General features: G+C 50.0%; 1 protein-coding gene and 1 long non-coding RNA gene across 3 annotated transcripts in view; one reads left to right on the top strand and one right to left on the bottom strand.

The window, feature by feature from the left end:
- PPP1CB (protein phosphatase 1 catalytic subunit beta) overlaps positions 1 to 5,232 on the top strand; it is a 336,969-nt gene extending 331,737 nt beyond the window's left edge. For both annotated transcript variants that reach the window (XM_073628793.1, XM_073628794.1), the window contains exons 6-8: positions 1,403 to 1,558; positions 3,867 to 3,997; positions 4,850 to 5,232. In XM_073628793.1, the coding sequence (XP_073484894.1) occupies positions 1,403 to 1,558; positions 3,867 to 3,997; positions 4,850 to 4,954 (392 nt within the window). In that variant the 3' untranslated portion in view covers positions 4,955 to 5,232. The remainder of the gene's footprint in view (positions 1 to 1,402; positions 1,559 to 3,866; positions 3,998 to 4,849) is intronic.
- Positions 5,233 to 27,389: 22,157 nt separating this feature from the next.
- LOC141141629 (uncharacterized) lies at positions 27,390 to 53,205 on the bottom strand. The gene is made up of 3 exons (XR_012244176.1): positions 52,981 to 53,205; positions 35,052 to 35,178; positions 27,390 to 27,534 (listed from the first exon to the last, which is right to left on the bottom strand). It is a non-coding gene; the product is annotated as an uncharacterized lncRNA (long non-coding RNA).
- Between the last annotated feature and the right edge of the window lie 18,884 nt (positions 53,206 to 72,089).

The following is a 72,089-nucleotide window of genomic DNA, read 5'->3' as shown; positions in this document are numbered from 1 at the left end:
GTGTCCCCTCTGTTCCCCTCTCCTTCTCTGTGTCTCTCCGCTGTCCCCTCCGTTCCTCTCTCCTTCCCTGTGTCTCTCCGCTGTCCCCTCCGTTCCTCTCTCCTTCTCTGTGCCTCTCCGCTGTCCCCCTCCGTTCCTCTCTCCTTCTCTGTGCCTCTCCGCTGTCCCCTCCGTTCCCCTCTCCTTCTCTGTGTCTCTCCGCTGTCCCCTCCGTTCCCCTCTCCTTCTCTGTGTCTCTCCGCTGTCCCCTCCGTTCCCCTCTCCTTCTGTGTCTCTCCGCTGTCCCCCTCTCCTTCTCTGTGTCTCTCCGCTGTCCCCCTCCGTTCCTCTCTCCTTCCCTGTCTCTCCGCTGTCCCCCTCCGTTCCCCTCTCCTTCTCTGTGTCTCTCCGCTGTCCCCCTCTGTTCCTCTCTCCTTCCCTGTCTCTCCGCTGTCCCCCTCCGTTCCTCTCTCCTTCTCTGTGTCTCTCTGCTGTCCCCTCCGTTCCTCTCTCCTTCTCTGTGCCTCTCCGCTGTCCCCTCCGTTCCCCTCTCCTTCTCTGTGTCTCTCCGCTGTCCCCCTCCGTTCCCCTCTCCTTCTCTGTGTCTCTCCGCTGTCCCCCTCCGTTCCTCTCTCCTTCCCTGTCTCTCCGCTGTCCCCCTCCGTTCCTCTCTCCTTCTCTGTGTCTCTCTGCTGTCCCCTCCGTTCCTCTCTCCTTCTCTGTGCCTCTCCGCTGTCCCCTCCGTTCCCCTCGCCTTCTGTGTCTCTCCGCTGTCCCCCTCCGTTCCCCTCTCCTTCTCTGTGTCTCTCCGCTGTCCCCCTCCGTTCCTCTCTCCTTCCCTGTCTCTCCGCTGTCCCCCTCCGTTCCCCTCTCCTTCTCTGTGTCTCTCCGCTGTCCCCCTCCGTTCCCCTCTCCTTCTCTGTGTCTCTCCGCTGTCCCCCTCCGTTCCTCTCTCCTTCCCTGTCTCTCCGCTGTCCCCCTCCGTTCCCCTCTCCTTCTCTGTGTCTCTCCGCTGTCCCCCTCCGTTCCTCTCTCCTTCCCTGTCTCTCCGCTGTCCCCCTCCGTTCCTCTCTCCTTCTCTGTGTCTCTCTGCTGTCCCCCTCTGTTCCTCTCTCCTTCTCTGTGTCTCTCCGCTGTCCCCCTCCTCTCTCACATTTCTAGCAAAAAATAAATAAAAGCTTTAACACATGGAACAAATTAAAAAAAAAAAATACCCCAGTAGTCAAGTGATTAGAGAAGCATGGGGGGCGGGGGGAATATCTATATGATTGTACTAAGATTTTTTTTTTTTTTATCCAGGTATGCACTTCAACTGTTGTGTGGTGTTGTGTTTTTTTTTTTTTTTTTTTTTTTCCCCGTTCTGATGAAGTCTTTGTCAGTGTTTGTTTTTTCTGACCATTGTTCTTTCTGTCCGCTCCTCCAGGTTTGCTGTGTGACTTGTTGTGGTCGGACCCCGATAAAGACGTACAAGGCTGGGGGGAGAATGACCGCGGCGTCTCCTTCACGTTTGGGGCAGACGTCGTCAGCAAATTCTTGAATCGACACGATTTGGATCTGATTTGTCGAGCACATCAGGTAGGTTTGGTGACCTTGCTGGCCGAAGTTGCAGAAGCTCGGTGTTCTGATTGGCCGATACCTGACGAATCATGTGACTGCTTTCAGCTTACATAATGTAAAAGGGGGCGGATCCCTCTTGAAGGGTCAGGCCACCCAAACCTGAAAAATGGCTTCATGTCTGACTCTGGCAGTGAGATCTCTTCATTCTTCCCGGGTCTATACACCACCTACAACCGTGAGGGGCTTCCACCATCCTTGCTGGAAGTTTTCCAACTTGTAGTGAAGGAACAACATTGTGGCTCTGAAATCCCAACCAGCATCGTCAGCACTGCCTGCTGGAGCGCAGAATACCCCCTCCCCCCACGTTATGGAGAACTCTGCTCGGGCTGACAACACTGCTTGGGATCCGAGGTCATCAGAGGTGGGGTGGTGTCAGAAAAAACAGGAAGTTAGGAGCTCACTGGTTTTATTTTTTTTTGTACTGCAGATAATTTAAAGGGGGTGGCAGAAACACTCCTACCCAACCCATTCTTCTCCAGTGTGATATGTTTCACCCCCCTTGTAAGAGGCAAAATGCATCAGTACTAAATGTGGAGGTGTCCTTTATTATAGTTGGGGTTTGTGTATATTTGTGTGATCCGGTGCACTTCCTCACAGCTAGAAATCGAACAAAACGGGTGCAGCAGGGAAAAGGCAGCGCAGACCAATGTAAGTTCACAAACAACGTTCTATCATTGAAGTGATACTAAACACACACCCTGTGTAATGTACATCCCCCTTCTTTTTCTGTATGGGGATGACGGCCCTGAAATTATTCGATTGAAAAGAACCTCGAAGTCACTTTTTCCTATTGGATATCCAGAAGTCACATGACCTGGGAGGAGCTTCTAGTCCTCTGACGCCGGTCACAAGTTCAAAAAAAAAAAAGTCTTTGGAATTCAGAAGTAATTCATATCAAATTGTTTTTTAAATTGTCATACAAATATATATTTGAAGTTTAAATCTTATTTTTTTGGCAATAACATGGTGTGGGCTGATTTCTGTGTCAGGCTGTGCCACGCCCCCTCCCTGTATCTTACAATAAGAGGGAGGTGAAGCCTCCATCAATCTACATGTAATAGCTCGCTCCCATTGTGTTTAGCTGGTTAGTGGACATGGAGGAGGAAAGAGGGAGTGGCCTGTCATTGTGTATACGCCCCACATGTGACTCTATAATCACATGGGCTGCTCAGATGTGATAGGGAGGAAATGCTCAGCATAGAAACTCACTGAGAACTGAGCATGTGCAGAACTGCTGTGAGCTGCAGCCTTTAACCACTTAAAGTTCAGGATGTTTATAAACGGCCTATGAATGGTAAGGGGGAAAATTGTCACTAAACCCCATCATAAAAAAAACGATGAATAAATGGCGTATTCCATGCTGTTCATACTCATCACTATGAGATTCCTTTTTCTGTACTCTGCAAAAATGTTCTGTCCATGTCCCCAATTCAGATAGGAAGAGCAGTGTTGGCAGTTCTGCACATGCTCAGTTCTCAGTGAGTTTCTATGCTGAGCATTTCCTCCCTATCACATCTGAGCAGCCCATGTGATTATAGAGTCACATGTGGGGCGTATACACAATGACATTATTGATTTTTTTATTTTTTGTAAAAGTGACCTGGGAGGCTGTAAAGCCACATGATCACCTTTTTTTGCTGGAATGTTGAATAGACCCCGATGTCTTCATAAAGAGAACCAGTCACCTGCCCATGCTTTCACATAGAGGGGGGGCTTGGTGACCCCCCTTATGTCAATGAAGTTAAATGGGGGGGGGGGGGGGGGGGGGGGGGGGGGGAGTGTTACAGTACTAAAAGGAATGATCAAAAAATGTAAAAAGCATCCCCTTCCCGCACAAGAGGTATTACCATATCTGAGTGTAATTCCAGAGCCAACGTTGTGCCCAGAGCCCCCATGCCTGTGTGCGGCTGCAAGGTGGGGAATGTCTCTGCCACCTGATTGGCTGTCAGCTTCGATAATTCAGGCAGGTTTGGTCTGAACATCCATCCTTCAATCCCCACTACAGAACTCTTACACCCACCCCCAACTACTTACCCAGTCCTCAGTGCTGGGGGAGGGGAGGGGTCGGGGTCTCGGGGCTGTGTGTTTCTATGCACTTTACTAAATTAATTTTGCTCTGGGGGGGGGGGACTGACTTTAGTTTTTATATTCTTCAGATGATAAACATTTGTGTCATCTGAGCTGTTATCTGCCTTCCCGGAATGTTCCCCTCCCCCAGTCAGGAGGTGAAATGATTGTGTTTTTGTCTCTCTTGTCCCTCTGCCAGGTAGTAGAAGATGGTTACGAATTCTTTGCCAAGCGGCAGCTGGTCACCCTGTTTTCTGCTCCGAACCACTGCGGGGAGTTTGATAACGCCGGGGGAATGATGAGCGTGGATGAGACCTTGATGTGCTCCTTCCAGGTATGGCAGACCAATGAGGCCGATTGTATGAATTGTTATTAGAGGACTACCAATCGTACTACCCCCCCGGGTGTAGGATTAGCAGTGCCGCTTTATTATTCACCCCCCGATGACCATAAGAAAGGTGAAGCTTCGAGAGAGGAAATGAATACATATTAGAGACACATCTACCATGAAGAACTATATGGATTCGATGTTTTGGGGACTTGATTTAATACACCATTTTGCACATTTATATTACTTTGTGATAATTTATTACTGTTCAGGTGGTTATATTGGATGTAAAGGCAAAAGGTGCATTCTATGCGTTCTTCCGTGTCCAGCAGCCTCCCCCTCATTCTTAGCTGAGGTCCCTCTCTGTCCACGAGTGTCTCAGCCGTCCGAGATTCTCCTTCCTGATTGGTTGAGACACAGCAGCGGCGCCATTGGCTGCTGTCAATCAAAGTCAGCTAGCCAATCTGGGGATAGAGGGGGTGGGGCCGGGGAGCTGTGGCTCAGGTGCCCCCATAGTAAGCTGCTTGCTGTGGGGGTTTAACAGGAGGGAGGAGCCAGGAGCACAGAAGAGGGACCCGAGAAGAGGAGGATCTGGGCTGCTCTGTACAAATCCACTGCAACAGTGGAAGGAAGTAGAACATGTTTGCTATTTTTATAGAGAAAAAAAAGGCGGGACTTTACCATCACTTTAAGGAGAAGTTCAGGGAAAGCTGGTTTGCTGGTCTCCTGTAGTTCGTTCTGCCCCCCCCCCCCGTGTCCTGGTTTAACGTGAATTGATGGCTTTTAATGCTGATTCGGATGTGTAGGATGATGGCCTTTGTTTTTTAATGTACAGTATTCTGTTCCTCCCCTCCGTAGATCTTGAAGCCCTCGGAAAAGAAAGCGAAGTACCAGTACGGCGGGCTGAACTCCGGCCGCCCCGTGACGCCCCCTCGGACAGCGAACCCGCCGAAGAAGAGGTGAAGAGCATATCGTCCTCCGAAGACACGACACCCGAACCCCATACAAAGAAGACTCCACCTTATATTAAACGTGTGCACTGTTTAACATCACCCAGCCATTCTGACCCTCCTTTACAAATGTCACATGCGTTTACCTTACACCAGACCGGTAAAAGATTCCAGAGTTTTAATCTGCTTCACTCCCAAATAAGAGTATAGAAACGCACCGCTACAAACCCCGCCCATCTCCCGCCACGGCACTGCAGACTCCTCCTCTACAACATAGGCCGCCCCCCCCCCCCCCCCCCCCCCCCGAAAAAAGGAAACCCGCAAATCCCGTTCCCAAATAATCCGGCTAGGGTCCCAAAGCAGTGTCTGTCATCGTCCCGCCGTGGCCGACGCGTTTTATTAACCCTTTCAGTTGCAGCCCCAAATCTGTACGATGCATCAAACTTTACAGTGCGCTATTCTTTAATGTATGTTGGCTGGCACTGGGGGAGGGGGAGGGGTGTGGCTCCCGATCGCTCTGGCATTGAAGGGGTTAGTCTTTACCATTGTCTCTGAAGACACTGCTTTTATCTTTTTTTTTTTTTTTTTTTTTTTAATAGTGTGTTAGTTGTAATTTTCTGACTTTCCCCTTTTAAGAGAAAAATAGGAAATCGCCCGTTGTGTGTTCTGTGGTATTTTTCGCTTTTTCTAATTTAGCTGTGTTTTTTGTTTTTAGTTTTTTCCTCTTCCAGTCTCTCACTTAGACCAGCAAACACTTTGGGGGGTTCTCTACCTGCTTTTGACATTAAAGATTACTCTTCTTGGTACATATGGTGTACGCTTCGTACAGGAGAACCAACTGATCATCGCCGCCGATTTCCCCTCCCCCAGTAATGTCCACAGCGTGTTTTTGGCTTCACTCAATGTTTGTTTTTGTTTTTTCTTTTTAACTGACATTCGGTTCCAAAGCAGCATCACTGTAGTTGGCAGTTCACCCCCTACGACCTCTAACCTTTCCCCCTACGACCTCTAACCTTTCCCCCATTCTCAGTTCCGGTGTATTACAGCATGTAATGAGGAAATGTTTGTTTGCACATGAACGCCTGTTTTCTGATTCTATAGTCCTTTCTAGGTCACCTCCTGGAGTTGTGTTTAGACTCCGGGGGGGCGGGGTTTAGAAGCAGTGATTTTAAAACCGTATTTGCTGTTAGCCACGCCTCCCTGATCTGTTTCCGGGGTTAGTGTGAGCCTGTCGGGCGCACGGCGCTGGCAAAGAAGCCTTAAGTAGGAGCCGTGGTGGAGTCGCTGCTTGGGCTGAATGTTGGCTCCGCCCATAAAGGTGCTGTCATGGCCGTGCGTCAGACGGGCGCACATTACCTGAATTACAAGCAGCAGTCACACTATTAACAATGAATTGTATTCTTTACAAGCAATCTACTAAATGCTTTAAAAATCTTTTTTTTGTTTTATTTTCTTTTTTTTTCTCTTTCCGTTAATTCAATAAAATGTCATTAGAAAAAACAAACAAACCCGAATGTGATTTGTGTTCATCAGGAGCAACACGCCCGTCCTCCATGAGGTGATCCTCCGACTGGAGGCCGATATCAGCGAGAACCAAACTGTCTGAGCGCCACAGACTGCTATATTCACAATTAAATGGTGTTTTCAAGCTACCCCACCCGTCCATCCACGTCTCCTCGCCCGTCCATCCACGTCTCCTCGCCCGTCCATCCACGTCTCCTCGCCCGTCCATCCACGTCTCCTCGCCCGTCCATCCACGTCTCCTCGCCCATCCATCCACTCGCCCACGTCTCCTTGCCCGTCCATCCACGTCTCCTCGCCCGTCCATCCACGTCTCCTCGCCCGTCCATCCACTCGCCCACGTCTCCTTGCCCGTCCATCCACGTCTCCTCACCCGTCCACTCGCCCACATCTCTGCCCATCCATCCACTCGCACACTTACCCATCCACTCGCCCACATCTCTGCCTGCCCATCCATGTGTCTGCCCATCCATCCACTCGCCCACTTATCCATCCACGTCTCCGCCCGTCCATCCACTCGCCCACGTCTCCGCCCGTCCATCCACTTGCCCACATCTCCACCTCCACTCGCCCACGTCTCCACCCATGCATCCATACACTCGCCCACGTCTGATCCTCACGCACCCATCTATTTGCCCGCGCCCAGTGCTCATACCCTCAGAGCAAACAGCATGACTGCAATCATTTGGAGGGCGGTCCTAATCACTTTGGTCATATAGTTCAGGGGCAGGCAACCTGGGGCCCTCCAGCTGTTGTGGAACTAAATTTCCCATGAGGCATTGCAAGGCTCGCAATTACTCCCAGAGGCATGATTGGACTTGTAGTTCTGCAACAGCTGGAGGGCCCCAGGTTGCCTCCCCCTGTTATAGTGTATATTTCTGGGGAAGACTTTATTCTGTGCATGATGGAAGCTGCACCGTACAAACATTGCCCTGACCTTCAGAAAACATATCAGCATCTGAGGTCAGAGCAAACTGATTTTCATCAAGAAGTGTGTGGGCGGGGGTGTGTATGTGTGTGGTTGGGTGTGTGTAGGCGGGGGTGTGTGTGTGTGTCTGGTGTATTTTTTGTGATCTCTGAAGTGCTGAATGCCTAACAGATATCAGGTGGACACTCTGTCCTGATATGTAAAGAACCTATAGAAAGCATCTCATCATTTTAAAAAGCACAGGAGCATCAAATTGGTAACTTGACTACATAACGACGCTTAAAGTGTCACAAAGCCCCATCATAAAAAAAAGATGAATAAATGGTGTATTCCATGCTGGTCATACTCATCACTATGAGATTCCTTTTCTGTATTCTGCAAAAATCCAGGTTGATCCCGCTGCTCTCTACCTCCCCCTCCTGTCCATGTCCCCACTGCAGTTTGGGATTTTGCAGAGCGGTGGTGGCAACTGCACATTTTTCAGTGATTTATTTATATATAAATGTGTTTTTTTTGTTTTATTGTGTCCAGCAGCAGAGGACTATAGAAGCTCCTGCTTATGTTTCCCTGCAGACAGGCTGGAAGAGAGCCGGGTCATGTGACAGCTGGATATCCATTAGGAAAAAGGGATGTATTTTAATTACAGAGCCATCATCCCCATACAGAAATAGAAGGGAGAATGTAAATTACGCAGTGTGTGTTTAGTATCACTTTAAAGCAGGGGGTCTCAAAAACTGGCGGCCCTCGAGCTGTTGTGAAACTACAAGTCCCATCATGCCTCTGCCTGTGGCAATCATGCTTGTACATATCAGCCTTGCAATGCCTCATGGGACTTGTAGTTTCGCAACAGCTGGAGGGCCGCCAGGTACAAGCATGACTCCCACAGGCATGATGGGACTTGTAGTTTTGCAACAGCTGGAGGGCCACCAGTTTGAGACCTCCTGCTTTAAAGTATGGTCTAGGGGCAGTGATGGTGAACCTCGGCACCCCAGATGTTTTGGAATTACAATTCCCATGATGCTCATGCACACTGCAGTGTAGTTGATCATTATGGGAGATGTAGTTCTAAAACATCTGGGGTGCCAAGGTTCACCATCACTGTCCTAGGGTGATATCCAACACATTTCAGGGGAAATGTCTCCCACTTCCTCAAGGCTAATATACAGAAAAATGAAATGGTCCTGAGGAAGGGGAAAGCGTCCCCTGAAACATGTTGACTTCTCAGCAATAAAATTGTGGACATTTTACATCATCTTCAACACTTTAAGGAGGCAACAGCAGTGAGAGAACCCTACGAGACCAGCGCTGGTTTCCAACATTCCTCACCAGTGTAAAGGACGTTCTTCCCATTCCTCACCAGTGTAAAGGACGTTCTTCCCATTCCTCACCAGTGTAAAGGACGTTCTTCCCATTCCTCACCAGTGTAAAGGACGTTCTTCCCATTCCTCACCAGTGTAAAGGACGTTCTTCCCATTCCTCACCAGTGTAAAGGACGTTCTTCCCATTCCTCACCAGTTAGCGGTTTGTTTTTTGTTGCGGTGTCCTCCATGGTGGAGATTTGCCCTCTTCTTGCCCAGGTGATATTCTGGCACAATGTGCCACCAGGGCAGAAAATGAGGAGAAATCTCCCCAGTCAGGATGCAGACGGCGATAAAACCCAGCAGGAGGATCCGATCCTTCCCTCCCCCGTCCGAAGCTGAATGAAAAGCTGGTGCAGTATTTTCCATCTTTGTGTGTCGGTGGCGGAATGTTTACACAGCAGATCTGCGGAGAAGTCCGGCGTAGTACAACGCTGGCGGTAGATTAATGAGTTTGTGTTGGAAAGTGCTGCCATTGCTTTCTTCAGCTATTTTCAGAGGGTTCTCTAGTTTAAATTGCTCTTTTTTGGACTTAATTGCCTTATGTGAAGCAAAGCGGACAGAGCGCTCCGAGGGTTGTCCTGGCGCTGAGCCCGGACTCAGGTCTTGTACGTCATTCTTCTATAGATGGTAAGATTCCTATACACAGGAATGTGAACCCTCACTCTCTACATTCTATGAGAGTCTGCAGCCTGGGGCTCTCCACATGGGGAACCAAATGACCCAGCATGCCCCACTTCTTGACCTTCATCCCCCTCACTTAAAGTGATACTTTGTTTAATTAAAAAGTTTATACCTTCCTGTTCTATGCAACAATTCTGTGCAGAAAGTGCCATCTTCTGCTCTTCTGGAAGTGCCCCCCCCCCATCAGGGTGGTCTCCTCCCTTCTTCAGGTGCCATGGAGGCCGCTGTGTGTGCGCGTCCTCCCAAGCTGGGCAGCATACGCCCATAGACACACACAACACAGGTAAGCCACACCCCGCTCCTTTGTCACAGGAGTTTGATAGCAGTGGGAACCAATGGCCACCTTCCACCTACTCTACCAAAAAAAGGCAACCAGAGGGTAAAGGGTAAGTCACCAGTTTATTGCCTTTAGGCTTCCTTCAAATCTTTTGCCCATTATGAGATTAGGAGGTGGCCATCTTGGTAGAGGCTAAATACACAAAGACACAATAAGGCGGCATAGGGCAGTTTCCAAACTGTAACCTAGGGGCCAGATGTGCTCAACTTTTTTTTTTTAACCTATTCCTCCCACTGACACTGTGAAGGAATGTAATGTAGATAATAATAATCTGAAAATGTCTATTTTCTTATGTGTATACATATTTTTCTCCCTACTCAATATATAAGTATACAGGTTTGCTCTGTTTCTATATTTTCTCAAGATGGCGGGTACCCCCTACATCCCACACATCAGAAGAACGCGGAACTGAAGATAAAACCAAGGACAGCCAAACCTCGTTATGAAGATTCTCCATCTTCTTTTCTATCTTAACCAATGAGATGTACCTATTAGACTAACATAGCAATGACGTATTTTTGTGTATAAAACATTAGCACCGCCTTGAATAAATCAGAAGTGTAAAAAGTAACAGTGCTGAGAGTGTCTCAGAGTGTTTACTTTTATATGCATGCATATCCACACTTTCCAATTAGAGACAGCAGCAGATAACCTTGGGCTCGATTGGAGCTCTTAATCATTTCCTTAACAACACCAGTGGGAGGAATAGTGCCCCATCATTGGTATCAGTGGGAGGAATAGTGTCCCATCATTGGTATCAGTGGGAGGAATAGTGTCCCATCATTGGTGTCAGTGGGAGGAATAGTGCCCCATCATTGGTGTCAGTGGGAGGAATAGTGCCCCATCATTGGTGTCAGTGGGAGGAATAGTGCCCCATCATTGGTGTCAGTGGGAGGAATAGTGCCCCATCATTGGTGTCAGTGGGAGGAATAGTGTCCCATCATTGGTGTCAGTGGGAGGAATAGTGCCCCATCATTGGTGTCAGTGGGAGGAATAGTGTCCCGTCAGTGGGAGGAATAGTGCCCCATCATTGGTGTCAGTGGGAGGAATAGTGCCCCATCATTGGTGTCAGTGGGAGGAATAGTGTCCCATCATTGGTGTCAGTGGGAGGAATAGTGCCCCATCATTGCTGTCAGTGGGAGGAATAGTGCCCCATCATTGGTGTCAGTGGGAGGAATAGTGCCCCATCATTGGTGTCAGTGGGAGGAATAGTGCCCCATCATTGGTGTCAGTGGGAGGAATAGTGTCCCATCATTGGTGTCAGTGGGAGGAATAGTGCCCCATCATTGGTGTCAGTGGGAGGAATAGTGTCCCATCATTGGTGTCAGTGGGAGGAATAGTGCCCCATCATTGGTGTCAGTGGGAGGAATAGGGCCCCATCATTGGTGTCAGACTGGAAATTTCACTTTTTGGGTTCAGGTCCACAATGGGAATGATAAAATGCATTATGCGGCATTTTCTAGACTGCTACAAGTGCTGTGTGTTTACAATTCTTATATATACATAAAAATATAAATTTTTCCCTCTAGCCACACAGGTTTTCCCTTTTAGAATGAAATAATCCATGACAAAGGATTCCAGAGTACGCGGAGTTAGCTAAAGGGAGAGCGGAGGAGGTGAGGATTGTATTGAGCCTGTATTGGTCTGATTGAAACTGCAAACTCTTCTAAAACAAGACGATTGGTTGCTCTAATGATTTACTGATTAAACTGGCCTCTTATAGCACAGCCAGGAGTGACGCAATGCTACATATGTGCAAAGGAGACGAGAGCGCCACCTGTGGGATGGATAGAAGACTGCTTAATATACAATATTTCATATTAATCTAATTATAATAAAGAGAACCTGTACAAATCTGCTCTATATTCCTTTTAAAGTGTAACTTCACCAAAAAGTGCGCTATGTTGTCCTATATCAGTGATGGGGAACCTCGGGACCCCGGATGTTTTGGAACTACATATCCCATGATGCTCAGGCCCTCTGCAGTGTAATGGATCATCATGGGAAATGTAGTTTGAAAACATCTGGGGTGCCAAGGTTCCCCATCACTGTCCTATATGGTTATGACATCATTGTGTTGTAAATCTTCTACCAGCCGGGTCTCCCTTTCACTTCAAAGAACGCGACACAAAACTGCGTTAACCTCTCGGCGCCGAGCAATTACGCCCAACAGAGCTGTGCTGAGAGCGCCTGCCCTGCGTGGTCCTGTTCGCAGCTTGCGATCGGGGGTTTTCCAATCATGTGACAGCCAATCACGGCGGTCACATGACCGTAAGCCCCGCCCCTCCTCCCGACATACTAAACCCCTTAAAGGGCTGGAAGGCACCGGCTCTAAGGGGTTAAAACAGAAGCCTTCCTACAATCCTCTAAACCTGTGACTAGGGGGCGCTAGTCCCTACAATAATTCGGGGATGGAGCGGCTGTTGGGACCAGCACCCCCCTCCCCATGGGACTACGGAAGGGAGTGCTGTCCTTTTTTTCGGGCCACGCATGCGCAGTGTGCACTCTCTCCTATGATGAGTTCAGTGACTGCAACAGGAGAGCGTACACTCTGCGCATGTGCCTGGCAGCCACCTTTATACTCTATGTGATTGTTCTGATATAGCGGCATTGCAGACTTTTAAATAATACACCCTAATCAGTGGCGGTGCGTCCATAAGGGCGCCGCCCCCTCCCCCTCTCCTGCCACCCTCCTCTATCACCAATGGATAGATTCATGCATTGCATTTATCTATCTATGGCCGCCGCTGCCACCCCCTATTCAGGTGCCGGGCGCCTAAATTACAGCGGCGGAGCCGCTCTAATAGGCATCAAAAAAGGTGACCTGCGAGCGCCATGCTGGTCAGCAGGTCACTCAGCTGTGTTAGAAAAGCGAATGAATATTCGCTTTCCTAACACTAAACCGGGCACATTGGCAGCAATTGATGGACACAGTAGCTGCATTTGATGGGCACAGTGGCTGTATTTGATGGGCACAGTGGCTGTATTTGATGGGCACAGTGGCTGTATTTGATGGGCACAGTGGCTGTATTTGATGGGCACAGTGGCTGTATTTGATGGGCACAGTGGCTGTATTTGATGGGCACAGTGGCAGCATTTGATGGGGCACAGTGGCAGCATTTGATGGGCACAGTGGCTGTATTTGATGGGGCACAGTGGCAGCATTTGATGGGCACAGTGGCTGTATTTGATGGGGCACAGTGGCTGCATTTGATGGGCACAGTGGCTGTATTTGATGGGGCACAGTGGCTGTATTTGATGGGCAGAGTGGCAGCATTTGATGGGTTTTTTTCAGAATTTTTCCAGTTTGCGCCCCCCAAATATTTTGAGTACCAGCCGTCACTGACACCCTTTATATTCTTGTTACTTATGTTAGACCCACAGATGTCATCAGCGGGTCTCTGTGTTTCCCTTTGCAATGCAGGCAGATCATGTCTGGTGGGAGGGGCCGGCAGGGTGCTGTACATCCCAGCCCCCTCCATCATACTCCTCTCAGGAGTTCAAGCAATGGGAGGAGTTATGCTGCGGACGTGGGGGGGGGGATGGGGGGGGGTGCGATTTCTTGTGCTTCCACTGTCACCAGACGATGTGAGATGAGAGGAATCACATGACTCCAGGAGGCCTCTTCACATCTATGCAATGCGCTTCCATGCGACTCGGCGGAAGGTTCAGGTCTATTGGCCCCCCATAGACTTCAATGGGAGTCATGAACATGCAGACCTCACACTGACAATTCTGAGTTGCTTTTAAAATAAAAATAGAATATGTGACAGTAAAGATTTCCCTGGAAAGGTGATGTTATAATGTGTGGGGCGAATCGCATACATAATGAGACTTACCTTAGAACGAAGCCTTCCAGAGGGGCGGTGTCCTCGCTGACAGCCCCCCCCCCCCCTGTCTTCCTTCCGGGTTCGGGGCCTCCGGCTGTCTGACTGGCCGAGCCGCTATGATGTCACTCCCGCACATGTGCACAGGAGCCGCAGCACTGAAGAAGCGGAGTATGCCGTTCCTTCAGTGTGCATGCGCGGTGACGTCACCGGCTTCCACTCACTAGAATATCTCCTAAATGGTGAATATGTGGAAGATCATCACTTTACCCCCCCCCCCAGGCCTTATTATAATCTCACCTGGAAGTAATAATACCGGAAATGAGTTTAGTTTCACTTTAATTGTATTTACTGCTTATCAATACACATACACTATATTCCCAAAAGTATTGTGACGCCCGCCTTTACACAAACACAATATCACCAAAAGTATTGGGACGCCTGCCTTTACACACACATGAACTTTAATGACATCCCAGTTTTAGTCCGAAGGGTTCAATATTGAGTTGGCTCCGCCCTTTGCAGCTATAACAGCTTCAACTCTTCTGGGAAGGCCGTTCACAAGGTTTAGGAGGGTGTCTATGGGAATGTTTGACCATTCTTCCAGAAGCGCATTTGTGAGGTCAGGCACTGATGTTGGACGAGAAGGCCTGGCTCGCGGTTTCCGCTCTATTTCATCCCAAAGGTGTCCTATCGGGTTGAGGTCAGGACTCTTTGCAGGCCAGTCAAGTTCCTCCACCCCAAACTCGCTCATCCATGTCTTTATGGACCTTGCTTTGTGTACTGGTGCGCATTAAATTGTCCAAAATGTCTTGGTATGCTGACACCTTAAGAGGGAACTCTTAAGGTGTCAGCATACCAAGACATTTTGGACAATTTAATGCGCACCAGTACACAAAGCAAGGTCCATAAAGACATGGATGAGCGAGTTTGGGGTGGAGGAACTTGACTGGCCTGCACAGAGTCCTGACCTCAACCCGATAGAACACCTTTGGGATGAATTAGAGACTGCGTGCCAGGCCTTCTCATCCAACATCAGTGCCTGACCTCACAAATGCTCTTCTGGAAGAATGGTCAAACATTCCCATAGACACCCTCCTAAACCTTGTGGACGGCCTTCCCAGAAGAGTTGAAGCTGTTATAGCTGCAAAGGGCGGAGCCAACTCAATATTGAACCCTCCGGACTAGGGCTCCATTCACACTAATACTTTTTTGAGGCATTTTGCAGAAATGCATGGGAATTTTTTAACATGGGTTCCTATGGAACATGTTCACATCAATGCATTTTTGTGCCTCTGCGTTTTTGGAAAGGGTCGGGGACTTTTTTTCATGCAAAATGCAGCGTTTTGCATGTAATGGAAGTCAATGGACAAGCATCAAAAACGCAAGTGCACCGTTTTTGCAGCGTTTGCAAAACTGGTGTAAAAATCCAAGGAGACTTATGCAGAAAAAGGATTGCAGCTTCTGTGCAGGTAAGTGAACGTCGCTCGTTCTCCCCTCTCGGTTCCACACTCACCAGATAGCTGAACCCCTGCAGGGTAAACCAGAATCCTGATGTCCAATAGATGAGCCTCCTCCCCGATGTGTTAAAACATAAAGATATCCACATGTGAACGGATGAGAAAGATGAACACTCATAGTGTAAATCCGATAAAAGAATGTTTATTGTATCAAAATAAACATCACTTTTGTTAATTAACTGACCATGGATTATAGCATTGCCCTTCTATGTGATGATTCGATCTGCTCTATGACTGATTAGCTTTGCCCCAATCAATTCTACTGTCATGGATAATCTGAAAGGGCTGGCTTGGAGATCTCACATACTATATAAGACGTGAGGTGCACCAAGAAGGCAGCACTTCTGACGACGTCTGATGGCGAAACGCGTAAAGCAGAACTTGGTACGCTATCACGTCACTTCCGGTTTCTTGTACTCAGTCTGCGGAAGGCACGCGGTCCCAGACCTACGGATTTTCACTGTTTTTGTCCCTGGCACCAAATGAATGCCCATTTTATTTTGATGCAATAAACATTCTTTTATCAGATTTACACTATGAGTGTTCATCTTTCACATCCGTTCACATGTGGATATCACTATGTTTTATAACACCGCGGAGGAGGCTCATCTATCTGGTGAGTGTAGAACCAAGAGGGGAGCATGAGTGACGTTCACTTACCTGCACAGAAGCTGCGATCCTTTTTCTGCATAAGTCACCTTGGTACGTCACTTATAAGGACAACATACCCAATATATTAATATCATTTTTTGCTGCCATTGTGTATTTATATTTGTTATAGCATTACAACTGGTGTTTATTCATTATACCAATTGTTTATGATACATATTAGTATATTTGCACTTTCATGAAGATTAGGCACTTTCTCACCCATTAGGAATTTGTTTGGACCAGATGTGGTCATTACACCTCCGAGCCGTTTGGCAGCTCCACCTACCTCTTTTTACCTTTATATTACACTCTTACTTCACTTTGTGGAGTTTTTTTTTCCCGGGGGGGGGCAGCAGCCATACCTATACCTAAGCGCGGAATGACACATTTTCTAATATATGACACAGAGACACAGATAACATTGATAGGCCGGTTTAACCTGAAATAAGTGAATGTCCCGTCATTTACAAGTATGAGAGAACTGAGAAATGAAGGAAAAGAAGAGCGGTGTCCTGTGATTTGTAGAAGATGATTACATAAGACGATAAGCTGATGGGGCAGCAAAGTCATGTTCATTGAAGTATAAAATGAAGACCATGGCGCCATCTGTTGTCCACTGTATAATATCACCATGCATCCCCCAACATCATATACCGCCCCCTGCTGGGGACACAGATCTCCTTCTGCTGGACTTTTTATGTAATGTGATAAAGAAGAGCAAATGATTTGTGTCTTCCTATCATTTATCAATGAAAATGGAAACTCTGAGATCATTCGCTAAACATTATCTGCACAGCAGTTCCACCGATAGATAGATAGAGCTCACCACGCACCCACCATGGCCTGTATGCACACTCCCCACACACCCGCCATGACCTGTATGCACGCTCCCCACACACCCGCCATGGCCTGTATGCACGCTCACCACACACCCGCCATGACCTGTATGCACACTCACCACTCACCCGCCATGACCTGTATGCACGCTCCCCACACACCCGCCATGGCCTGTATGCACGCTCACCACACACCCGCCATGACCTGTATGCACGCTCACCACACACCCGCCATGACCTGTATGCACGCTCACCACTCACCCGCCATGACCTGTATGCACGCTCACCACACACCCGCCATGGCCTGTATGCACGCTCCCCACACACCCGCCATGTCCTGTATGCACGCTCACCACATACCCGCCATGAACTATATGCACGCTCACCACTCACCCGCCATGACCTGTATGCACGCTCACCACTCACCCGCCATGACCTGTATGCACGCTCACCACACACCCGCCATGGCCTGTATGCACGCTCACCACTCACCCGCCATGACCTGTATGCTATGCACGCTCACCACACACCCGCCATGGCCTGTATGCACGCTCGCCACACACCCGCCATGACCTGTATGCACACTCACCACTCACCCGCCATGACCTGTATGCACACTCACCACTCACCCGCCATGGTCTGTATGCACGCTCACCACTCACCCGCCATGACCTGTATGCTATGCACGCTCACCACACACCCGCCATGGCCTGTATGCACGCTCGCCACACACCCGCCATGGCCGGTATGCACGCTCCCCACACACCCGCCATGTCCTGTATGCACGCTCACCACACACCCGCCATGACCTGTATGCACGCTCACCACACACCCGCCATGACCTGTATGCACGCTCACCACACACCCGCCATGGCCTGTATGCACGCTGACCACACACCCGCCATGGCCTGTATGCACGCTCACCACTCACCCGCCATGACCTGTATGCATGCTCAGCCACACACCCGCCATGACCTGTATGCACGCTCACCACACACCCGCCATGGCTTGTATGCACGCTCACCACACACTCGCCATGACCTGTATGCACGCTCCCCACACACCCGCCATGTCCTGTATGCACGCTGACCACACACCCGCCATGACCTGTATGCACGCTCACCACACACCCGCCATGGCCTGTATGCACGCTCACCACACACTCGCCATGATCTGTATGCACGCTCACCACACACCCGCCATGGCCTGTATGCACGCTAACCACACACCTGCCATGACCTGTATGCACGCTCACTACACACCCGCCATGGCCTGTATGCACGCTGACCACACACCCGCCATGGCCTGTATGCACGCTCACCACTCACCCGCCATGACCTGTATGCATGCTCAGCCACACACCCGCCATGATCTGTATGCACGCTCACCACTCACCCGCCATGACCTGTATGCATGCTCAGCCACACACCCGCCATGATCTGTATGCACGCTCACCACACACCCGCCATGACCTGTATGCACGCTCACCACACACTCGCCATGACCTGTATGCACGCTCACCACTCACCCGCCATGGCCTGTATGCACGCTCACCATGCACCCGCCGTGACCTGTATGCACGCTCACCACTCACCCGCCATGGCCTGTATGCACGCTCACCACTCACCCGCCATGGCCTGTATGCACGCTCCCCACACACCCGCCATGGCCTGTATGCACGCTCACCACACACCCGCCATGACCTGTATGCACGCTCACCACACACCCGCCATGGCCTGTATGCACGCTCCCCATGCACCCGCCATGGCCTGTATGCACGCTCCCCACACACCCGCCATGGCCTGTATGCACGCTCAGCCACACACCCGCCATGACCTGTATGCACGCTCACCACACACCCGCCATGGCCTGTATGCATGCTCACCACACACCCGCCATGGCCTGTATGCACGCTCACCACGCACCCACCATGGCCTGTATGCATGCCCACCACACACCCGCCATGGCCTGTATGCACGCTCACCACGCACTCGCAATGGCCTGTATGCACGCTCACCACAAACCCGCCATGGCCTGTATGCACGCTCACCACGCACCCGCCATGGCCTGTATGCATGCCCACCACACAACCGCCTTGGCCTGTATGCACGCTTACCACGCACCTGCCATGGCCTCTATGCACGCTCACCACACACCCGCCATGGCCTGTATGCACGCTCACCACGCATCCACCATGACCTGTATGCACGCTCACCACACACCCGCCATGGCCTGTATGTACGCTCACCCGCCATGACATGTATGCACGCTCACCACTCACCCGCCATGACCTGTATGCACGCTCACCACGCAGGACTCCATTGCTTAAGAAAAAGCTTGGTGAAGCTTGGTTAAAGTTTTCTGCACAACATTTAGACAAGCCTGTGAAATACGGGGAGAATATCCTCTGGTTAGATGTGACCAAACTGGAACTCTTTGGATGCCATAATACACCCCATGTTTGGAGGTCACATGGCACATCACCCCAAAAACACCCCCATACCAACAGTGAGGTTTGGAGGTGGGAACATCATGGTGTGTGGGCGGGGCTGTTGTTCAGCATATGGTACTGGTAAACTTCATACCAGTGGAGGAAGGATGAATGATGATAAAAATCTGCTGCCATCTACCAGGATGATGAAGTTGAAACGAGGGTGGACATCCCAGGAGAACATCTCAGGACATCTCAGGAGGACATCTCAGGAGGACATCCCAGGGGGACATCTCAGGGGGACATCTCAGGAGGACATCTCAGGACATCTTAGGAGGACATCTCAGGAGGACATCTCAGGAGGACATCTCAGGACATATTAGGAGGACATCCCAGGAGGACATCTCAGGGAGACATCTCAGGAGGACATCCCAGGAGGACATCTCAGGACATCTCAGGAGGACATCTCAGGAGGACATCTCAGGAGGACATCCCAGGAGGACATCTCAGGGGGACATCTCAGGAGGACATCTCAGAAGGACAATGATCCCAAACACAAAGCCAAGGAGAAAGAAAAGAAAGCTGCTAGAATGGCCCAGCCAATCACCTGACTGGAATCCCATAGAAAATCAATGGAAAGAACTAAAGATCAGAGTTCATAGAAGAGGCCCACGGAACCTTCAAGATTTGAAGATTGTTTGTGTGGAAGAATGGGCCAAAATCACACCTGAGCAACGCATGAGACTCGTTCCTCCATAGAGGAGCCAACAAAGGATTTTGTATCAAGTATTAAATACATTTCAGTTAGCGGGTTCAATACTTTCTCCCTGTGTCCGTTTTATTTTATTACAAAGAACTTCATTTCTGAACGTTTTTGTTTTGGTGTCTTTGTATGTATGGATTGCGTGGGTTGTTACCAACATGTGGGGAAAATTTCATGTCAATATCACCTTCAATATTGAGTTGGCCCACCCTTTGCAGCTATAACAGCTTCAACTCCTCTGGGAAGGCCGTCCACAAGGTTTAGGAGGGTGTCTATGGGAATGTTTGACCATTCTTCCAGAAGAGCATTTGTGAGGTCAGGCACTGATGTTGGATGAGAAGGTCTGGCTCACAGTCTCCGCTCTAATTCATCCCAAAGGTATTCTATGGGGTTGAGGTCAGGACTCTGTGCAGGCCAGTCAAGTTCCTCCACCCCAAACTTGCTCATCCATGTCTTTATGGACCTTGCTTTGTGTACTGGTCCAAATCATTTGGTGGAGGGGGGATTATTGTGTGGGGGTTGTTTTTCAGAGGTTGGGTGTTCAGCCCCTTAGTTCCAGTGAAGGGAACTCTTAAGGCGTCAGCATACCAAGACATTTTGGACAATTTCATGCTCCCAACTTTGTGGGAACAGTTTGGGGACGGCCCCTTCCTGTTCCAACATGACTGCCCACCAGTGCACAAAGCAAGGTCCATAAAAACATGGATGAGCAATTATAACCCCCGACATTGGGGTCACTGGTAGCAATTATAAACCCCAACATTGGGGACAGTGATGAAAAGTCCACAGATGGACGTCTGTATTGCTAGGACCCCCCTCAGGTCACCAACCAACATGCCCGCATAGAAAACCGGGGTACGGTACCCCAAACATCATGGGGTGCTTCATAAATCTCTCTATAAATCCTGTGCTGGACCGACACCAATTATTGCCATCACCATGACGATGATAAATAAAGAACGATTACTGATTGATTGATTTTCAATATTTCATCATAGAATTCATTCAATCTTTTCTGTTTTTAAGTAAAAGAATAACCCCCCCCTGTGTTTATTGCATCCCCCCATAATCAAAACCTCGATCCAAAAATGATCAATAAATTAAACAACTCAACTCCATTCATAAAAAAATATAAAAAAAAAAAATCTAAAATCCAACATACACCCCCCCCCCGGTGATAAACTGGTATATATATTATTACTGGGGTGATATATGTATATGTATATCTGTATATACAGTATCTCACAAAAGTAAGTACACCCCTCAGTCACATGTTTGTAAATCTTTTCTTCTATCTTTTCATGTGCCCCTGCACGTCCTACTTGGCACCCCAAGACAAACCTAACTGTTCAGGACATTTCGATAGGGGACAGGAAGGAGGAGTTTAAAATCCTGGGGGAGGAGTTCTCAGGCCTGGGGGGTTGGGAGGAGTTCATATGCCTGGGGGATGGGAGGGGGAGGAGTTCACAGGTCTGATGCCTTATTACAGGAAAAGACACATGGGAGGATCTCAGAAGTTCTCTTTCACCTTATAAAGCACTGGTGTGCACACTGTGTTTCTGGGATCGGGGATCTTTCATGTTTTAGGCGAACGTAATAACCGCTACACTACAGAGATATCCCAGGTCCCCACGCGTCTGGTCGTGAGGTGTGGTGGAGAATGGTTGGACTAGATGATGGTGGACCAGGTGAGGAGTACAAAGACACATGTGTTTTGCCTACAGTCAAGCATGGTGGTGGGAGTGTCATGATCTGGGGCTGCATGAGTGCTGCCGGCACTGGGGGGCTACAGATCATTGAGGGAACCATGAATGCCAACATGTACTGTGATCTACTGAAGCAGAGCATGATCCCCTCCCTTCAGAGACTGGACCGCAGGGCAGTATTCCAACATGATAACCACCCCAAACACACCTCCAAGACCACCACTGCCTTGCTAAAGAAGCTGAGGGTAAAGGTGATGGACTGGCCAAGCATGTCTCCAGACCTAAACCCTATTGATCATCTGTGGGACATCCTCAAACGGAAGGTGGAGGAGCGCAAGGTCTCTAACATCCACCAGCTCCATGATGTCGTCATTGAGGAGGGGAAGAGGACTCCAGTGACAACCTGTGGAGCTCTGGTGACCTCCATGCCCAAGAGGGTTAAGGCAGTGCTGGAAAATAATGGTGGCCACACAAAATATTGACACTTTGGGCCCAATTTGGACATTTTCACTTAGGGGTGTACTGACTTTTGTTGCAAGTGGTTTAGACATTAATGGCTGTGTGTTGAGTTATTTTGAGGGGACAGCAAATTTACACTGTTATACAAGCTGTACACTCACTACTTTACATTGTAGCAAAGTGTCATTTCTTCAGTGTTGTTCCATGAAAAGCTATAATAAAATGTTTACAAAAAATGTGAGGGGTGTACTCACTTTTGTGAGATACTGTATTTCCCCTTACTGGCTTCCCCCCCTCCACATTCATCTCCCCTACAATGGAGGTCCCAGTTTAAACATCTTGGCATTATAATACGTAATGACTTATCTTACACTATAGCAGACAATTTGTACCCTGTGTTGCAACAACTAATACTTAAGTGCCAGATTTGGAAATCACTTCCTCTGACCCCAGTAGGACATGTAAATCTCCTTAAAATTTAAGTTTCTTCCAAAATTCCTTTATACTTTCAGAAACACACCAATCCAGTGGTGGAACTACCAGGGTCGCAGCTGTCGCACTTGTGACCGGGCCCTGGCATTCCGCCACTGTCAGGGGGCCCCAGCGGGGTTGCTTATCGCAGGTCTCTGAGCTGAGAGCATGTCTCTCATACAGCTCACACGGAGGGGGGGGGGATGAGGGGTTGAAGACGGAGCAGATCGGCTGTCTCCTCTCTCATCCCAAATGAGGAGAGAGGGAGAACGATGACGGCTGTGAGCTGTATGAGAGACACGCTCTCAGCTCAGAGACCTGCTGGAGAGGCAGGCAGCATTGATCGATGAGCACTGATAGGTGGGATTGATAAACACTAATAGGCAGCATTGATGAGCACTGATAGGCTGCACTGGTGAATACTGATAGGCGGCACTGATGGGCAGCACTGATGGGCATTGAGCACTGATAAGCAGCACTAATAGGCAGCGATATGCAGCACTGACGGGTACTGATAGACGCTGATAGGTGGCTTGATGAGCACTGATAGGCGGAATTGATGGGCGCTGATAGGCAGTATTGATGGGCACTGATAGATGATGATAGGCGGCATTGATGAGCACTGATAGGTGGCACTGATGGGCACTGGTAGGTGGCATTGATGAGCACTGATAAGTGGCACTGATGAGCACTGACAGACAGCATTGATGAGCACTGATAAGTGGCACTGATGAGCACTGACAGACAGCATTGATGAGCACTGATAGATACTGATAGGTGGCACTGATAGGTGGCACTGATGGGCACTGATAGGTGGCATTGATGAGCACTGATAGGTGGCGCTAATGGGCACTGATAGGTGGCATTGATGGACACTGATAGGAGGCATTAAGAAGCACTGATAGGTGGCACTAACAGGAATTAATGGGCACTGATAGGCGCAATTAATGGGCACCGATAGGCAGCACTGAATTGCAGCACTAATAGGCAGCATTGATGAGCACTGACAAGCGCCACTGATAGGCAGCATTAATGGGCATTGACAGGTGGCACTGCTGATAACCAGCAAGTCTATTTACATGTGATCAGCTGATCACATGGTAAAGGGCCGCTGTGATTGCAATGGATGCACGTCCCAGGGGGCACGCGGGAAGCAGGGATCTGGGAGGATGTTTATGGTGGACACCCACCCAAAATTGGAAGCCTGTGGCTCAAATGGAAGGATGGGTCAGGGAGGTGGGTCAGGGGGGCCCATCATGGTTTCTTACTTTCTATTCCGGCTGCGTTCTTCCGCAAGTTAGATGGAATTGTTACCTCCTTCATTTGGGCTTCCTAGAATAGCTAGCCTTACTCCCCCCCCTTTTACTTTGTCCTCTCTATGCACCCTTCTCCTTATTGGTCATTGTCCCCCCCCCCATATGTGTCCTTTCATAGATCCCTTCCACTAGCACCAGTGTCTACTCCGACCAGCAACTGCTTTGATTTGGTTACAGACAATACTAGCCCTTTGTTTAAAGACCTTTAGGCTACTTTCACACTGGGGCGGGCGGGTGCCGGCTGTAAAGCGGCGCTATTTTTAGCGCCACTTTACCGTCGTTTTAGCACCACTATTCGGCCGCTAGCAGGGCAGTTTTAACCCCCGCTAGCGGCTGAAAAGGGTTAAAACTGCTAAACTCAGGAGAAGAAGCTGGAGGTGGAGCTGGGAAGCAGACCATGCATGGTCTGGAAGAAGACTGAAGGAGGTCTGGAGTCAGCTGCTGAATGCTGAGACCAGGGGAGGTGGAGAAGAGGGGTGCTGGGGCAGCATAGAAAGGCGTAGGGCCCTCCTCTCTGCTTGGGGTGGGGGGGGGGGGGCAGAGACGAGCCTCTCTGCGGCTGCACAGAGAAGTGCAGTATCTGCCAGTGGTGTTCTGTCCTCCTCTCTGCTATCGACTGCTGAGACAAAGTGGGGGCAGAAACTAGGGAGTTGCCACAGCTGCAGGAGCAGTGTGAGGGCCACATGAAATGGCCCATAGGGCCGGATTCGGTCAGTGGGCCTTGTGTTTGACACATGTGCTCTTGAGCTTCCTTTAGCTGTGGCTGATTGACCTCCCACCTGATGGTGTCTCCATAGTATCCCCAGCTGTGGCTGATTGGCCTCCCACCTGATGGTGTCTCCATAGTATCTCCAGCTGTGGCTGATTGACCTCCCACCTGATGGTGTCTCCATAGTATCCCCAGCTGTGGCTGATTGGCCTCCCACCTGATGGTGTCTCCATTGTATCCCCAGCTGTGGCTGATTGGCCTCCCACCTGATGGTGTCTCCATTGTATCCCCAGCTGTGGCTGATTGGCCTCCCACCTGATGGTGTCCCCATATTATCTCCAGCTGTGGCTGATTTACTTCCCAGCTGATAGTGTCCCCATATTATCTCCAGCTGTGGCTGATTGACCTCCCACCTGATGGTGTCCCCATATTATCTCCAGCTGTGGCTGATTTACTTCCCAGCTGATAGTGTCCCCATATTATCTCCAGCTGTGGCTGATTGACCTCCCACCTGATGGTGTCTCCATAGTATCACTAGCTGTGGCTGATTGACCTCCCACCTGATGGTGTCCCCATAGAATCTCCAGCTGGCTGATTGACCTCCCACCTGATGGTGTCCCCATAGAATCTCCAGCTGGCTGATTGACTTCCCACCTGATGGTGTCCCCATAGAATCTCCAGCTGGCTGATTGACCTCCCATCTGATGGTGTCTCCATAGTATCTTCAGCTGTGGCTGATTGGTCTCCCACCTGATAGTGTCTCCATAGTATCTCCAGCTGTGGCTGATTGACCTCCCAGCTGATGGTGTCCCCATATTATCTCCAGCTGTGACTGATTGACCTCTTCCCTGTTGGTGTCTCCATAGTTCCAGGGCCAAATCAGTGTGAAATATATCAGCTTTTTACCCGCCTAAAAGATGGTCACAAGGAGGGGTTCAGCGACTTAATGGGGTGTAATAGGAAGTGAAATTAAACAGTTGGATACAGCCGTACAATATCGAGAGCCCCAGGCTGGGCGGGGAGAAAGTAGAAGTCCCTGAAATACTGGATGTATACTCCGCCCACCTGATTTTGATTGACACATACATTTTCTTTCAGTTTTTGCTCAGAACTGCAAGAAGATTGGCAATAAAGATTATTAAAAAATAAAATCTTTTCTGGCCGTCCACTGTGGGAATGTGAGGCAGGAGAGGCCACAGAAAGTCTCCGGAAATCAGTGTGCAGTACAATACACACCAATGGTCCATGGGACATGTAGTCCTGATGCAGTAATTGTGTGTGTGCACCCCAACCAGAAGTTCAGAGACACAACACAGAGATCATCTATAGGAGGTAAAAGAAACATTCAGAAGTGGTGTGTTCTGTAAAATATGAAGTCCATTCACTCCTAAGTCATACTGGGGGGATAACTGGTTATTCTCTAAACTAGTATGTGAAACCTTAGATTGTAAGCTCTTTGGGGCGGGGACTGAGGTGAATGTTTTTTCCCTATATATATTATGTAAATTACAAATGCTGTGTGTGTGAATGCGCTGCTCCCATCTAAATACGCTTATATCCTATCCATAAAGTGCAAACTTATTTCATATACAACATGGATCCATATAGAATCATTACATTAAAAAATAAATTATATCAAAAATTATATCAAAAAAATCCAAAAATTCAACAGTTCAATGATGTGTGTCACATTTGTGGCAAAGTCTCCCAGTATGTATTCAAATCTTCTATCAATTGCCGTGATTGGCGTGCTCTTGTGCTAATTCAATGTACTAGTGACTTAGTGCTCCACCACCACCTGTGAGATTGGCCACTCACCAGATGTTTCTTTAAAACTACACCTTTGGTTCATTCATAGGGATAACCACTAATCTCAAAGGGAACTTCTTCAACAGTTATGATTGGACCTTAGTGTTCCTCATAAAACATGAATAAAACGATCATCGCGCAATACCGTTTAAACTGTTTATTGTAAAAAACAAATAAAAACTGTGCACTCACATTTATATGTGCCCTTGAGCCGGCACCAAGCTATTCCAACAGTTAGGGACGGGTAGGTATAGCAGTCTACTGTATGCTGTGCGACCTCCGTTCCTCCCCTCGTACCCGTTCGCGTCCTCACCAACCACGTTCGTACTTGATCACGTGGGTGTATATCTCCCAGCAGCCTCTACGCGTTTCGCAATTTGCTTCCTGATGACGCAAATTGCGAAACGCCTACCCGTCCCTAACTGTTGGAATAGCTTGGTGCCGGCTCAAGGGCACATATAAATGTGAGTGCACAGTTTTTATTTGTTTTTTACAATAAACAGTTTAAACGGTATTGCGCGACGATCGTTTTATTCATGTTTTATGAGGAACACTAAGGTCCAATCATAACTGTTGAAGAAGTTCCCTTTGAGTGGAGTGGTTATCCCTATGAATGAACCAAAGGTGTAGTTTTAAAGAAACATCTGGTGAGTGGCCAATCTCACAGGTGGTGGTGGAGCACTAAGTCACTAGTACATTGAATTAGCACAAGAGCACGCCAATCACGGCAATTGATAGAAGATTTGAATACATACTGGGAGACTTTGCCACAAATGTGACACACATCATTGAACTGTTGAATTTTTGGATTTTTTTGATATAATTTTTGATATAATTTATTTTTTAATGTAATGATTCTATATGGATCCATGTTGTATATGAAATAAGTTTGCACTTTATGGATAGGATATAAGCGTATTTAGATGGGAGCAGCGCATTCACACACACAGCATTTGTAATCTATTTCTATGAGAAGTTTTTTGGATGCAGCAGCTAAGGCAATCACTATTAAAGTAATCGGTAGATATTGGTTTTGCGCCGGTGACACACACATACTATATTATGTAAATTGCTGTGTGAATTGTCAGCGCTATATAAATACCAATAATAATAATAAAAACATTTACAGAGATCAAATTTTTTAATGGAAAAGTAAAAATTACTTTAACAGACTCAACCCCTTCTGTAGACACCATGCTCTTCTCCTGAGGCACAAGGGGTGTGGTCCCTTTCTCTGCCTGGGTTCCCTGACTGCCTCCCATACCCCCTGCAGACAATAGAGAGAGACCAGACATCAATCAGTCGCTGGATTCCACCTGACATTTATAATCATTTGTCTTAAAGTCTATGTGGAAGCTGTACTCTGCCGCAGGCCCCTCTGTGCAGGGTACTCCCCGTTTGTGCAGGGTGCTCCCCGTTTGTGCAGGCCCTTCAGTGCAGGGTACTCCCCCATCTGTACAGGGTACTCCCCCCCGCCTGTGCAGGCCCCTCAGTGCAGGGTACTCCCCCATCTGTACAGGGTACTCCCCCCGCCTGTGCAGGCCCCTCAGTGCAGGGTACTCCCCCATCTGTACAGGGTACTCCCCCCGCCTGTGCAGGCCCCTCAGTGCAGGGTACTCCCCCATCTGTACAGGGTACTCCCCCCGCCTGTGCAGGCCCCTCAGTGCAGGGTACTCCCCCATCTGTACAGGGTACTCCCCCCGCCTGTGCAGGCCCCTCAATGCAGGGTACTCCCCCATCTGTACAGGTTACTCCCCCCGCCTGTGCAGGCCCCTCAGTGCAGGGTACTCCCCCATCTGTACAGGGTACTCCCCCCGCCTGTGCAGGCCCCTCAGTGCAGGGTACTCCCCCATCTGTACAGGGTACTCCCCCCGCCTGTGCAGGCCCCTCAATGCAGGGTGCTCCCCCATCTGTACAGGGTACTCCCCCCGCCTGTGCAGGCCCCTCAGTGCAGGGTGCTCCCCCATCTGTACAGGGTACTCCCCCCGCCTGTGCAGGCCCCTCAGTGCAGGGTGCTCCCCCATCTGTACAGGGTACTCCCCCCGCCTGTGCAGGCCCCTCAGTGCAGGGTGCTCCCCCATCTGTACAGGGTACTCCCCCCGCCTGTGCAGGCCCCTCAGTGCAGGGTACTCCCCCCGCCTGTGCAGGCCCCTCAGTGCAGGGTGCTCCCCCATCTGTACAGGGTACTCCCCCCGCCTGTGCAGGCCCCTCAGTGCAGGGTGCTCCCCCATATGTACAGGGTACTCCCCCTGCCTGTGCAGGCCCTTCAGTGCAGGGTACTCCCCCATCTGTACAGGGTACTCCCCCCGCCTGTGCAGGCCCCTCAGTGCAGGGTACTCCCCCATCTGTACAGGGTACTCCCCCCGCCTGTGCAGGTCCCTCAGTGCAGGGTACTCCCCCCGCCTGTGCAGGCCCCTCAGTGCAGGGTGCTCCCCCATCTGTACAGGGTACTCCCCCCGCCTGTGCAGGCCCCTCACTGCAGGGTGCTCCCCCATCTGTACAGGGTACTCGCCCCGCCTATGCAGGCCCTTCAGTGCAGGGTACTCCCCCATCTGTATAGGGTACTCCCCCCGCCTGTGCAGGCCCCTCAGTGCAGGGTACTCCCCCCGCCTGTGCAGGCCCCTCAGTGCAGGGTGCTCCCCCATCTGTACAGGGTACTCGCCCCGCCTATGCAGGCCCTTCAGTGCAGGGTACTCCCCCATCTGTACAGGGTACTCCCCCCGCCTGTGCAGGCCCCTCAGTGCAGGGTACTCCCCCCGCCTGTGCAGGCCCCTCAGTGCAGGGTGCTCCCCCATCTGTACAGGGTACTCCCCCCGCCTGTGCAGGCCCTTCAGTGCAGGGTGCTCCCCGATCTGTACAGGGTACTCCCCCCACCTGTGCAGGCCCTTCAGTGCAGGGTGCTCCCCCATCTGTACAGGGTACTCCCCCCGCCTGTGCAGGCCCCTCAGTGCAGGGTGCTCCCCCATCTGTACAGGGTACTCCCCCCGCCTGTGCAGGCCCCTCAGTGCAGGGTGCTCCCCCATCTGTACAGGGTACTCCCCCGCCTGTGCAGGCCCCTCAGTGCAGGGTACTCCCCCCGCCTGTGCAGGCCCCTCAGTGCAGGGTGCTCCCCCATCTGTACAGGGTACTCCCCCCGCCTGTGCAGGCCCCTCAGTGCAGGGTGCTCCCCCATATGTACAGGGTACTCCCCCTGCCTGTGCAGGCCCCTCAGTGCAGGGTACTCCCCCATCTGTACAGGGTACTCCCCCCGCCTGTGCAGGCCCCTCAGTGCAGGGTACTCCCCCCGCTTGTGCAGGCCCCTCAGTGCAGGGTGCTCCCCCATCTGTACAGGGTACTCCCCCCGCCTGTGCAGGCCCCTCACTGCAGGGTGCTCCCCAATCTGTACAGGGTACTCGCCCCGCCTATGCAGGCCCTTCAGTGCAGGGTACTCCCCCATCTGTATAGGGTACTCCCCCCGCCTGTGCAGGCCCCTCAGTGCAGGGTACTCCCCCCGCCTGTGCAGGCCCCTCAGTGCAGGGTGCTCCCCCATCTGTACAGGGTACTCGCCCCGCCTATGCAGGCCCTTCAGTGCAGGGTACTCCCCCATCTGTACAGGGTACTCCCCCCGCCTGTGCAGGCCCCTCAGTGCAGGGTACTCCCCCCGCCTGTGCAGGCCCCTCAGTGCAGGGTACTCCCCCATCTGTACAGGGTACTCCCCCCGCCTGTGCAGGCCCTTCAGTGCAGGGTACTCCCCCATCTGTACAGGGTGCTCCCCCTGCCTGTGCAGGCCCCTCAGTGCAGAGTACTCCCCCCGCCTGTGCAGGCCCTTCAGTGCAGGGTACTCCCCCATCTGTACAGGGTACTCCCCCCGCCTGTGCAGGCCCCTCAGTGCAGGGTGCTCCCCCATCTGTACAGGGTACTCCCCCCCACCTGTGCAGGCCCCTCAGTGCAGGGTGCTCCCCCATCTGTACAGGGTACTCCCCCCGCCTGTGCAGGCCCTTCAGTGCAGGGTACTCCCCCATCTGTACAGGGTACTCCCCCCGCCTGTGCAGGCCCTTCAGTGCAGGGTGCTCCCCCATCTGTACAGGGTACTCCCCCCGCCTGTGCAGGCCCTTCAGTGCAGGGTACTCCCCCATCTGTACAGGGTACTCCCCCGCCTGTGCAGGCCCCTCAGTGCAGGGTGCTCCCCCATCTGTACAGGGTACTCCCCCTGCCTGTGCAGGCCCCTCAGTGCAGGGTGCTCCCCCATCTGTACAGGGTACTCCCCCCGCCTGTGCAGGCCCCTCAGTGCAGGGTACTCCCCCATCTGTACAGGGTACTCCCCCCGCCTGTGCAGGCCCTTCAGTGCAGGGTACTCCCCCATTTGTACAGGGTACACCCCCCGCCTGTGCAGGCCCCTCAGTGCAGGGTGCTCCCCCATCTGTACAGGGTACTCCCCCCGCCTGTGCAGGCCCTTCAGTGCAGGGTACTCCCCCATCTGTACAGGGTACTCCCCCCGCCTGTGCAGGCCCCTCAGTGCAGGGTGCTCCCCCATCTGTACAGGGTACTCCCCCCGCCTGTGCAGGCCCCTCAGTGCAGGGTACTCCCCCATCTGTACAGGGTACTCCCCCCGCCTGTGCAGGCCCCTCAGTGCAGGGTACTCCCCCCGCCTGTGCAGGCCCCTCAGTGCAGGGTGCTCCCCCATCTGTATAGGGTACTCGCCCCGCCTATGCAGGCCCTTCAGTGCAGGGTACTCCCCCATCTGTACAGGGTACTCCCCCGCCTGTGCAGGCCCCTCAGTGCAGGGTACTCCCCCCGCCTGTGCAGGCCCCTCAGTGCAGGGTGCTCCCCCATCTGTACAGGGTACTCCCCCCGCCTGTGCAGGCCCTTCAGTGCAGGGTGCTCCCCCATCTGTACAGGGTACTCCCCCCGCCTGTGCAGGCCCTTCAGTGCAGGGTGCTCCCCCATCTGTACAGGGTACTCCCCCCGCCTGTGCAGGCCCCTCAGTGCAGGGTGCTCCCCCATCTGTACAGGGTACTCCCCCCGCCTGTGCAGGCCCCTCAGTGCAGGCTGCTCCCCCATCTGTACAGGGTACTCCCCCCGCCTGTGCAGGCCCTTCAGTGCAGGGTACTCCCCCATCTGTACAGGGTGCTCCCCCTGCCTGTGCAGGCCCCTCAGTGCAGAGTACTCCCCCCGCCTGTGCAGGCCCTTCAGTGCAGGGTACTCCCCCATCTGTACAGGGTACTCCCCCCGCCTGTGCAGGCCCCTCAGTGCAGGGTGCTCCCCCATCTGTACAGGGTACTCCCCCCCACCTGTGCAGGCCCCTCAGTGCAGGGTGCTCCCCCATCTGTACAGGGTACTCCCCCCGCCTGTGCAGGCCCTTCAGTGCAGGGTACTCCCCCATCTGTACAGGGTACTCCCCCCGCCTGTGCAGGCCCTTCAGTGCAGGGTGCTCCCCCATCTGTACAGGGTACTCCCCCCGCCTGTGCAGGCCCTTCAGTGCAGGGTACTCCCCCATCTGTACAGGGTACTCCCCCGCCTGTGCAGGCCCCTCAGTGCAGGGTGCTCCCCCATCTGTACAGGGTACTCCCCCTGCCTGTGCAGGCCCCTCAGTGCAGGGTGCTCCCCCATCTGTACAGGGTACTCCCCCCGCCTGTGCAGGCCCCTCAGTGCAGGGTACTCCCCCATCTGTACAGGGTACTCCCCCCGCCTGTGCAGGCCCTTCAGTGCAGGGTACTCCCCCATTTGTACAGGGTACACCCCCCGCCTGTGCAGGCCCCTCAGTGCAGGGTGCTCCCCCATCTGTACAGGGTACTCCCCCCGCCTGTGCAGGCCCTTCAGTGCAGGGTACTCCCCCATCTGTACAGGGTACTCCCCCCGCCTGTGCAGGCCCCTCAGTGCAGGGTGCTCCCCCATCTGTACAGGGTACTCCCCCCGCCTGTGCAGGCCCCTCAGTGCAGGGTACTCCCCCATCTGTACAGGGTACTCCCCCCGCCTGTGCAGGCCCCTCAGTGCAGGGTACTCCCCCCGCCTGTGCAGGCCCCTCAGTGCAGGGTGCTCCCCCATCTGTATAGGGTACTCGCCCCGCCTATGCAGGCCCTTCAGTGCAGGGTACTCCCCCATCTGTACAGGGTACTCCCCCGCCTGTGCAGGCCCCTCAGTGCAGGGTACTCCCCCCGCCTGTGCAGGCCCCTCAGTGCAGGGTGCTCCCCCATCTGTACAGGGTACTCCCCCCGCCTGTGCAGGCCCTTCAGTGCAGGGTGCTCCCCCATCTGTACAGGGTACTCCCCCCGCCTGTGCAGGCCCTTCAGTGCAGGGTGCTCCCCCATCTGTACAGGGTACTCCCCCCGCCTGTGCAGGCCCCTCAGTGCAGGGTGCTCCCCCATCTGTACAGGGTACTCCCCCCGCCTGTGCAGGCCCCTCAGTGCAGGCTGCTCCCCCATCTGTACAGGGTACTCCCCCCGCCTGTGCAGGCCCTTCAGTGCAGGGTACTCCCCCATCTGTACAGGGTGCTCCCCCTGCCTGTGCAGGCCCCTCAGTGCAGAGTACTCCCCCCGCCTGTGCAGGCCCTTCAGTGCAGGGTACTCCCCCATCTGTACAGGGTACTCCCCCCGCCTGTGCAGGCCCCTCAGTGCAGGGTGCTCCCCCATCTGTACAGGGTACTCCCCCCCGCCTGTGCAGGCCCCTCAGTGCAGGGTGCTCCCCCATCTGTACAGGGTACTCCCCCCGCCTGTGCAGGCCCCTCAGTGCAGGCTGCTCCCCCATCTGTACAGGGTACTCCCCCCGCCTGTGCAGGCCCTTCAGTGCAGGGTACTCCCCCATCTGTACAGGGTGCTCCCCCCGCCTGTGCAGGCCCTTCAGTGCAGGGTGCTCCCCCATCTGTACAGGGTACTCCCCCCGCCTGTGCAGGCCCCTCAGTGCAGGCTGCTCCCCCATCTGTACAGGGTACTCCCCCCGCCTGTGCAGGCCCTTCAGTGCAGGGTACTCCCCCATCTGTACAGGGTGCTCCCCCTGCCTGTGCAGGCCCCTCAGTGCAGAGTACTCCCCCCGCCTGTGCAGGCCCTTCAGTGCAGGGTACTCCCCCATCTGTACAGGGTACTCCCCCCGCCTGTGCAGGCCCCTCAGTGCAGGGTGCTCCCCCATCTGTACAGGGTACTCCCCCCCGCCTGTGCAGGCCCCTCAGTGCAGGGTGCTCCCCCATCTGTACAGGGTACTCCCCCCGCCTGTGCAGGCCCTTCAGTGCAGGGTACTCCCCCATCTGTACAGGGTACTCCCCCCGCCTGTGCAGGCCCTTCAGTGCAGGGTGCTCCCCCATCTGTACAGGGTACTCCCCCCGCCTGTGCAGGCCCTTCAGTGCAGGGTACTCCCCCATCTGTACAGGGTACTCCCCCGCCTGTGCAGGCCCCTCAGTGCAGGGTGCTCCCCCATCTGTACAGGGTACTCCCCCTGCCTGTGCAGGCCCCTCAGTGCAGGGTGCTCCCCCATCTGTACAGGGTACTCCCCCCGCCTGTGCAGGCCCCTCAGTGCAGGGTACTCCCCCATCTGTACAGGGTACTCCCCCCGCCTGTGCAGGGTGCTCCCCGTCTGTGCAGACCCTTTAGTGCAGGGTACTCCCCCATCTGTATAGGGTACTCCCCCCGCCTGTGCAGGCCCCTCAATGCAGGGTGCTCCCCCATCTGTATAGGGTACTCCCCCCGCCTGTGCAGGCCCCTCAATGCAGGGTGCTCCCCCATCTGTATAGGGTACTCCCCCCGCCTGTGCAGGCCCCTCAATGCAGGGTGCTCCCCCATCTGTACAGGGTACTCCCCCCGCCTGTGCAGGCCCCTCAATGCAGGGTGCTCCCCCATCTGTACAGGGTACTCCCCCCGCCTGTGCAGGCCCCTCAGTGCAGGGTGCTCCCCCATCTGTATAGGGTACTCCCCCCGCCTGTGCAGGCCCCTCAGTGCAGGGTGCTCCCCCATCTGTATAGGGTACTCCCCCCGCCTGTGCAGGGTGCTCCCCCATCTGTATAGGGTACTCCCCCCACCTGTGCAGGGTGCTCCCCCATCTGTGCAGGGGACTCCCCATGCCTGTGCAGGCCCCTCAGTGCAGGGTACTCCCCCATCTGTGCAGGGTGCTCCCCGTCCGCGGTCTGCACATACCTGTCTCAGTAGGACAGCTCCTCAATGTCTTCTCCCTTCCTCTGCTATGATTGGAGGCCTGGCCTCCAATTACAGCGCCTGTCGTTTTAGCCAATCAGGTGACGGGTAACAGATCTGAGCACCTGATTGGCGGAGAGGCGGTTTAGCTTTAGGAAAGAGAAAATTCATTCACTTTTCTAACACAGCTGAGTGACCTGGGAGCGCCCAGCATGCGCTCGCAGGTCACCTTTCTGACGCCTATTAGAGCCTCTGGCTCCAATCAGGTGCTTCAAAACCACCTCCCGCTGCTGTAATTCAGGCGCCCAGCGTCGGAAAAGGGTCCGGGAGCCTGAATAGGTGGTGGCAGCCATAGATAAATTCATGCAATGCATCAATCTATCTATTGGTGCTAGAGGGGGGTGGCTGGAGAGAGGGGGCGGTGCCCGTGCGCCCTTATGCACACACCGCCACTGCTTCTATCCCTTCATCAGATGACAATTCTGTTTCAATGGTTGATGAATCTGATAACACAACTAAGAGAAGAGAAATACGGGGGTTACCACCACTGGGCAACCGCCTGAAAATGCTAATTGCCTGGCTATTCTGCTGAGCCTCTGGCTTTAGTATTTTCATTGGCTCAAAGTGATTACACAGATCAGGAAAGTCGGGGGAGGGGACAGAAGAGGTTCTCGGTATAAATACTGACCTCATCTATCCAGTTGTTGGAGAGGGACACGCGGGTGAATATTGGGGGCACCTCCATAGCTGACTATGCCATCCATGTACCATCTACCATCCCCCGCCTGGCAGTTCAGGGGTCCTCCGAAATCGCTCTACAAAGACAAAGCCCGGTATTAGGAATCAGCATTGTATACACCATAGTACCCCCCTCCCCCAATACACTATATGGGCAAAAGTCTGTGCACCCCGACCATCCCCCATATGACAGCTTGTTGATCATCCCATGACACAACCATGGCCAATAATATGGAGTCCCCTCCCCCCATCATATCTGTATATACAATGTTCTCTCTATATTGGGGTGTCCCCCCTCCCCCATCATATCTGTATATACAATGTTCTCTCTATATTGGGGTGTCTCCCCTCCCCCCATCATATCTGTATATACAATGTTCTCTCTATATTGGGGTGTCCCCCCTCCCCCCATCATATCTGTATATACAATGTTCTCTCTATATTGGGGTGTCCCTCCTCCCCCCATCATATCTGTATATACAATGTTCTCTCTATATTGGGGTGTCTCCCCTCCCCCCATCATATCTGTATATACAATGTTCTCTCTATATTGGGGTGTCTCCCCTCCCCCATCATATCTGTATATACAATGTTCTCTCTATATTGGGGTGTCTCCCCTCCCCCATCATATCTGTATATACAATGTTCTCTCTATATTGGGGTGTCACCCCTCCCCCATCATATCTGTATATACAATGTTCTCTCTATATTGGGGTGTCTCCCCTCCCCCATCATATCTGTATATACAATGTTCTCTCTATATTGGGGTGTCCCCCCTCCCCCATCATATCTGTATATACAATGTTCTCTCTATATTGGGGTGTCTCCCCTCCCCCATCATATCTGTATATACAATGTTCTCTCTATATTGGGGTGTCCCTCCTCCCCCCATCATATCTGTAATTTATTAGTGTACACCTAACACTCCCCTCCCCCCAGACTGACAATGCTTTGCCCCCTGCCTGGACTCATCACATCAACATCTGCCTAGATCACCAATATCCCTACACCAGTACCACCAGTACCCCTATACCAGTACCACCAGTACCCCTATACCAGTACCACCAGTACCCCTATACCAGTACCCCTATACCAGTACTACCAGTACCCCTATACCAGAACCACCAGTACCCCTACACCAGTACCACCAGTACCCCTACACCAGTACCACCAGTACCCCTACACCAGTACCACCAGTACCCCTATACCAGAACCACCAGTACCCCTATACCAGTACCACCAATACCCCTATACCAGTACCCCTATACCAGTACCACCAGTACCCCTATACCAGTACCACCAGTACCCCTATACCAGCATTACCAGTACCCCTATACCAGTACCCCTATACCAGTACCCCTATACCAGTACTACCAGTACCCCTATACCAGTACCCCTATACCAGTACTACCAGTACCCCTATACCAGTACTACCAGTACCCCTATACCAGTACCCCTATACCAGTACTACCAGTACCCCTATACCAGTACCACCAGTACCCCTATACCAGCATTACCAGTACCCCTATACCAGTACCCCTATACCAGTACTACCAGTACCCCTATACCAGTACTACCAGTACACCTACACTAGTACTACCAGTACACCTAAAACAGTACCACCAGTACCCCTATACCAGCATTACCAGTACCCCTATACCAGTACTACCAGTACCCCTATACCAGTACCCCTATACCAGTACCCCTATACCAGTACTACCAGTACACCTACACCAATACTACCAGTACCCTTAAATCAGTACCACCAGTACTACCAGTACACCTACACCAGTACTACCAGTACACATAAACCAGTACCACCAGTACACCTACACCAGTACCACCGGTACCCCTATACCAGTACCACCAGTACACCTACATCAGTACCACCAGTACCCCTACACCAGTATCACATCACACCAAGAACAAGGATTATCGTTCCTGCAATATCTGCCTGGATCACCAGTACCCCTATACCAGCACCCCTATATCAGAACCACCAGTACCCCTACACCAGTATTTATTGTGTAATGCATACTGCATAGGCATGTGCACAGGGTGTGCCTGGGCTCACCATAATCACCCCATGTGGTGCAGATTCCCCCTGTTTAGACCTCTAAAATTTCACCAAAGCCCCCTAAAGGCCCCTAAAAAAATTACAAAATAAAGTAAAAAAATAAAAACTGCTGCAAGCAATCTCTTCCCTGCTGACAGTATATATACACATAGAATAGGCTGTGCACACCTCTGGTGTAATGTCATGTCTGTCCCCATGAAGCCTGGCTGAATAATCCCAATGTTTACATCCCTATATCCCGGCTTATTTCTAAGACATGGAAGTTGTCGGGCCCCCAAATCACAGGAGCAGCACGCCTCCTGATACAAAAGCCCCCCCCCCCTCCCCCATGAACAATGCGTTCTCTCCCCGGACACACGTCCCCATCAGGATTCTCACTCCACTGTCACCCCTTTCCTCTCATACTCTGGGCTACAACAAAATGGCCGCCCAATACAACAAAACAGATGAGCTCTTCCGTTTAGGGTTGCCACCTGTCTGGTTTTGACCCGGACAGTACGGGTTTAGAATGCTGTGTCCGGGTTTACCTCTGCCTGACACCCGGACCCCAGTGCCACTGACAGGGGGTACCATGGAGCCTCCTGTAGGGGCCCCAGCACACAGGGGGACCAGGACAGTCAGGGGATCGGAGCGGCGGGGGGGGGGGGCAATTACAGAGGAGGGGGGGCAATTACAGAGGAGGGGGGCAATTGCAGAGGAGGGGGGGCAATTACAGAGCAGTCAAAACATAAGGGAGAGAGAGAGCTGACAGGCAGCTGCTGGTGCGGAAGTTTTTAATAAATGAAATTGTTTAAAGACAATCCCCTCCCTCTCCATGTCAGAGCTGTATATGTCAGTCTGTGAAGTCAGCTGTCCCCTCCCCCCTCCGATCCACGCTGCTCTCATCACTGAATCTCTGGAGGAAGCCAAGGATACACAACCGTGGGAAACTGCAGTGAGCTGTCAGATAGCCTGGGATGCTGTGACCAATCAGAGCATTCCGGAGGCTTAACCACGCCTCCACCATCAGAGGCTGACACTTCACATGAGTTTCCCGCGGCTCTCTGCTTCCTCCAGAGATTCAGTGATGAGAGCAGCGTGGATCGGAGGGGGGAGGGGACAGCCGACTTCACAGACTGACATATACAGCTCTGACATGGAGAGGGAGGGGATTGTTTTTAAACAATTTCATTTATTAAAAACTTCCGCACCAGCAGCTGCCTGTCGCCTCTCTCTCTCCCTTATGTTTTGACTCCTCTGTAATTGCCCCCCTCCTCCTCTGTAATTGCCCCCTCCTCCTCCTCTGTAATTGCCCCCCTCCTCCTCCATAATTGCCCCCCTCCTTTGTATTTGCCCCCCCTCCTCTGTAATTGCCCCCCCCCCCTACCCGCCGCTCCGATCTCCCTGCTGTACGGGCCCCCCCGTGTGCTGGGGCCCTGTGGTACCCCCTGCTGGCTGCCATGGGGGTTATTGGAGGGAGGAGGATTTGTGCTGGTAGGGGAAGAAGATTTGTAATAGGAGGGGGTGGGGATAATGGCACCCCAATCGAGAAGCGAAACTTCTTTTGGGTGACAGGCATCCTGCGATTCTGTTTACGTGATTTTGCCGCGATTTGTCGGGGGTGCCATGCCGTGCGCCGCTAAAGTGTTCAGGTTTGGCTTGAAGAAAAGGTGGCAACCCTACTTTCCGTTGTCCTGAAAGAAATCCGCTCAGTGGCCATTTTGTTGTAGCCCATGTCCTGGAAATTAGCGGGGATGCCAGGATGTAAACAGTTATCCAGCCAGTCTTCAGGGGGACAGGAAAGGCCGACAGATCTGACATTTGTAATAAAGAATATTTTTTACAAATGGCGCCCTCTATGTGACACTACAGGGGCCCCTTTCATGTAATAGGGGAACTTAGCCCATAATAAGGCAGGGGTGGTCACCGTAACCATGGAAACCAAATGTAACCTGTGGTGAAAACTGGGATTTCCTTTGGCTGCATTCTGTAAACACTTTTCACTAAAACTGAATCTAGAAATCTCTGATCTATAACTGGAATTCCTATTCTGGGTGGAGACGGCGAGATTTCTGCATTAAAAGCCCTTTACAGCTCTGGCCCTCGAGGGCCGCCTATGGACAAGGTGTTGGAGGGGACAGAATGATCCCACCGTACCTCCATTGCTGCCGTCCTCCACCTAGAGGAATCCTATGGGAGTGGGGGCGGAGCCTGGCCCCCGAGGGCCACCTAATGACAAGGTGTTGGAGGGGACAGAATGATCCCACCGTACCTCCATTGCTGCCGTCCTCCACCTAAAGAAATCCTATGGGAGTGGGCGGAGCCTGGCCCCCGAGGGCCACCTATGGACAAGGTGTTGGAGGGGACAGAATGATCCCACCGTACCTCCATTGCTGCCGTCCTCCACCTAAAGGAATCCTATGGGAGTGGGCGGAGCCTGGCCCCCGAGGGCCACCTATGAACAAGGTGTTGGAGGGGACAGAATGATCCCACCGTACCTCCATGGCTGCCGTCCTCCACCTAGAGGAATCCTATGGGACTGGGCGAAGCCTGGCCCCCGAGGGCCACCTATGGACAAGGTGTTGAAGGGGACAGAATGATCCCACCGTACCTCCATGGCTGCCGTTCTCCACCTAGAGGAATCCTATGGGAGTGGGGGCGGAGCCTGGCCCCCGAGGGCCGCCTATGGACAAGGTGGTGGAGGGTACAGAATGATCCCGCCGTACCTCCATGGCTGCCGTCCTCCACCTAGAGGAATCCTATGGGAGTGGGCGGAGCCTGGCCCCCGAGGGCCACCTATGGACAAGGTGTTGGAGGGGACAGAATGATCCCACCGTACCTCCATGGCTGCCGTCCTCCACCTAGAGGAATCCTATGGGAGTGGGGGCGGAGCCTGGCCCCCGAGGGCCGCCTATGGACAAGGTGGTGGAGGGTACAGAATGATCCCACCGTACCTCCATGGCTGCCGTTCTCCACCTAGAGGAATCCTATGGGAGTGGGCGAAGCCTGGCCCCTGCAGACTGGAGTTCTGCACATCTCATTATGGAGAGTACATCCGGATTGGATGTAGCCGCCATAACTGGGAGGAGTTATAATTCGCTGCCGTTCTCTCCCCTCCTCCACCTAATGACAGCTAATAGATGATCAATAAAGTCCCAATACACAGATGGGTGACCATAGCAACCAGTCCCCGCCCACCCTCTGTGTCTGCAGAGCTCTCATTGGCTTCTGCAGATGACAGTTTTTAAAAGAAATCCCTTATTGAAAAGCTGAGAGATTTACCGTATTCACCATAATATACCGACCTTGTTTAGCATTATATCAGCTCCCAATGTCTAACAGTTTTACTGTATTCACTCAAATAGACTGGATTGTATGCAAAACAGCTTGTGACATCCCAGTGGGAGGAGCCAACGGTAATATGATGCAGTGCTGCCCTCTGCTGGGTATCATTTGTTCCTGAGCATCGCGAAATTTATAAAAAATAAATAAATAAATATATTAAAAAATATATATTTAAATACAGTATCTATCTATCATAAATAGACAGATATAGACTGATTATGTATATACAGTATATAGAGGATTTTAAGAATCATATTTCAGTTCCATGAAGACGAGGCTGCTGGAGTCACAGGTCACAAAGCTCCCACACAAGGGGGGAGGGGTGATCTTACTTATCAGTCATGTATTTGCAGTTACAAACCTCCCTGAATGGTGTCTGTCAGTGACAGTTGGGAAGTGGCAGTTTATTTTTAGCTGATCCCAATGATATTTGAAAATTGCAGCCAGCTGTCTAATATGAAGGTCCTCAGCCTTGTATTATAGCTTTGTGAATGAAGCCTCTCTGGTTCGGTTGCCCCGGGGATGTGTACATCTGATTTGTACCCGTCTGCACTGACTTAGAGGATCCCCTTATTTCTGGTTATACATCCGTCCGTTACATAAGCCCATTTCCAGCTGAACTCTCACCCAGCAGTTTCCCTTGACAACGACATTACCCACAATTCTCCGTATTCACCAGAACAGAATGACCTTGTTTACCACAATATCAGCTCCCACTGTCTAACAGTTTTACCGTATTCACCATAATATACTGACCTTGTTTTACCTCCCGCTGTGATGTCACAAGATGTAAACCACTTGTCTTGGTAAAGAAGTTCAGTCTATTAGGGTGAATACATCTTGTGACATCACAGTGGGAGGACTGTTATATAAGGAAGTGCTGCCCTCTGCTGGGTATCATTTGTTCCTGAGCATCGCGAAGGTAGGTTCACCTTTTCTCCTCTCCCGAGTCCCGGGACAGATTTCCACCCAACATACCCAGAATAATCCGACATCACACATTTCCCTGCTTCTCATTTACAAAAATAAATCAACATAAAAAAAAAAAAAAAAAATCTGATGGGAAAGAAAATCCCTCCAGACTTATCATTGTTGATCATTGTTATTGGAGCATTGATATCACAGAGAGGATTTTACATATTATATATCAGATTGATAAGAGTCTCCATTACATGAGAGAGAGATATTTTATATATATATATTTATTAAAAAGAAAAAAAAATTACATATATATATATATATATATATATATATATATATACACACACACACAGACAGTAAAACATATATATTTAAATACAGTATATACACATTTTCTATATAATATTTCATAGATGTAATAGATTGATTATGTATATACAGTATATAGGCGGGGGGAGGGGTTTTGTTTTTTCTATATTTGAATCCAAACTGAACTTCCAGGTAAAATCAGATTTCAGTTCCATGAAGACGAGGCTGCTGGAGTCACAGGTCACAAAGCTCCCACACAAGGGGGGAGGGGTGATCTCATTTATCAGTCATGTATTTGCAGTTACAAACCTCCCTGAATGGTGTCTGTCAGTGACAGTTGGGAAGTGGCAGTTTATTTTTAGCTGATCCCAATGATATTTGAAAATTGCAGCCAGCTGTCTAATATGAAGGTCCTCAGCCTTGTATTATAGCTTTGTGAATGAAGCCTCTCTGGTTCGGTTGCCCCAGGAATGTGTATATATAATTTACATTCAAATTTCCACTGACTTGGAGGATCCAGTTATTTCCGGTTATACATCTGCCCATTTCCAGCTGAACTCTCACCCGGCACTTTCCTTTGACAACGACATCACCCACAATTCTCCAACAGTTTTACCGTATTCACCATAATATACTGACCTTGTTTACCACAATATCAGCTCCCACTTTCTAACAGTTTTACCGTATTCACCATAATATACTGACCTTGTTTACCACAATATCAGCTCCCACTGTCTAACAGTTTTACTGTATTCACCATAATATACTGACCTTGTTTTACCTCCCACTGTGATGTCACAAGATGTAAACCACTTGTCTTGGTAAACAAGTTCAGTCTATTAGGGTGAATACATCTTGTGACATCACAGTGGGAGGACTGTTATATAAGGAAGTGCTGCCCTCTGCTGGGTATCATTTGTTCCTGAGCATCGCGAAGGTAGGTTCACCTTTTCTCCTCTCCTGAGTCCCGGGACAGATTTCCACCCAACATACCCAGAATAATCCGACATCACACATTTCCCACAATTCCCTGCTTCTCATTTATTCATTCATTTACAAAAATATATCAAAAATTTTTTTTTTTTTTTTTTTATAAATTTGATGGGAAAGAAAATCCCTCCAGATCTCTCATTATTGATCATTGTTATTGGAGCGCATTGATATCACAGAGAGGATTTTATATATTAAATATCAGATTGATAAGAGTCTTTATAACATGAGAGAGAGATATTTTATATATATATTTATTAAAAAGAAAAAAAATTTACATATATAAAATACATAAATATTAATATATATATATATATATACACACACACATACAGTAAAACATATATATTTAAATACAGTATATATACATTTTCTATCATTCATAGATAGATGTAATAGATTGATTATGTATATACAGTATGTAGGGGAGAGGGGTTTTGGTTTTTCTATATTTTAGTCCAAACTGAACTTCCAGGTAAAATCAGATTTCAGTTCCATGAAGACGAGGCTGTCTGGAGTCACAGGTCACAAAGCTCCCACACAAGGGGGGAGGGGTGATCTTTCTTATCAGTCATGTATTTGCAGTTACAAACCTCCCTGAATGGTGTCTGTCAGTGACAGTTGGAAGTGGCAGTTTATTTTTAGCTGATCCCAATGATATTTGAAAATTGCAGCCAGCTGTCTAATATGAAGGTCCTCAGCCTTGTATTATAGCTTTGTGAATGAAGCCTCTCTGGTTCGGTTGCCCCAGGAATGTGTATATATAATTTACATTCAAATTTCCACTGACTTGGAGAATCCAGTTATTTCCGGTTATACATCTGCCCGTTTCCAGCTGAACTCTCACCCGGCACTTTCCTTTGACAACGACATCACCCACAATTCTCCAACAGTTTTACCGTATTCACCATAATATACTGACCTTGTTTACCACAATATCAGCTCCCACTGTCTAACAGTTTTACCGTATTCACCATAATATACTGACCTTGTTTACCACAATATCAGCTCCCACTGTCTAACAGTTTTACCGTATTCACCATAATATACTGACCTTATTTACCTCCCACTGTGATGTCACAAGATGTAAACCACTTGTCTTGGTAAACAAGTTCAGTCTATTAGGGTGAATACATCTTGTGACATCACAGTGGGAGGACTGTTATATAAGGAAGTGCTGCCCTCTGCTGGGTATCATTTGTTCCTGAGCATCGCGAAGGTAGGTTCACCTTTTCTCCTCTCCTGAGTCCCGGGACAGATTTCCACCCAACATACCCAGAAAAATCCGACATCACACATTTCCCACAATTCCCTGCTTCTCATTTATTCATTCATTTACAAAAATATATCAAAAATTTTTTTTTTTTTTTTTATAAGTTTGATGGGAAAGAAAATCCCTCCAGATCTCTCATTATTGATCATTGTTATTGGAGCGCATTGATATTACAGAGAGGATTTTATATATTAAATATCAGATTGATAAGAGTCTTTATAACATGAGAGAGAGATATTTTATATATATATTTATTAAAAAGAAAAAAAAATTACATATATAAAATACATAAATATTAATATATATATATATATATACACACACACACATACAGTAAAACATATATATTTAAATACAGTATATATACAGTTTCTATCATTCATAGATAGATGTAATAGATTGATTATGTATATACAGTATATAGGGGGGGGAGGGGTTTTGGTTTTTCTATATTTTAGTCCAAACTGAACTTCCAGGTAAAATCAGATTTCAGTTCCATGAAGATTAAACTGTCTGGAGTCACAGGTCACAAAGCTCCCACACAAGGGGGAGGGGTGATCTTATTTATCAGTCATGTATTTGCAGTTACAAACCTCCCTGAATGGTGTCTGTCAGTGACAGTTGGAAGTGGCAGTTTATTTTTAGCTGATCCCAATGATATTTGAAAATTGCAGCCAGCTGTCTAATATGAAGGTCCTCAGCCTTGTATTATAGCTTTGTGAATGAAGCCTCTCTGGTTCGGTTGCCCCAGGAACGTGTATATATAATTTACATTTAAATTTCTGCTGCTGCTGACACCGGGATTGGCTGATTTGTACCCATCGGCACTGACTTAGAGGATCCCGTTATTTCCGGTTATACATCCCCCCGTTACATAAGCCCATTTCCAGCTGAACTCTCACCCGGCACTTTCCTTTGACAACGACATTACCCACAATTCTCTATAGGTGGCGCTCTGAAAGCCTTTACATTCCATCAGTTTAGAGTTATCTGTGAATGGCGGCCCCAGAACAATTGATGTCATTGGGGTGTGTGCGCCCCCTACCTCCTAATATGTGCACCCCACACACGCTTAAATAGTAGCCCCGCCCCTAATTAGTCCCACTCTGATTTAGGACCTTCAAAATGTTCCTCATTGAAATAATCTACAACTCTTTATAAGAATTTCCGGTTTCGGGTGGGGATGGGATCGAACCTCAGTTGGCGTTTTTACTGCCATCTGTGATTTGTTTGCTAGACTTTCCCTCACTTCCTTTCCTCCTGGGATGACAGGAAGTGCGGGAAACCTTCTCAGGCAGGAAAACAAGGAAAACCTCAGAAAAGTTTGAGCCCCGCCCCCACTCCATCCAAATCCAAAAGAAAATGTTTTGGAGTGAAGTTTCGCTTTACAATCTGAACATCTACTTACCTTTTATTGTTTATTTTTATAGGTTCAAAGTGATTTTTTACCAGTGAGAGGAGAGAGGAGTTTTTAGGAGAGAGGAGATTACAAGAGAAGATAGGAGTTTTTAGGAGAGAGGAGATTACAAGAGAAGAGAGGAGTTTGGAGTTTGTAGGAGAGGAGATTTTAGGAGAGAAAAAAAGAGGAGCAAGGATGAGTATCCTTAGTGTAGCGGAGTGCGGAGAATTCCCAGATGTGATGGGAATGAGAATGGAGAATGAGAGAGAAGTGAAGGAGAGGGGAGGATTCCTGAACAAAGCTAGAGAAACGATGGAGGAAATTAAGAGAATAACTGTGGAGGGATGGAAGAAATGGTGTGCGATGAAAGCAGGCTGGGAGAAAGAAGGAGAGCAGCTGACCAGAGGAGAAGCTGAGATGGAGGAGAAGAAGGATGAGGAGTGTAAGGTGGAGGAGCAGACAGGCGGGGAGCTGAAGAAAGCAGAGGAGAGAGAAGGAGGAAAGGAGAGAGAACTTTTACAGAAAGCTTATGCATTGAAAGCACAGTGGAAGAAAGAAGGAAAAGAGCTGACCAGAGAAAGGAAAAGAGCACTTTTACAGAAAGTGCGGGCAAGAAGAGCCGAGATAGAAAGGAAAAGAGAACTTTTACAGAAAGCTTATGCATTGAAAGCACAGTGGAAGAAAGAAGGAAAAGAGCTGACCAGAGAAAGGAAAAGAGCACTTTTACAGAAAGTGCGGGCAAGAAGAGCTGAGATAGAAAGGAAAAGAGAACTTTTACAGAAAGCTTATGCATTGAAAGCTGACTGTGAGAAAGAAGGAAAGCAGATGACCAGAGAAAGGAGAAGAGAACTTTTACAGAAAGTGCGGGCAAGAAAAGCCGAGATGGAAAGGAAAAGAGACGAGGACCAAAAGGAAGTCGGCCATGATGAAGGCGGAGACAGACAGGTAAGTACATGTTCTTGCATATAGAATATATAAAGTGAAGGGGTGACATTGCCTTCCTGGAGGGTTACACATCAGTAGGAGAATATGTAGCTGGTTGGGTATAAAATATCCGTATTTTATAGACAACAGGGATTGTTGGGGGACCTTCTCATGTCCCTCATATCCATATGGAAATCCATAGAAGTGATCAGTAGGCAGAGCTCCTCCAATGATCAGATAGATTAGATCTAGAGCAGATATAGAAGGATGTAACCATGCAGGAAGGCAATGAATGGACTATATAGAAGGTGACCCTTCCTTCATTGTTGGATAGTTCAGGAATGAGCGGCAGGGAGGCTCCGTACCTAAAGACAATTTTTCCGAGTGAAATATAGGAAATACACCCCATAAAAGTGTTGTATTTGTGTCAGATGAAGAGGTTTAATCATGGCTAAAGTTTGATTCCTTTATTATCAGGTCCCGGCTATGAAGACGGACACGTTCATTGACCAAGACTTGGATGACTTTGATGCTGATTCCAAAGCCAGTAGCGTCTCAGCCATCAAAATGTAAGTATCTTCATTACAGTTTCCTTTGTACAATGTAACATATTCATTGATGATGGTAAGATTAGGAACACGAGCAGCACCAGCCCACCCTTCTCACCAGGTCAGGGCCCCTCGGGTCAGGTTTGGAAGAAGAGAGTCATGGGAGGTAGTTTTGCTGCCATTTGGCTGTGCATAGTAACATTCATTCATTTTGTTTCCTGAATATTCTAAACTGATTTCCGATCCAGATGATCATTGCTCTGGATTATTGGACAAAGGCAAAAGTGCCGCTAATATCTTACTTGGGAGACATCAGGTCCCATGACCCTACAATATTTATTCCACTCGCCTGAAGAGACAACGCCTGGTGGGCAAACCTTATGGCAACAAAGAACCCATTGGCTAGATCAGGGGTCTCCAAACTTTCTAAGCAAAGGGCTACTGTCCTTCAGTCCCCTGGTATTAGTGCCCCAGAATTGGTTTTAATGGGACAAATAGTGCCCCATTGATGGTGTCAGTTGGTGGAATGGTGCCCCATCATTGGTGTCACTAAGGGGAATAGTGCCCCATTGATGGTGTCAGTTGGTGGAATAGTGCCCCAGCATTGGTGTCAGTTGGTGGAATAGTGCCCCAAGGGCCAGATAAAGACAAGCAAAGGGCCACATCCGGCCCCCAGGGTGCAGTTTGGAGACCCCTGGGCTAGATGATGATTAGAAGTGATATATGTAACTCCCAGCAGCCCACTTTATGAGGAAATAACCAGATAGCCAGATCTGCCTCATATCCAGTAGGACCATATAATATCCTATCCAGACACTAACGGCATTGTAGATTATGCTGAAGGTCTAGATATTACACTAGTTGTATATTTAGTTGGAGGGGTTAGGACTGTCTACTACAATCGAGCATTTCCACACTCCTACAGGATCTCCATTAGATGTATAGGAAGTGGAGTCAAGGCTGAAGGTTTCCAGTCAGCAGGTAGCATGTGCTTTGCTGATTATAGCTCTATAGGACTGAGTCAATAGGGGGCATGTTGGACCTCTGCAGAGAGATCAGTTCTTCCCCACAGAGAATAAGAATTCCACTCCACACCTGCTGGCCGGGGACTGGCTTTAGAAAGAAAACATACTGGTAGACATTGAACACCTTCTGTTTGATGCGCCTGGAATACACTTGGCTGATTGAAATGGAGGGTTCAATTGGGCTTTCATTTTGTACAAATTAGATCTAAAATACACTGAATTGGGCAATGCGGGAAAATGTTACATACATGAACATAAATGTATAATCCATGTACACTGCATCATTTTGTTTCCTTTCTTGTCTTACTAATCTCTTCTTTCTCTTACAGTGATATTTCTGACAAAGAGTCTGAGATAACCAAGGCCTCACATCCCCACCATGATGCCTTTGATGATGAATCTGGTCTGAGCAGTGTCGCTATGATCGATGGAAATGGGAATCTACCCCTTTTTGACGGATTTTGGATGAAGAGTGAGACAACCAAGGCTTCACAGCCTCGCCATGATGACCATGATGATAAATCTGGTCTGAGCAGTGTCGCTATGATCGATGGAAACGGGAATCTACCCCTTTTTGACGGATTTTGGATGAAGAGTGAGACAACCGAGGCCTCACAGCCCCGCCATGATGACCATGATGATAAATCTGGTCTGAGCAGTCTCGATATGATCCCAGGAACCGGGAATCTACCCCTTTTTGACGGATTCTGGATGAAGAGTGAGACAACCGAGGCTTCACAGCCCCGCCATGATGATAAATCTGGTCTGAGCAGTCTCGATATGATCCCAGGAACCGGGAATCTACCCCTTTTTGACGGATTTTGGATGAAGAGTGAGACAACCGAGGCTTCACAGCCCCGCCATGATGACCATGATGATAAATCTGGTCTAAGCAGTCTCGATATGATCCCAGGAACCGGGAATCTACCCCTTTTTGACGGATTTTGGATGAAGAGTGAGACAACCAAGGCCTCACAGCCCCGCCATGATGACCATGATGCCTTTGATGATGAATCTGGTCTGAGCAGTTTCGCTATACTCCCAGGAACCGGGAATCTACCCCCTTTTGATGGATGTTGGATGGACATCCATGATGTGGAATGCAATACAAGCAGCAGTTCTCCAACCAACACGTAAGTTTCTTCATTAGAATTTCCTTTGTACAATGTAACATCACCAATGATGGTGTACTGATGGTTAGATCAGGAACACGATCACCAGGCCAGTGTGTAAGAGGGGCACTGTGATTGGCTGGATGTTGGCGCCAAAGCACTACTTCCTGCCCCACTCCTATTCTTTCTCTAGAACACTATCCCTCCTGCGAAGGGAAACCGTCCACCATATTGTGTCCTCTCCATGCCTGAGGCCTTCACATGACATTCCTGGCCATTTATTTTTATATCCCAAGGAAGGAATGTCCACACAAGTGACTAGATTTGCTGCACTTTACTGATGGAATTCAGGGAATGGTATAAGTCACGTCACATCAACATACATTCCAGAGTCACTTGACAATACATAGTCAATCACATTTAGTGGGCGCTCCACAGTAGTCACATGTGGAAGCATATCCAGCACTTTATGCAGCCATCTCCCTCTAACAGTCTCTCCTTCCATCCGGGGACATTAGTACTCACTGCAAAAAGATCTTTGTAGTCACCTCCTTCATGGGTACATCTCTCTTGGGACATCCGTGGGAAAAGACTCACTCAGGGAACTCTTGGTCTGTCCTAATAGGCCTTTTGCAATCCACCCTAGCCTACACCTCCATAAGGGTCAGAAAATCTGCAGCTGACTCTCCTGGTGCAAGTCTACTCCTCCTCGGCCTCCTGCCCTGTCTACAGCCTCCATGTGCTGGTTACATCTATGCTGGTGTGGGGTGCTTGGCTCCCATGTCCCAAGTGCAACTAGGACTCCTCCCATCCTAGCTTATAACTTATAACTGGACATCACTACAGGAGGGCTCTAAAAGGGGCCTAGCACCTGATGACACTCTCTGCTGTAAAGAGACACTATTCTGGCACTGAGTCACCTAGTGGCAGACTAGCTAGGTCATGTTGGACCTCTGCAGAGAGACCAATTCTTCCCCACAGAGAATAGGAATTCCACTCCACACCTGCTGGCAGGGGACAGGCTTTTCCTTTTAGTCAGTGTAGTCAGACATCGAACACCTTCTGTTTTGATGCGCCTGGAATACACTTGGCTGATTGAAATGGAGGGTGCAATTGGGCTTTCATTTTGAACAAGAAATTAGATCTAAAATACACTGAATTGTCTTCATGGGCGACGTGAGGAAAATGTTACATATGCACATGAATGTATTATCCATGTACACTGCGCCATTTTATTTCCTTTCTTCTCTTACTAATCTCTTTTTTTTCTCTTCCAGTGCTAATTCTGACTGTAAGTCACCCTCACAGCGAGACCATGATGAGGATGATGACGAATCGGGTCTGAGCAGGCTCGCCATGGGCCCCACAATCAGGAATATAAAACACCTGGATGAAGTAAGTATCCTCTATTCTTCTTACATGGCTGAAAAGACTCACCTCTGTCTGGTTCAGTCTTTAATCACTTTAGCCCCGGAAGATTTGGCTGCTCAATGACCAGGCCATTTTTTGCAATTCGGCTCTGCGTCGCTTTAACCGACAATTGCGCGCTTGTGCAAAGCTGTACCCAAACAAAATTGACGTCTTTTTTTTGCCACAAAAAGAGCTTACTTTTGGTGGTATTTGATCACCTCTGCGGTATTTACCTTTTGCGCTATAAACTAAAAAGAGCAACAATTTTGAAAAAAAGACACTATTTTGTACTTTTTGCTATAATAAATATCCCCAATTTTTGTTTTTTTGAAAAGCTTTTTTTTCCTCAGTTTAGGCCGATATGTATTCTTCTACATATTTTTGGTAATAAAAATCGCAATAAGCGTATATTGACTGGTTTGCACAAAAGTTATAGCGTCTACAAAATAGGGGATAAATTTATAGCATTTTTATTAATTTTTTTTTTTTACTAGTAATGGCGGCGATCTGTGATTTTTATCGGGACTGCGACATTATGGCGGACACATTTTTTAAACCATTGACAATTATACAGCGATCAGTGCTATAAAAATGCACTGATTACTGTGTAAATGTGACTGGCGGGGAAGGGGTTAACACTAGGGGGCGATCAAGGGGTTAACTGTGTTCCCTAGGTGTGTTCTAACTGTGGGGGGAGGGGACTGACTATAAGAGATGACAGATCGTGGTTTCTAACTATTAGGAACTCACGATCTGCCTCTCCTCACAGAACAGGGATGTGTGTGTTTACACACATCCCTGTTCTGCCTCTCGTGCCTGCGATCGCCGGCCACGAGCATCGGCACCTCCGCAATACAGCGCGCGCCTCCAGCGGCGAGCGTGCGCCTGCTATCCCGCTTAAAGGAGGCGACGTGCAGCTACGACAGCTCGTGGGATCGTACCGACCTGCCGCAGTATAATGACGGCGGCTGGTCGGCAAGTGGTTAAAAAACAGTAACAGTTTGTTCCAGAGGAAGGCAAAAAAAACTGCTGTCAGGGATCGGGGGGTGGGGGGGGGGGAGTTTCGTCTCATAAAGACAGATTCCTCGGTGACCTCACACAGGCAGTTGGTGCAATTCCCTGGATCAAACTATTTCCTCTTCAGCTTAATCAGTCAAGCAATGGGAGGAATGCAGAAACTTCAACCAACCAATCAGAAATCATCTATTGCTTCACCTGCTTTAAACTGAAGGACGTTATATGATAGATCTGTTTTATGTCATTCTGGAGCTTCTATGATAATGAATATGACTTTTTTTTTCATTAGTTTTGGATCGAGTGTGAGATCCCCGCTGTGCCACCATCAGATCGCATCACCAGAAGATTAGACATCCATGATGCGGAGTTTTGGATCGACAGTGAGATGTCCTCTGTCCAACCACCAGATCGCATCACCAGAAGATTAGACATCCATGATGCGGAATTCAGTTCTCCAACCAACACGTAAGTTTCTTCATTAGAATTTCCTCTGTACAATGTAACATCACCAATGATGGTGTACTGACGGTTAGATCAGGAGGATAATCTGTAGTGATAGTAAGATTAGGAGCAGCAACAGCCCCCCCCCCCCCCTTCCCACCAGGTCAGTCCATCTCGGGTCAGGACTGGAAAAACTGGGTCATGGGAGGTATTTTTGCTACTCTTAATGCAAAACGTTATATTGTATTCTTTGCACAAAGTTCATCTAAGATTACTCTAATGGTAAATTAATTATGTAAAGTGTTAATGTCCATGGCAACCAAACTGAAATTATCATTCAGTTGGTTTCCTGATTTCGGATCCAGATGATCATTTGATGCTCTGGATTATTGGACGAGGCCAATCACTAATAACTTACTTGATGTCAAGTCCCATCACCCTATGATATTAATTCCAATCACTGGAAGAGAAAACGTCTGGTGGGGAAAAGTGACAAGAACCTCTTGGTTAGATGAGGATGATTAGTGGTGACATATGTAACTACCAGCAGATCACTTTATGAAGAAATAACGAGAGAGCCAGATCTGCCACCTATGTAGTAGGACCATATAATATCCTTCCATCCAGCCATTAATGGCATTGCAGATTATGCTGAAGATCTGGACACTAATGTATTCCCCTAGGTGTATATTTGGGTGTGGGGTTAGGAGTGCCTAGTACAAACAGTGGTATGTCCTGGTGATTCGCTTTACAAGTTTTTTTAGTTAAGTTGTATACAGCCAAGAAGCCTCATTTAAAGTTAAAATGGGCTACATTGTCATGTTCCTTCTAGCCGTATGAGTAGCTATCTCTTTCCCTGAAACACAGACTAGACTCCGGCATGTGCAATATTCAGTCATGTCCATGGAGTTTTCCTTACTTTCTGGCCAGAATGTGGCAGAGGAAAGGGGAGAAGCAAGACCGCAATACACCACCAAGGCTGCGGCCACGCTTGCTTCCTTCTTGACCCGGCACATCAGCCCAGGCTTAGAAATGATCTCTCTCAGTCCTTCTAATGACAACATTTTACAACATCTCATAACTTTAGTAAAACAGAGCAAATGATTTACCTTGTAATTTCTCTTACAGGAGTGAAGTAGCTGCGGACCAGGAGCATGCATACCCAACTTCGTCCTGGCCTAACATCATGACACAACGGACACAGAACGCTGGACTATTCACACGCTTTATGGGAGTCCTCCCGATTATCTGGAATATCAGACCATATTAGTAAGTATCATTACCTGTAGTTATCTAGGATAAAGAAAGGCCCCTGTCTATGAAGTACGATCTCCCATAAACTGGAGCCGTTTTGGATTAGAGTAGGGGAGAACAAAACCCTCTGGTAGCTGGAGGACATTTTGGAGGGGACCAAATCTCAGCTCATATGGAATTTCTCCAAAGTTCCAGATCTTTGATGAATGTTCCTTTCTTAGTGAATGAGGAAGGGGGGAGATGTGGGATGTTTTGTCCAGGGGGGTGAATAGTGATTAGGAAAGGTTTTCCAGCTTGTTTGGCAGTGGTTGGTCAGCCCAGTTGGGATGTCCCATTAAGTGTTCCTCTAACTTCCCTCAGGGATCCCAGTAAAGTAATGTTCTCCTTTTTGGCATTTGTACTTGGCAGTACCTAAAATGACTTCGCTCATGGCACCAGCCAAACATATAGAGAGGGTTCCTATACCGAGCGCCAAAACCTCAGCCAAGTATCTGGCCAACTGCTTCTGTGGAGAAGACTACCTTATATAAATGGACATTTTGGGAATTGGCATAAACTGATCAGTACTACAAAACTGAGGGACGTCTTTAATGTAGATGGAAGGCCATAGTCGTGTGTAACATTCTGTAACGTCTTTTTTTTTTCTCTTTCCACAGGACCCCTGGCTTTATAGTTTCCGGACCCCTCACAACGTGAGCAGATGATAGGTGTGACCTGAAACTTGGATGGGCGGGGACAGGACACATCACCTGAAAATGTCTTCCCATTCACACAGAACAACTTTAAAAACATTATAAAAATTTCTACTCATCTTTAAAGGAGGAACTCCATGCAAAACACAAAAAAGATGGCCTCCAAAATCCATACCAGACCTCCATCTGAGCATCCAGCTCAGCAGGCCAAGAAAGGGGGGAGGGGGGTGAGCGTTGCCCGCAAATCCCCACAACTGCCAGGTCAGGGTTGTCCCAGGAAGCGACGACCCTTATCCTCATTAATACAGGGACAGTGCTTTGCCAGGGGGGGGAAGGGGGACCCCCCTTTGCAAATTCCACTCCCCATGCTGAGGGCTTGTGGCCTGGTATGGCTTAGAAGTGAGGGGTTACATGCTCACCCCCTCTTTCCTGGCCTGCCAGGCTGGTTGCACGGATGGGGGTCTGGTATAGATTTTGGAGGTCTTTTTTTTTTGCATGGAGTTCCCCCTTCAAAGGTGAGTAGAAATTTTTATAATGTTTTTGAAGTTGTGCTGTGTGAATGGGAGGACCCAACAAATAGGAGCCAGGCTTCCACTTCCAGGTGAGGTGTCCTGCCCCCGCCCATCCAGGTTCCAGGTCCAACCCAGGGGAAGGAGGACGGAAGAAGATTGATGATGATGAGGAGGAGGAGGATCGATGACGAGTAGGAAGAGGAAGGAGCGCTGATGATGATGATGAGGAGGATCGATGACTAGGAGGAAGAGGAAAGAGCGCTGATGATGATGATGATGAGGAGGATCGATGACGAGGAGGAAGAGGAAGGAGCGCTGATGATGATGATGAGGAGGAGGAGGATCGATGACGAGGAGGAAGAGGAAGGAGTGCTGATGAGGATGAGGAGGATGGAGGAGCGAGGGAGGAGGAGGGGAACTTCCCTTTTTAGGTGAAGTTCATTAAGATGGGGCAGCACAGAGGCTTAGCGGTGAGCCTTGCAGCACTGGGGTCCTCGGTTCTAGACCTGACCAGGACACTATCTGCATGGAGTTTGCATGTTCTCCCTGTGCTTGCGTGGGTTTTCTCCGGGTACTCCGGTTTCCCCCCACACTACAAAGACATGCTACTTTTGCGTTGGTGGTGCAGTGGTGAGCATAGCTGCTTTCCAAGCAGATGACCTGGGTTCGATTCCCGGCCAACGCCTTCTCCAATACTTGGAGTCCTCAGAGACTGGAATTAAATGTTGAGTGCAGATTAGTGATGAAATAAAATTTAAACTGAAATGAATGAAGTGAATGTCGTCTGTTTGTATGGATTTTATTACACACCTTAGAACGGATTTCTTGCAGGTAGGTGTGATTGTTCTGTATTCTCATTGTCAGCCAGTAGGTGGAGCACTCGGCTACTTTTCAGGTATTTTCTAGGCTCTCCCTCACAGCTTTGCTGAAGAAAGGCCAGATATGTACTATATACAGTGGGGGAAAAAACACATGATACAAATGTTATAAATGGAGTTGCAGTTCAGTGAGTAAAATAAGTATTTGCTCCCCCCTTCTGCCCCCCCACAGACTGGCTACAGTAGGTGATCATGTGGTACAGATTAGTCCTGTCAATGTAAGAAGGTTCTCTTATCGACAACTTGTTATGTGTATAAATATATATACCAATCGGGGGATTTTTTTTTTTACCAAAAATGTAGCAGAATACAGAATACGAAAAATTTACGTTGCTAAAGAATCCCAAAACAAACAAAATAAATGAAATATAATGAAATCTAACAAATGACCTCCATTATATACACAAACGTTTTCACTTTGTGAAATGTATTGAAGTTCATCGTCGTTTGTGATCTGCAGACAATCGTCCCGTTCGTTGATTTCTGCGGCATGCATGCGCAGCAGTCGGGTCGAGCATTTTGTCAGGCAGATTCTGCATGTTGTCAGCCACCGAAGGCACGGGGTGACGCCTTACTGCGTGCGTGGTCTGACGATCCGGCCGATCTCACGCCACACACAGGAAGTGACGCCAGGTCGCTCGTTATGGCAGAACACCGCGAACAAAACCGTCCACAAGACACATCGGATGGGACATACCCGCTCCTAACCACTTCAGCCCCGGAAGGATTTACCCCCCCTATCTTGACCAGGCCATTTTTTTGCAATACGGCACTGCGTCACTTTAACCACTTGGCATCCGTGCTATAGCCGAACGACGGCCACAGCGTGGACCTCAATTTCCGGGAGGCCGTCATATGACGTTCTCCCCTTGGCACGCTTCCCGCGCGCCCCCTGCAGGGTGGTGATCACTGAGACTCGGGTGATCACAGATCCGATATAAGGGGCCGGCCCCTTACCACGTGATCAGCAGTCAGTCAATGATAGATGATCACATTATGTAAACAAAAGCTCGGTAACCGTTATTTTTTTTCTCCTCACGCTGACAGCATGAGGAGAAAAAAAACTGATCACCGGCTTATGTGCAACAGACATCAGTCCCGAAGAGGAAGAAGCCGCCTCACCTGTGCCCACTAGTACCGCCTGCGAGTGCCCACCAGTGGTGCCAATCAGTGCCACCTAGCAGTGCTGCCTATCAATATAACCTACCAGTGCCGATCACTGCCACCTATCAGAGCCACCCACCAGTGCCCATCAGTGCCAGCTATCAGTGCCCATCACTGCCACCCACCACTGCCACCTATCAGTGCCCATCAGTGGTACCCATCAGTACCCATCAGTGGCACCCATCAGTGCCCATCACTGCCACCCATCAGTGCTCATCACTGCCACCCATCAGTGCCCATCACTGCCACCCATCAGTGCTCATCACTGCCACCCATCAGTGCCCATCACTGCCACCCATCAGTGCCCATCACTACCACCTATCAGTGCTCATCACTGCCACCCATCAGTGCCCATCACTGCCACCTATCAGTGCTCATCACTGCCACCTATCAGTGCTCATCAGTGGCACCCATCAGTGCCCATCACTGCCACCCATCAGTGCCACCCACCAGTGCCTATTACTGCCACCTATCAGTGCTCATCACCGCCACCCATCGGTGCCCATCACTGCCACCAATCAGTGCCCATCACTGCCACCTATCGGTGCTCATTAGTGCCACCTATCGGTGCCCATCACTGCCACCTATCAGTGCTCATCAGTGGCACCCATCAGTGCTCATCACTGCCACCCATCAGTGCCACCCACCAATGCCCATCACTGCCACCTATCAGTCCTCATCACTGCCACCTATCAGTGCCCATCACTGCCACCCATCGGTGCCCATCAGTGCCGCCTCATCAGTGCCCATCACTGCCACCCATCGGTGCCGCCTCATCAGTGCCCATCACTACCACCCATCAGTGCCCATCACTGCCACCCATCAGTGCCCATCTAGTGCCGCCTTATCAGTGCCCATCACTACCACCCATCAGTGCCCATCACTGCCACCCACCAGTGTCCATCACTGCCACCTATCAGTGCTCATCAGTGGCACCCATCAGTGCCCATCACTGCCAACCATCAGTGCCACCCACCAGTGCCTATCACTGCCACCTATCAGTGCTCATCACTGCCACCCATCGGTGCCCATCACTGCCACCCATCAGTGCCCATCACTGCCACCTATCAATGCTCATCAGTGGCACCCATCAGTGCCCATCACTGCCACCCATCAGTGCCACCCACCAGTGCCACCCACCAGTGCCCATCACTGCCACCTATCAGTCCTCACCAACGCCACCTATCAGTGCCCATCACTGCCACCCATCGGTGCCCATCACTACCACCCATCAGTGCCCATCACTGCCACCCATCATTGCCCATCAGTGACGCCTCATCAGTGCCCATCACTGCCACCCATTAGTGCCCATCACTACCACCCATCAGTGCTCATCAGTGCCACCCATCAGTGCCCATCACTGCCACCCATCGGTGCCGCCTCATCAGTGCCCATCACTGCCACCCATCGGTGCTCATCAGTGCCGCCTCATCAGTGCCCATCACTACCACCCATCAGTGCCCATCACTGCCACCCATCAGTGCCCATCACTGCCACCCATCAGTGCCCATCACTGCCACCCATCAGTGCCCATCAGTGCCGCCTCATCAGTGTCCATCACTGCCACCCATCAGTGCCCATCAGTGCCGCCTCATCAGTGCCCATCACTGCCACCCATCAGTGCTCATCACTGCCACCCATCAGTGCCCATCACTGCCACCCATCGGTGCCCATCAGTGTCGCCTCATCAGTGCCCATCACTGCCACCCATCAGTGCCCATCACTGCCAACCATCAGTGCCACCCACCAGTGCCTATCACTGCCACCTATCAGTGCTCATCACTGCCACCCATCGGTGCCCATCACTGCCACCCATCAGTGCCCATCACTGCCACCTATCAATGCTCATCAGTGGCACCCATCAGTGCCCATCACTGCCACCCATCAGTGCCACCCACCAGTGCCACCCACCAGTGCCCATCACTGCCACCTATCAGTCCTCACCAATGCCACCTATCAGTGCCCATCACTGCCACCCATCGGTGCCCATCACTACCACCCATCAGTGCCCATCACTGCCACCCATCATTGCCCATCAGTGACGCCTCATCAGTGCCCATCACTGCCACCCATTAGTGCCCATCACTACCACCCATCAGTGCTCATCAGTGCCACCCATCAGTGCCCATCACTGCCACCCATCGGTGCCGCCTCATCAGTGCCCATCACTGCCACCCATCGGTGCTCATCAGTGCCGCCTCATCAGTGCCCATCACTACCACCCATCAGTGCCCATCACTGCCACCCATCAGTGCCCATCACTGCCACCCATCAGTGCCCATCACTGCCACCCATCAGTGCCCATCAGTGCCGCCTCATCAGTGTCCATCACTGCCACCCATCAGTGCCCATCAGTGCCGCCTCATCAGTGCCCATCACTGCCACCCATCAGTGCTCATCACTGCCACCCATCAGTGCCCATCACTGCCACCCATCGGTGCCCATCAGTGTCGCCTCATCAGTGCCCATCACTGCCACCCATCAGTGCCCATCACTGCCACCCATCGGTGCCCATCAGTGCCGCCTCATCAGTGCCCATCACTGCTCATCACTGCCACCTATCAGTGCTCATCACTGCCACCCATCAGTGCCCATCACTGCCACCTATCAGTGCTCATCACTGCCACCTATCAGTGCCCATCAGTGCCGCCTCATCAGTGCCCATTAGGGGTGCAACTGATCAAAAAACTCACGGATCGGATCATTTTCGGATCAGTAAAAAAAAAAACAAAAAAAAACACACACCGGAGTTTTAGATTTAAAAGCTATTTTCAACACAAAACCGAGCTTATATGTATAAATACAGTATTTGTAGATCGGACGGACTGTTTAGATGTTAGATTTTAAAAGCAACAGCAAACCTGCTGACCTTACATGGTTGCTAATGTGACAGAACACCTCTGATTTTCACATTTAACGTCCCCCACTGTAATACAGCCACATGTCCCCCACTGTAATACAGCCACATGTCCCCCACTGTAATACAGCCACATGTCCCCCACTGTAATACAGCCACATGTCCCCCACTGTAATACAGCCACATGTCCCCCACTGTAATATAGCCACATGTCCCCCACTGTAATATAGCCAGTCCACATGTCCCCCACTGTAATATAGCCACATGTCCCCCACTGTAATATAGCCACATGTCCCCCACTGTAATATAGCCAGTCCACATGTCCCCCACTGTAATATAGCCACATGTCCCCCACTGTAATACAGCCACATGTCCCCCACTGTAATATAGCCACATGTCCCCCACTGTAATATAGTCACATGTCCCCCACTGTAATATAGCCAGTCCACATGTCCCCCACTGTAATATAGCCACATGTCCCCCACTGTAATATAGCCACATGTCCCCCACTGTAATACAGCCACATGTCCCCCACTGTAATATAGCCACATGTCCCCCACTGTAATATAGCCACATGTCCCCCACTGTAATATAGCCACATGTCCCCTACTGTAATACAGCCACATGTCCCCCACTGTAATATAGCCACATGTCCCCCACTGTAATACAGCCACATGTCCCCCACTGTAATACAGCCACATGTCCCCCACTGTAATATAGCCACATGTCCCCCACTGTAATATAGCCACATGTCCCCCACTGTAATATAGCCAGTCCACATGTCCTCCACTGTAATATAGCCACATGTCCCCCACTGTAATATAGCCACATGTCCCCCACTGTAATATAGCCACATGTCCCCCACTGTAATATAGCCACATGTCCCCTACTGTAATACAGCCACATGTCCCCCACTGTAATATAGCCACATGTCCCCCACTGTAATATAGCCAGTCCACATGTCCCCCACTGTAATATAGCCACATGTCCCCCACTGTAATATAGCCAGTCCACATGTCCCCCACTGTAATACAGCCACATGTCCCCCACTGTAATATAGCCACATATCCCCCACTGTAATATAGCCACATGTCCCCCACTGTAATATAGCCAGTCCACATGTCCCCCACTGTAATATAGCCAGTCCACATGTCCCCCACTGTAATATAGCCACATGTCCCCCACTGTAATACAGCCACATGTCCCCCACTGTAATATAGCCACATGTCCCCCACTGTAATATAGCCACATGTCCCCCACTGCAATACAGCCACATGTCCCCCACTGTAATACAGCCACATGTCCCCCACTGTAATATAGCCAGTCCACATGTCCCCCACTGTAATATAGCCAGTCCACATGTCCCCCACTGTAATATAGCCACATGTCCCCCACTGTAATATAGCCACATGTCCCCCACTGTAATACAGCCACATGTCCCCCACTGTAATATAGCCAGTCCACATGTCCCCCACTGTAATATAGCCACATGTCCCCCACTGTAATACAGCCACATGTCCCCCACTGTAATACAGCCACATGCCCCCCACTGTAATACAGCCACATGTCCCCCACTGTAATACAGCCACATGTCCCCCACTGTAATATAGCCACATGTCCCCCACTGTAATATAGCCACATGTCCCCCACTGTAATACAGCCACATGTCCCCCACTGTAATATAGCCAGTCCACATGTCCCCCACTGTAATATAGCCAGTCCACATGTCCCCCACTGTAATATAGCCACATGTCCCCCACTGTAATATAGCCACATGTCCCCCCACTGTAATATAGCCACATGCCCCCCACTGTAATATAGCCACATGTCCCCCACTGTAATATAGCCAGTCCACATGTCCCCCACTGTAATATAGCCACATGTCCCCCACTGTAATATAGCCACATGTCCCCCACTGTAATATAGCCACATGTCCCCCACTGTAATACAGCCACATGTCCCCCACTGTAATATAGCCAGTCCACATGTCCCCCACTGTAATATAGCCAGTCCACATGTCCCCCACTGTAATATAGCCACATGTCCCCCACTGTAATACAGCCACATGTCCCCCACTGTAATATAGCCACATGTCCCCCACTGTAATACAGCCACATGTCCCCCACTGTAATATAGCCAGTCCACATGTCCCCCACTGTAATATAGCCAGTCCACATGTCCCCCACTGTAATACAGCCACATGTCCCCCACTGTAATACAGCCACATGTCCCCCACTGTAATATAGCCACATGTCCCCCCACTGTAATATAGCCAGTCCACATGTCCCCCACTGTAATACAGCCACATGTCCCCCACTGTAATAAGGCCACATGTCCCCCACTGTAATATAGCCACATGTCCCCCACTGTAATATAGCCACATGTCCCCCACTGTAATACAGCCACATGTCCCCCACTGTAATACAGCCACATGTCCCCCACTGTAATATAGCCACATGTCCCCCACTGTAATATAGCCACATGTCCCCCACTGTAATACAGCCGCATGTCCCCCACTGTAATATAGCCACATATTCCCCACTGCAATATAGCCAGTCCACATGTCCCCCACTGTAATATAGCCACATGTACCCCACTGTAATACAGCCACATGTCCCCCACTGTAATATAGCCACATGTCCCCCACTGTAATATAGCCACATGTCCCCAACTGTAATACAGCCACATGCCCCCCACTGTAATATAGCCACATGTCCCCCACTGTAATATAGCCACATGTCCACCACTGTAATATAGCTAGTCCATATGTCCCCCACTGTAATATAGCCAGTCCACATGTCCCCCACTGTAATATAGCCACATGTCCCCCACTGTAATATAGCCACATGTCCCCCCACTGTAATATAGCCAGTCCACATGTCCCCCACTGTAATACAGCCACATGTCCCCCACTGTAATATAGCCAGTCCACATGTCCCCCACTGTAATATAGCCAGTCCACATGTCCCCCACTGTAATACAGCCACATGTCCCCCACTGTAATACAGCCACATGTCCCCCACTGTAATACAGCCACATGTCCCCCACTGTAATATAGTCACATGTCCCCCACTGTAATACAGCCACATGTCCCCCACTGTAATACAGCCACATGTCCCCCACTGTAATACAGCCACATGTCCCCCACTGTAATATAGCCGCATGTCCCCCACTGTAATACAGCCGCATGTCCCCCACTGTAATATAGCCACATGTTCCCCACTGTAATATAGCCAGTCCACATGTCCCCCACTGTAATATAGCCAGTCCACATGTCCCCCACTGTAATATAGCCACATGTCCCCCACTGTAATATAGCCACATGTCCCCCACTGTAATATAGCCAGTCCACATGTCCCCCACTGTAATATAGCCACATGTCCCCCACTGTAATACAGCCACATGTCCCCCACTGTAATATAGCCACATGTCCCCCACTGTAATATAGCCAGTCCACATGTCCCCCACTGTAATATAGCCAGTCCACATGTCCCCCACTGTAATATAGCCACATGTCCCCCACTGTAATATAGCCACATGTCCCCCACTGTAATATAGCCACATGTCCCCCACTGTAATACAGCCACATGTCCCCCACTGTAATACAGCCACATGTCCCCCACTGTAATACAGCCACATGTCCCCTACTGTAATATAGCCAGTCCACATGTCCCCCACTGTAATATAGCCAGTCCACATGTCCCCCACTGTAATATAGCCAGTCCACATGTCCCCCACTGTAATATAGCCACATGTCCCCCACTGTAATATAGCCACATGTCCCCCACTGTAATACAGCCACATGTCCCCCACTGTAATACAGCCACATGTCCCCCACTGTAATACAGCCACATGTCCCCCACTGTAATATAGCCACATGTCCCCAACTGTAATACAGAAACATGTCCCCCACTGTAATATAGCCAGTCCACATGTCCCCCACTGTAATATAGCCACATGTCCCCCACTGTAATATAGCCACATGTCCCCCACTGTAATACAGCCACATGTCCCCCACTGTAATACAGCCACATGTCCCCCACTGTAATATAGCCACATGTCCCCCACTGTAATACAGCCACATGTCCCCCACTGTAATATAGCCAGTCCACATGTCCCCCACTGTAATATAGCCACATGTCCCCCACTGTAATATAGCCACATGTCCCCCACTGTAATACAGCCACATGTCCCCCACTGTAATATAGCCAGTCCACATGTCCCCCACTGTAATATAGCCACATGTCCCCCACTGTAATACAGCCACATGTCCCCCACTGTAATACAGCCACATGTCCCCCACTGTAATATAGCCAGTCCACATGTCCCCCACTGTAATATAGCCAGTCCACATGTCCCCCACTGTATTATAGCCACATGTCCCCCACTGTAATATAGCCACATGTCCCCCACTGTAATACAGCCACATGTCCCCCACTGTAATACAGCCACATGTCCCCTACTGTAATATAGCCAGTCCACATGTCCCCCACTGTAATATAGCCAGTCCACATGTCCCCCACTGTAATATAGCCAGTCCACATGTCCCCCACTGTAATACAGCCACATGTCCCCCACTGTAATACAGCCACATGTCCCCCACTGTAAAACAGCCACATGTCCCCCACTGTAATATAGCCACATGTCCCCCACTGTAATATAGCCACATGTCCCCCACTGTAATATAGCCAGTCCACATGTCCCCCACTGTAATATAGCCAGTCCACATGTCCCCCACTGTAATATAGCCAGTCCACATGTCCCCCACTGTAATATAGCCAGTCCACATGTCCCCCACTGTAATACAGCCACATGTCCCCCACTGTAATACAGCCACATGTCCCCCACTGTAATATAGCCACATGTCCCCCACTGTAATATAGCCAGTGCACATGTCCCCCACTGTAATACAGCCACATGTCCCCCACTGTAATATAGCCACATGTCCCCCACTGTAATATAGCCAGTCCACATGTCCCCCACTGTAATATAGCCAGTCCACATGTCCCCCACTGTAATATAGCCACATGTCCCCCACTGTAATATAGCCACATGTCCCCCACTGTAATACAGCCACATGTCCCCCACTGTAATACAGCCACATGTCCCCTACTGTAATATAGCCAGTCCACATGTCCCCCACTGTAATATAGCCAGTCCACATGTCCCCCACTGTAATATAGCCAGTCCACATGTCCCCCACTGTAATACAGCCACATGTCCCCCACTGTAATACAGCCACATGTCCCCCACTGTAATACAGCCACATGTCCCCCACTGTAATATAGCCACATGTCCCCCACTGTAATATAGCCACATGTCCCCCACTGTAATATAGCCAGTCCACATGTCCCCCACTGTAATATAGCCAGTCCACATGTCCCCCACTGTAATATAGCCAGTCCACATGTCCTCCACTGTAATATAGCCAGTCCACATGTCCCCCACTGTAATACAGCCACATGTCCCCCACTGTAATACAGCCACATGTCCCCCACTGTAATACAGCCACATGTCCCCCACTGTAATACAGCCACATGTCCCCCACTGTAATACAGCCACATGTCCCCCACTGTAATACAGCCACATGTCCCCCACTGTAATATAGCCGCATGTCCCCCACTGTAATACAGCCGCATGTCCCCCACTGTAATATAGCCACATGTTCCCCACTGTAATATAGCCAGTCCACATGTCCCCCACTGTAATATAGCCAGTCCACATGTCCCCCACTGTAATATAGCCACATGTCCCCCACTGTAATATAGCCACATGTCCCCCACTGTAATATAGCCAGTCCACATGTCCCCCACTGTAATATAGCCACATGTCCCCCACTGTAATACAGCCACATGTCCCCCACTGTAATACAGCCACATGTCCCCCACTGTAATATAGCCACATGTCCCCCACTGTAATATAGCCAGTCCACATGTCCCCCACTGTAATATAGCCACATGTCCCCCACTGTAATATAGCCACATGTCCCCCACTGTAATACAGCCACATGTCCCCCACTGTAATACAGCCACATGTCCCCCACTGTAATACAGCCACATGTCCCCTACTGTAATATAGCCAGTCCACATGTCCCCCACTGTAATATAGCCAGTCCACATGTCCCCCACTGTAATATAGCCAGTCCACATGTCCCCCACTGTAATATAGCCACATGTCCCCCACTGTAATATAGCCACATGTCCCCCACTGTAATACAGCCACATATCCCCCACTGTAATACAGCCACATGTCCCCCACTGTAATATAGCCACATGTCCCCAACTGTAATACAGAAACATGTCCCCCACTGTAATATAGCCAGTCCACATGTCCCCCACTGTAATATAGCCACATGTCCCCCACTGTAATATAGCCACATGTCCCCCACTGTAATACAGCCACATGTCCCCCACTGTAATACAGCCACATGTCCCCCACTGTAATATAGCCACATGTCCCCCACTGTAATACAGCCACATGTCCCCCACTGTAATATAGCCAGTCCACATGTCCCCCACTGTAATATAGCCACATGTCCCCCACTGTAATATAGCCACATGTCCCCCACTGTAATACAGCCACATGTCCCCCACTGTAATATAGCCAGTCCACATGTCCCTCACTGTAATATAGCCACATGTCCCCCACTGTAATACAGCCACATGTCCCCCACTGTAATATAGCCACATGTCCCCCACTGTAATATAGCCACATGTCCCCCACTGTAATACAGCCACATGTCCCCCACTGTAATACAGCCACATGTCCCCCACTGTAATATAGCCACATGTCCCCCACTGTAATATAGCCAGTCCACATGTCCCCCACTGTAATATAGCCAGTCCACATGTCCCCAACTGTAATATAGCCACATGTCCCCCACTGTAATATAGCCACATGTCCCCCACTGTAATATAGCCACATGTCCTCCACTGTAATATAGCCAGTCCACATGTCCCCCACTGTAATATAGCCACATGTCCCCCACTGTAATATAGCCACATGTCCCCCACTGTAATATATCCACATGTCCCCCACTGTAATATAGCCACATGTCCCCCACTGTAATATAGGCAGTCCACATGTCCCCCACTGTAATATAGCCACATGTCCCCCACTGTAATACAGCCACATGTCCCCCACTGTAATATAGCCACATGTCCCCCACTGTAATATAGCCACATGTCCCCCACTGTAATATAGGCAGTCCACATGTCCCCCACTGTAATATAGCCACATGTCCCCCACTGTAATATAGGCAGTCCACATGTCCCCCACTGTAATATAGCCACATGTCCCCCACTGTAATACAGCCACATGTCCCCCACTGTAATATAGCCACATGTCCCCCACTGTAATATAGCCACATGTCCCCCACTGTAATATAGCCAGTCCACATGTCCCCCACTGTAATATAGCCACATATCCCCCACTGTAATATAGCCACATGTCCCCCACTGTAATACAGCCACATGTCCTCCACTGTAATTAGTGCCAGGAAGCTAGCTGTTAGGTAATTTGGACAGGGTAAAATCCCCAAATCCTCACTATATTTAATAGGTACGATGCCCGGCGGATGTGGAGAGGCGACTCTTTGTACATCTTGCCGCATGTATGCGTTCCTTGATCATCCGATCGAGGGTGAATACTGCTGTGCAAAATGTAAGCACATTGTTTCCCTGAAAGCCCAGGTTCTGAATCTGGGGAAGCAACTGTCAGCACTGAGAAGTCCCTCCATACTAAAGGTGAGCCAGGAACGTACACGGCAGGTGCCGGCAGGGGCCAGCACAGAGGCGGGTGGAGACAAAGAGGTGCAGGCACTAGCAAAGAGTAGATGGGTGACAGTCAGGAGGGGTAGAGGGGGAAGTGCCAGAGAGGCCGATCCAGGACTGGAGCATCCCAATAAGTACGCTCCATTGACTGACATTGGTGAAACCAGTCAGGGACCAGCACTGCTGGAGATGAGGGACTCTCCTAGCTGCCAGGGGAAGAACTCCTCCAGTGAGAGTGGGGGGGCAGCAAAGGGAAAGGAAAGACAGATTCTGGTGGTAGGGGACTCAATTCTTAGAAGGACAGAGAGGGCAATCTGTAACCAAGACCTGAAGCGCCGAACAGTATGTTGTCTACCGGGCGCTCGGGTTCGGCACATCACGGATCTTGTGGACAGATTACTGGGAGGGGCTGGGGAAGACCCGGCTGTCATGGTGCACGTTGGCACCAATGACAAAGTCAGAGGCAGATGGAGTGTCCTAAAGAACGATTTTAGGGACTTAGGTGCTAAATTGAGGAAAAGGACCTCCAAGGTAGTGTTCTCAGGAATACTACCGGTACATCGAGCCACACCAGAGAGGCAGAGGGAGATTAGGGAAGTAAACAAGTGGCTGAAGAGCTGGTGTAGTAAGGAGGGGTTTGGGTTCCTGGAGGACTGGGCCGACTTCTCAGTCGGTAACCGGTACTATAGAAGGGACGGACTGCACCTAAATGAGGAGGGTGCAGATCTGCTGGGAATGAAGATGGCCAAAAAGTTAGAGGGGTTTTTAAACTAGGCGATGGGGGGGAGGGTCCAGAGACAGTGATAGCCAGCGCGGAAGATATTCCAAAGGGTAGTATTGGGGGCATTAGTGGTAGGTTAACCAAAGCACAAAAACACAAGGTGAGTATAGTAGCAAGTCCTAGTTGCAATCTTGAAACACCCAATACGAGGACAATATGCGACCGGTCTAAACTATGTGGCATGTTCACCAATGCCAGGAGCATGGCGGACAAGATGGGTGAACTAGAGATACTGTTGCACAAGGAGGATTTGGATTTTGTGGGAATTTCAGAGACCTGGTTCAACAGCTCTCATTATTGGCTGGCAAACATTCAAGGGTATACCCTATACCGCAAGGATAGAGAGGGTAAAAAAGGGGGAGGGGTATGCCTATACATCAAAAATAATGTACAAGTGAAAGTGAGAGATGACATCACTGAGGGAGCTAGAGAGGAGGTGGAATCCTTATGGGTAGAGCTCCAAAGGGATGAAGCTAAGGGGAAAATAATACTGGGAGTATGCTATAGGCCCCCTAACCTGAGGGAGGAAGTGGAGACGGATCTCCTATCACAAATTGGATTAACAGCAAGGATGGGAAGTGTTATCATAATGAGGGATTTTAATTATCCAGACATAGACTGGGCGGAGGGAACCACGCATTCATTTAAGGCTCGCCAGTTCCTTAATGTCTTGCAGGACAATTTTATGGGTCAGATGGTAGACGCACCAACTAGAAATAAAACATTACTGGATCTACTGATTAACAACAATACAGACCTGATCACAGATGTGGAAATACGGGGCAATTTAGGTAACAGCGATCACAGGTCAATTAGTTTCAGTATAAATCACACAAATAGGAAACATAAAGGGAATACAAAGACACTGAATTTCAAAAGAGCCAACTTCCCTAAACTACAAACCTTGCTAAAAGGCATAAATTGGGATAAAATATTAGGAACAAAGAATACGGAGGAGAGATGGGTTTGCTTTAAGAGCATATTAAATAAGGGCATTAGCCAATGTATCCCATTGGGTAATAAATTTAAAAGAGCGAACAAAAATCCTGGATGGCTTAACTCCAATGTAAAAATGCATATAAAAGCAAAGGAGAAGGCCTTCAAAAAATACAAGGTTGAGGGATCATCCTCAGCATTCAGACTTTATAAAGAATGCAATAAGAAATGTAAGGGTGCAATTAGGATGGCTAAGGTAGAACATGAAAGACACATAGCGGAGGAGAGCAAAAAAAATCCCAAGAAATTCTTTAAGTATGTAAACAGTAAAAAAGGGAGGACAGACCATATTGGCCCCATAAAGAATGAGGAAGGACATCTGGTTACAAAGGATGGGGAGATGGTGAAGGTATTGAATTTATTCTTCTCCTCAGTATTCACGAGTGAATCGGGGGGCTTCAGTAACCAAAACTGCAGTGTTTATCCTCAGGACACAACACAGGAAGCACCATCATAGGTCTGCCACCATGACAGGGGCCACCATAGTTCTGCCACCATGACAGGGGCCACCATAGTTCTGCCACCATGACAGGGGTCACGATAGGTCTGCCACCATGACAGGGGCCATCATAAGTTTGCCACCATGACAGGGGCCATCAGAAATTTACAACCATGACAGGGGCCATCATAGGTCTGCTACCATGACAGGGGCCACGATATGTGTGCCACCATGACAGGAACCACCATAGGTCTGCCACCATGACAGGAACCACCATAGATCTGCCCCAATGACAGGGACCATCATAGGTCTGCCAGCATGACAGGAACCTTTATAGGTCTGCCACCATGACAAGAACCACCATAGGTCTGCAGCCATGACAGGGGCCACCATAGGTCTGCAACCATGACAGGGGCCACCATAGGTCTGTCACCATGACAGGGGCCACCATAGGCCTGCCACCATGACCGGAACCACCAAAGGTCTGCTACCATTACAGAGGCCACCATAGGTCTGCCACCATGACAGGAACCACCATAGGTCTGCAACCATGACAGGGGCCATCATAGGCCTTCCACCATGACAGGGGCCCCCATAGGTCTGCCACCATGACAGGGGCCCCCATAGGTCTGCCACCATGACAGGGGCCACCATAGGTCTGCCACCATGACAGGGGCCATGATAGGCCTGCACCATGACAGGGGCCATGATAGGTCTGCCACCATGACAGGAATCACCATAGTTCTGCCACCATATGACAGGGGCCACGTTAGGTCTGCCACCATGACAGGAACCACCATAGGTCTGCAACCATGACAGGGGCCATCATAGGCCTTCCACCATGACAGGGGCCCCCATAGGTCTGCCACCATGACAGGGGCCATCATGGGTCTGCCACCATGACAGGGACCACCATAGGTCTGCCACCATGACAGGGGCCACCATAGGTCTGCCACCATGAGAGGAACCATCATAGGCCTGCCACCATGACAGGGACCACCATAGGCCTGCCACCATGACAGGGACAATTCCTCTGCTCCCATAGGCCTGCGGCAGAGACAGTTCCTCCGTGGAAGAGACAGTTCCTCCTCGGCAGTGACAGTTCCTCCACAGCATTAACAGCCCCCCACCATCAGAAGTCAATAGCCCCCCACCCTTACATCACAGTGCACCCCTTTGCTTTGTGCTGCTGCCAGGGAAAAGTTTGGGCTGGAGCTGGTAAGCAGAAAGTGCAGGGTCTGGAGGAGGTCCAGAGGTGGCCTGGAGTCCAGGGGAGGGGGAGACAAGGGGAACCTGCAGCCGCACAGAGAAGCGCAGGATCTGTAGGAGGAGTTCTGTCCTCCCCTCTGCTGCCGACTGCTGAGACAAGGTGGGGGCGGAGATGAGCCTCTCTGCGGCTGCACGGAGAAGCGCAGGATTTGGTGGAGGAGTTCTGTCCTCTCTTTTTAATTCAGTAGCCAAATCTGACTTAGTTTCAGTCTACTATACAGGAAGGCTTAGGTTGGCTGCAGAAGAAGCAGCCAATCAGTTATGCAGCAATGCATGGAGCATGCTGATAGGAGGAGAAAGCAGAGAGATAAGCAATCAATGAGCTGAAGCTTCTCTGACTGCCCAGTGAATGGAGAGACAGAAATACAAAGTCTTTGTCAGGTGAAGCAGCACCAGGGGGGGGGGTTATATATATCTGTTTTCCTGGAGTTCAGTTCTCATTGCCGCTCTCACATGTGCGTTCTCCACCATTGCTGCGTCTCACCACAATCTCCTCTGTCTGAAGATTGCTCCGGACATGAGATTCGACCCTTCCCGCAGTCAGACGCCCGCCACGGTCACAGTGTACGTCCGATCTGCATCAAGACCCCCCCAGCAGAACAAGCTTCTTATGAAGCGCTATAAAGAGGAAACGCACAACAGCACTGCTGTGAAACGCCCCCGAGGACTGTGCCTGGTCATACAGCGCCAGGAGATGACCGCCTTCTTCCAACTCTTCGGTAAGTGTCTCCGTATTTCTGTCCTCCATTACTTCAAAAAAACGTTTTCTTATTTTTGCAAAAGAGTTATTTATAGTGACGAGTAACTAAGAAAGCTTTGGGGCCGCTCCAGACCTCCATCCCAAACTCCGGTGAGGGTGCCGGCATGAGGGGGGGGGGGGGGGGAGCCCGCCCTGGCTCTATGCACCCACCAAAGGCAAAGGAAACCCAAACCGCTGCGCTCTAAGAAAGTCCATAAATGAAAGCAGCTTTAGCACATGCAGGGCACAGCCCCCGACGTGTTGCGTCCCTTCCACAGGGCTTAGTTATCCATTTAAAGACCCCCCCCCCCAGGATTGTGAGCAGGCCGGGTACCAATAAAAATCAGAAAAATGGCATGGGGTCCCCCCTTACCCCCTCAGGCCTTTTTTGGCACTTTTTTTGACAGTTGCGGCTTCGCAGCCAGGTCGCACTGCCTGTCCTGAGTGGTCCGGACCTATGACGTGTCCCAGATGAGTGCAGGAAAGGAGGGGTAGATCCTGGGCCATCCGATTGAAAGTGGGAGCGTGTACCTATCAAAACTAGGTACACGCTCCCCCCCCCCCCAAATGTGGCAGGGGAGGAGTATAGGAGTGTTTAAAGCGTAACTTCCCCTTTTGGGTGGAGCTTCGCTTTAACAACCGATAACTCATCAGCTGTCAGCGGGTTTCCCCGCTGATAGCTGAATGTAAACAAAATAATTGGCAGCAATTAAAATTTCATAAAAAAACAGCATGGGGACCCCCCCTCCAAATCCATACCAGGCTCTTCGGTCCCCCCCCAAATTCTGTACCAGACCCTTATCTGAGAGTGTAGCCTGGCAGGCCAGGAAAAAGGGTGGGGACAAGCGAGCGCCCCCCTCCCCCA

Source organism: Aquarana catesbeiana, linkage group LG04 (genome assembly GCF_042186555.1).
Source record: "Aquarana catesbeiana isolate 2022-GZ linkage group LG04, ASM4218655v1, whole genome shotgun sequence".
Classification (NCBI taxonomy): Eukaryota; Metazoa; Chordata; class Amphibia; order Anura; family Ranidae; genus Aquarana; species Aquarana catesbeiana.
This window is presented reverse-complemented; position numbering and strand designations above follow the sequence as displayed.